This window comes from Bos grunniens, chromosome 2 (assembly GCF_055505025.1).
Source record: "Bos grunniens cultivar Pamir isolate PY7600 chromosome 2, Bosgru_T2T1.0, whole genome shotgun sequence".
In the NCBI taxonomy this organism is placed as follows: Eukaryota; Metazoa; Chordata; class Mammalia; order Artiodactyla; family Bovidae; genus Bos; species Bos grunniens.
This window is the reverse complement of record NC_141166.1, coordinates 25,930,306-25,989,147: the sequence shown is the minus strand read 5'-3', so window position 1 is coordinate 25,989,147 and position 58,842 is coordinate 25,930,306. Positions and strand designations below refer to the sequence as shown.

The 58,842-nt window shown below is 42.0% G+C and overlaps 1 protein-coding gene and 1 pseudogene across 11 annotated transcripts; both read left to right on the top strand.

Moving 5' to 3' along the window:
- The first annotated feature begins 17,592 nt into the window (after positions 1–17,592).
- On the top strand, positions 17,593–19,459 carry LOC147377780 (glycerol kinase pseudogene; annotated as a pseudogene). The gene has a single exon (XR_015150976.1). The product of XR_015150976.1 is annotated as a glycerol kinase pseudogene (transcript).
- A 1,244-nt stretch (positions 19,460–20,703) lies between these two features.
- MOGAT1 (monoacylglycerol O-acyltransferase 1) lies at positions 20,704–55,580 on the top strand. Of its 10 annotated transcripts, none has more exons than XM_086366091.1 (6): positions 20,704–21,249; positions 33,344–33,522; positions 34,087–34,291; positions 40,973–41,147; positions 41,694–41,893; positions 50,016–55,580. In XM_086366091.1, exons 1-6 carry the CDS (start codon positions 21,156–21,158, stop codon positions 50,168–50,170), a joined length of 1,008 nt encoding a protein of 335 aa, XP_086222217.1. In that variant the 5' UTR covers positions 20,704–21,155; the 3' UTR covers positions 50,171–55,580. The 10 variants fall into 10 exon arrangements, with proteins under 10 accessions (XP_086222217.1, XP_086222206.1, XP_086222284.1 ...); XM_086366080.1 differs by having other exon boundaries at positions 20,921–21,786; positions 50,016–50,260; XM_086366158.1 differs by having other exon boundaries at positions 21,056–21,378; positions 50,016–50,260.
- The last annotated feature ends 3,262 nt before the right edge of the window (positions 55,581–58,842 follow it).

Below are 58,842 nucleotides of genomic sequence, written 5' to 3'. Positions count from 1 at the left end.
TACACCAGGTAGCTGCTGCCATTATCCTCATTTTGCAAATGATAAAACTGAGGCCCACTCTGATTCACCCAACTCAGAAGGTAGAGCTGAGACAGTTCCACAAGGGAGCCTACCCTTATCCTTTCTACTGGACAGTGAGTGAGGGCCTCCAAGACCATTCAGCTGAAGGGACTGTGGCTATGTGGGATTTAGGCCTCCCTAGTTGCCAGGTAGGGCTTCCCAAGTGGTGCTAGTGGTAAACAGCCTGCCAATGCAGGAGATGCAGGTTCCATCCCTGGGTCGGGAAGATCCCCTGGAGGCAGGCATAGCAACCCACTCCAGTATTCTTGCTTGGAGAATCTTGGACAGAGGAACCTGGAAGGCTACAGTCCATAGAGTTGCAAAGAGTCAGACGTGACCAAAACAATTTAGCACACACCCACACACAGTTGCCAATTAATCTGGGTTTTTTTCTTTGTTTGTTTTTTACATAAGCTTTCCTGTTTGGCTGCAGGCAGTGCTTTCTCAGTGCCTAACACGACAGACTGGCAGAGGCCTATCAATGGCAAATAAAATTTGCCCAAAGCCAAATAAAATTCTCTGCCCCCCAAATTGATACTCGATGAAAAATGAATCAGTGAATAAAGAACTTCCTGAATTATTGCATGCTGAACAGCTCTTCTCTGGACATTCCAAATTGTTCTGTGGCCTTTAACCTTATTTTCCTTATCTATAAAGTTGTTGTTGTTCAGTTGCTCAGTCACGTCTGACTCTTTTCAACCCCATGGACTGCAGCATGCCAGGCTTCCCTGTCCTTCACCATCTCCTGGAGCTTACTCAAACTCATGTCCATTGAATTGGTGATGCCATCCAATGATCTCAGCCTCTGTCCCCCACCTTCTCCTCCTGCCCTCAATCTTTCCCGACATCAGGGTCTTTTCCAATGAGTTGGTTCTTCACATCAGGTGGCCAAAGTATTGGAGCTTCAGCTTCAGCATCAGTCTTTCCAATAAACATTCAAGACTGATTTCCTTTACAATTGACTGGTTTGATCTCCTTGCAGTCCAAGGGACTCTCAAGAGTCTCCTCCCACACCATACTTCAAAGGCATCAGTTCTTTGGTGCTCAGCTTTCTTTATGGTCCAACTCACATCTATACATGATAACTAGAAAAACTAGCTTTACCTATACAGACCTTTGTTGGCAAAGTGACATCTCTGATTTTTAATACACTGTGTAGATTTTCTTCCAAGGAGCTGCTGCTGCTGCTGTTAAGTCGCTTCAGTTGCGTCCGACTCTGTGCAACCCCATAGCAAGGAGCAAGTGTCTTTTAATTTCATGGCTGCTGTCACCATCTGCAGTGATTTTGAGCCCAAGAAAATAAAGTCTATCACTGTTTCCATTTTTTCCCCATCTATTATTGTAAGGATTAGAAATAATACTCATAAACGAGTAGCATAATTCTTGTGTCCTGAGTCCTGGAATTTGGGCATTATCATTATTATTATCCTCAGTTTCAGACTATTCTCATAGGCATTCTGTTCCCAGCTTCTACATGCCATATCTCATCCATCCTGCTTTTTGTCCTTGTGCAGGCATAGGTACCCTGTACCTTCTCCTGGGAAAGGTTGAGGTCAAGAGAAGGCGGCTTCAAAGGATGAGATGGTTGGATGGCATCACCAACTCAATGGACATGAGTTTGAGCAAACTCAGGGAGATATTGATGGACAGGGAAGCCTGGCCGAGCTACAGTTCATGGGGTTGCAAAGAGTCAGACACAACTGAGCGACTGAACAACAACCTTCTCCACGACTAGCTAGAATTAAGACAGGCCTGGCACCTTTTGTTGCTGTGCTTCAGTGTTTGTACTGGGACACACCTCTCTTCATGCAACAAAATACAAAGGAATTGTATGGAACTAAAAATAGCTGTGTGCATGCGCAGTGGGACAGATTCTGAACAAAAGATACAAAGAGACCCCAAAAAAGAAAAAAGAAAACCCAATTGCCACTTTCAAAGAGCCTGGAGCAAAAATGGGGTGCTGGGAGCACCATAGTAAGGGTACTGTGCACACTCCCCTGCACACAGTACCACCTAACAGGTGAGCAAAACACCAAAGCTACCCCTCTGTCCTACCTGTGGACACATTCCTACCCTCACCCCATGTAAGGAACAAGCTCTCTCCTTCCGCCTTCCTCCCCCCTGCACTCAAGGAGTGAGTAAGCAAGGGAACGTGTTTTTTTGTTCTCACTCCTCCCTGCTGCAGCAGGGGCCCCAGTAAAGCCTGGTCTGAATTTCTTGTCTGGCCTCTAGTCCATTTCTATTGATTGGGGAAGGCCAAGAACCCTGTTCAGCAACAAAAATGTTAGGATAATCTAATGGAAAAGGGAAAACTAGGCTACAAGTACACATCAAAAATGGCATTGCTGCTGCTGCTAAGTTGCTTCAGTCGTGTCCGACTCTGTGCAACCCCTTAGACGGCAGCCCACCAGGCTCTCCCATCCCTGGGATTCTCCAGGCAAGGACACTGGAGTGGGTTGCCATTTCCTTCTCCAGTGCATGAAAGTGAAAAGTGAAAGTGAAGTTGCTCAGTTGTGTCCGACTCTTTTCGACCCCATGGACTGCAGCCCACCAGGCTCCTCTGTCCATGGGATTTTCCAGACAAGAGTACTGGAGTGGGGTGCCATTGCCTTCTCTGAAAAATGGTGTTGGCTGACAGATAAAAAAGATATGTGGAAAATGTTGGGATAGTACATCACAAAATATAGATAGGTGTTTCTCTTGTCTAATTTTAAAGCCAGCCTGAAAGCAAAAATGAGATGGCACTATTTCCTAGGACTGAAAGATGGGCTGGCCGATAAACATGAAAAGTTCTCCATACAATGGAAATTAGGAAGACACAAATTAGGGCTTCCCTGGTGGCTCAGCAGTAAAGAATCTGCCCACAATGCAGGATACAAAAGAGACATGGGTTCAATCCCTGAATCGGAAAGATTCCCTGGAGAAGGAAATGGCAACCCATTCCAGTGTTCTTGCCTGGGAAATCCCTTGGGCAGAGGGACCTTGCAGGCTATAGTCCATGGAGTCACAAAAGAGTTGGACATGACTTAGCAACTATACAACATCAACAAACAAGATTAAAGTAAAATACATTTTTATACCCACCAGATTGGCAAAAATGTGAAAGTCTGACTAAACCAGATGTTGGTAAGAATATGGGAGTATAAACTGATACAGCCACTTTGGAAAACATGACCTTACCTACCTAGCAAGGCGGGGCATATGCCTGCCCTACTACCCAGCAGTTAGGAACCCAGGAGTATTCCCCAAAGAAACTCTTACCCTTGTGCACTGGACTACCAAATAAGAAGGTTCACTTATATTGTTCATTATAGTTAAACACTGGAAATATCCCAATGTCTATTGATATTAGAACAGGTAAATAATTATAAATTCATACAACAAAGCACCATACAGCTGTGAAAATGAATTACAGCTGCATGTATAAACTTGGACAAAAAAATAAACAAACCATGGAAATATATATACAGCATGGTGCCATTTATATAAAAATGAAAAACAGGGTAACCTAAAGAGTATATTATTTAGGCATACATCAATAGATGGGGCTTCCCTGGTGGCAGCGGTAAAGAATGCTCCTGCTAATAGAGGATACACGGGCTTGATCCCTGGTCTGGGAAGATGCTCTGGAAAAGGAAATGGCAACCCACTCCAGTATTCTTGCCTGGAAAGCCCCATGGACAGGGAAGCCTGATGAGCTACAGTCCATGGGGTCTCAAAGAGTTGGATGTGACTTAGCAACTGAAAAATGACATGTCAATAGATGGTAAGACTAAAGGAAAACCGATGATAAACAGAAAATCTGAGACTAGTCAGTTCTTCTAGTCAACCTTCTCCATGAATAGTTAGAATTGAGACAGGCCTGTGGGATGGAAAGGACAAAGCCTATAGCATTGGGATACCCAAGGGTTTGAAAAATATTAGTAGTGTTCTGCTTTTTCTGGTATACCTTTATGGATGTATTTTAAGGAACTTGAAATGAGAAACAAGAGATGAATTGTGGCCTCCTTTTGGGAGGTGAGGGAAACAAATGCTTGGTGGCCTATAGCTGAGTAGAAACACAATAGGAAAACTTCAGATTTGATTTTAAGTTTTTTTTTTTTCATAAACAGCATTTTTAAAAGAATTTTATTTAAAGAATCTAATTTATGATTCTTTTCCTTTATAGATTCTGGATTTTATGTTCTGTTTTATTTTATTTTATTTTTAAACTTTACAATGTTGTATTGGTTCTGCCATATACTGAAATGAATCCGCCACAGGCATACATGTGTTTCCCATCCTGAACCCTCCTCCCTCCTCCCTCCCCATACCATCCCTCTGGGTCGTCCCAGTGCACCAGCCCCAAGCATCCAGTATCGTGCATCGAATCTGGACTAGTGACTCGTTTCATATATGATATTATACATATTTCAATGCCATTCTCCAAAATCATCCCACCCTCTCCCTCTCCCACAGAGTCCAAAAGACTGTTCTATACATCAGTGTCTCTTTTGCTGTCTCGTATACAGGGTTATGGTTACCATCTTTCTAAATTCCATATATATGTGTTAGTATACTGTATTGGTGTTTTTCTTTCTGGCTTACTTCACTCTGTATAATAGGCTCCAGTTTCATCCACCTCATTAGAACTGATTCAAATGTATTCTTTTTAATGGCTGAGTAATTCTCCATTGTATATATGTACCACTGCATTCTTATCCATTCATCTGTTGATGGACATCTAGGTTGCTTCCATGTCCTGGCTATTATAAACAGTGCTGCGATGAACACTGGGGTACACGTATCTCTTTCAATTCTGGTTTCCTCAGTGTGTATGCCCAGCAGTGGGATTGTTATGTTCTGTTTTAATAGAACTTTTACCATCCCAAGTTATTTCTTTTAAAAATCACATATTCTTTTCAGAAGACTTGAATGGATTTTTTTCCTTTTCCATTTAAATCTCAGATCATTACAAAATTCACTTTGGTTTTAAGATACTGAATGAACCAGATTTTTTTTTTTTCCCCTAAACAGCTATCCAGTTAGCTCAGCAAAATTTATTGAATAAACTTCTTTTTCCTCAGAGATTTGAAATACCTTCTCTAGCACATATTGAATTTCCATATCTATTTGGGTCTGTTGCTGAACTATTCCATTGCTAGTACAAAACTGCTTTAATTATTATAGCTTCATAATACATTTCAGTATTTGAAGGAGTGTTCGGTGCTTCCTTTTTAAAAAATTTCTTGACTATTCTCTCATGTTACTTTTTCTCCATGAGCTTTAAATTCTATCAAGTTCTGAAAAACATTCTTCTGATGTTTTACTAGGAATCAAATGTACTTTATGGGTTAATTTAGGAACTTTTCTAACCAAAAACCATAGTCTCCATGCAGGTATTTCGACATACCAGACACTGGTCCACCTTAGAAATTTTGAATCAGCAGTTTCCTCTGTTAGAGTGTTCTTGACCCCAGACTCCTGCAGAGCCAGCTCTCTCAGCTCCAACAAGTCTAAGAGAGACTTATCCCTGACTATACTGTTTATTATGGTTATTAGATATAAATGTCTTTCCCTAATAAAATATAAATTTTATAGAGCAGAAATTTTTGTATTTTGTTCAATAATATATGCCAAGAGCCTTAAACAGTGACTAGCACAGAGCAGACCTTAGATAAATGTTTGATGGTTTCCTTTAATGATAGGAATATTATATATTTATATCATTAATATTAAAATACATATTGTTATATATTATATAGAGTATTATCTTTTCTTTTTTAAATAGATACTTCAATAGAAAAAAAACGGTCAAAGAATGTTAACAACCATTTCAATCAACAGAAACACAAAACAAAAAGTGAGGAGGGGGAAAGCAATGCAGATTAAAACCACAGTGAAAGCAGAGATATTTTCTCCAGGGAGACTAGCAAAGATTAAAGAAGTAAATGATCTGCCTCCTGCTGGCAAAGATTTAGGAGGCTGGCACTCTTAGGCACAGCTGTCAGGAATATAAATAGTAGCTTGACAATATGAATCAAACTTTTAGATGTATACTCTTTCATCCTGAAATTCCACACCTAGGATTATTCCAAGGAAATAATGAAGGGAGTATTCTTCTCTTTATAATACCGAGAATTTGGAGACAAATGTCCAACAATATGGGACTTGATGGAATAAATTCTGACACCTCCATATAGTAGAATACCACGCACACATTAGAAATGATGCTGCATTTTTCAACATGAAAAATTCTACAACAGGGACTTCCTTGGTGGCCCAGTGGTTAAGAATCTGCCTTGCAATGTGGGGGACGCGGTTTCAATCCCCGGTCGGGGAACTAAGATCCGGCATACCTTGGAGCAACTACGCCTGTGCGCCACAGCTACTGAGGCCCACGTACCACAGATGGAGGGCCATGCACTGCAGCAAAAGATTCTACATGACACAGTGAAGATCCCACATGCTGCAACTAAGAACCGAGGCAGCCAAACAAATGAATTAATCATAAAATGGCTCCTTTTAAAAAGTCCACAACGTAGTACAGGAAAACAAGTTTCTAAACAACATACTTAAAATGGTTTTTCAAGGGCATGTATGTATGTGACTGTGAACAAAAGTAAAACAACTGGAATGGTATACACCAAAGTGTCAACAGTGGTTATCTTGGGGTGGCGAGCTCACTTTCATCATTGTACCTTCTGTATTTTACAGACCTGTAATTAGTAGGATTACTTCTATTGTGAGGAAAAACCGATTGTGTTCGGTTCTCCTCCCTGCCTAATCAGTGGCACACAACCTAGCTCTTTCATCACTACATAGCTTGTGTAGATCTGGCCGATGATGATTGTTTTTGCCCATAAAACGTGTAACGTCCTTGGAAGAAGTTTCTGATTATGCCACTTTCCTGTAATGTTTGAGGGTTGGGCAGCAGCTGGGAAAGACATGTTGTCAGATCCGAAATTCTTCCTACATAGGTCCTGAAAATGCAATGCTGTGTCTGATGACAGCTCACACTAGAGCAGCATATAAAGTGACACTTTAACAGATCTATTAACAGATCTGGTCTATTAACAGATGAATGGATAAATAAGATGTGACACACACACACACATAATGGAACACAACTCAGTCTAAAAAAGCAATGCAATTTTGCCATTTGCAACAACATGGATGAACTTGGAGGTATATACTAAGTCAGAAAGAGAAAGACAAATACTCTATGATGTCACTAATGTGGAATATAAAAAGTACAGTAAATGAGTAAATATAACAAAAGCTCACATATATAGAGATATAGAGATACTCACAGATATAGAGAAAAAAAAAAAAAAAACTAGTGGTTACCAGTGGGGAGAGAGAAAGGAGGAAAGGCAAGATAGGGGCAGGGGATTAGGAGGTACAAACTACTATGTATAAAATAAATAAGATATGAGGATATTTTGTACAGCACAGGGAATATAGCCAATATCTTATGACTAGAAACGTAGTATAATCTTTAAAACTTGTGAATTATTATGTTTTACACATGAAACTTATATAATATTATATATCAACTATACCTCAATTTAAAAAAAGAAATGCAAAAATTTTGATTAGAAAAAAAATAAAGCGGTATGCTGATATTATGTATGTGCTTTCTTCTTCAAAAACAAACACTGTCCATTCCCAGCCTAATTTCCTCATCCATAAAGTGGATGTAGGACCTCATTGCATGGTTTGGAGACAAAGTATGTGGAAACAATTTGAAAGATGCCAAATACCTTTTGAATACTAGCTATTAATACTCCAGGTGACAACCTAAGTAATCTGAGACTGCAAATCCTTTCTGGTATTAAGCTTAGTAAAACTTGAGCTGCTGCCTCCAGGAGTGTGAGACAGGGCTGTAAACTCAGATGATAGATGATACAATTTATAGAAACAATGGCAGATTTTCTTTTCTTGGGCTCCAAAATCACTGCGGATGATGACAGCAGCCATGAAATTAAAAGACACTTGCTGCTTGGGAGGAAATTTACAACAAACCTAAACAGAGTATCAAAAAGCAGAAACATCACTTTGGCGACAACGGTCTGTATAGTCAAAGCTATAGTCTTTCCTGTAGTCACGTACATGTGTGAGAGTTGGACCAAAAGAAGGCTGAATGTCAAAGAATTGAGGCTTTTGAAAACTGTGGTGTTGGAGAAGACTCTTGAGAGTCCCTTGGACTGCAAGGAAATCAAACCACTCAATCCTAAAGGAAATCAACCCTGAATATCCTTGGAAGGGCTGATGCTGAAACTGAATCTCCAATACTTTGACCTCAAGCTGAAGCTCCAGTACTTGGGCCACCTGATGTGAAAAGCAGATTCGTTGGAAAAGACCCTGACCCTAGGAAAGACTGAGGGCAAGAGGAGAAGGGGATGACATAGTATGAGATGGTTGGATAGCATTACTGACTCAATGGACATAAGTTTGAGCACACTCTGGGAGATAGTGGACAGGGAAGCCTGGTGTGCTGCAGTCTATGGGGTCGCACAGAGTTGGACACAACTTAGCAACTGAACAAAACAGCAACAACAACCTCGTTTTAATTGCTATGTATCCAAAACTAGTTCTGTTCTGATGAAAACCTAATATGCCTTTCCTATAATTCTCCTGGAGTTTTAATCTCTTGTAGGACATGACCAAAGTTTTCTACTGATGGATCCAACAAAATCAAGAAAGTCTGCTAGACTCTCCAAGCATCAGGTTGATATTCCTGATTGTCAAGTCACTGGTCAATTTTAATTATATTTTTTAAAAAAACTTCTTAGACTTGTTATATTATTGACCATTCCCTCTTTCTTAAAATTCTTTCTTAATTTTCCTGACTCTCAACTCCTCTATTTAACTCCTTGGATTTTTCTACTATCGTAGGTGAGAAACCATGCAATGTCATGTTAAGGGTTCTAAAACTAGTCACAGATTATGATTCTGTATCTCAGTTCAGTTCAGTTCAGTTCAGTTGCTCAGTCGTGTCCAACTCCTTGTGACCCCATGAACCGCAGCATGCCAGGCCTCCCAGTCCATTACCAACTCCCGGAGTCCACCCAAACCCATGTCCATTGAATCAGTGATGCCATCCAACCATCTCATCCTCCATCATCCCCTTCTCCTCCTGCCCTCAATCTTTCCCAGCATCAGGGTCTTTTCAAATGAGTCAGCTCTTTGCATCAGGTGGCTAAACTACTTACTAACTGAGACTTTAGACCAATTACTGAATACTGATAAGCCTTCATTTCTTATGAAGTGAAGATAGTAATAATATCTACTGCGTAGGTATGGGATAAGGCAATGGCAACCCACTCCAGTACTCTTACCTGGAAAATCCCATGGGCGGAGGAGCCTGGTAGGCTACAGTCCATGGGGTTGTAAAGAGTCAGACACGACTGAGCGACTTCACTTTCACTTTTCACTTTCATTCCTTGGAGAAGGAAATGGCAACCCACTCCAGTGTTTTTGCCTGGAGAATCCCAGGGATGGGGGAGCCTGGTGGGCTGCCGTCTCTGGGGTCGCACAGAGTCGGACACAACTGAAGCGACTTAGCAGCAGCAGCAGCAGCATAGGTATACCTTAGGGTGGTTGTACAAATTTTAATAGAAGCAGATCATGCTATGCACGGGGCTTCCCAGGTGATGCTAGTGGTAAAGAATCTGCCTGCCAGTGGAAGTGACACAAGAGACTCAGGTTTAACCCTTGGCTCAGGAAGATTCCCTGGAAGAGGGAATGGCAACCCACTCCAATATTCTTGTTGGAAAATCCCATGGACAAAGGAGCCTGGCAGTGACAGTCCAAGGAACCACAAAGAGACACAACTGAGCGACTGAGCATACACATATATATACTTGGCACATGGGGAACACTTGATCAATATTAACTCTCATGGCCTCTTCTACCTCCTACACTACCCTTTCTCTATCTTCAGTGTGGGGTACCCTCTAGAGGTGTGTCTTTGGTGATCTTCTCCCTGAAAGATCTCCACTTCCACCATCACCTAAACAGATATGGCTGTCATTCTAGCCCCCAACCGACCTCTTGCCTCTGCATATCTCTTGCTGGTTTCTCAACAGGCCGGCACGCCATACTCAAAACCTATACTTCCCACTTACCACAAAATTTGTTCTTCCCCATGTTCTTCCTATCTTTTTCAGAGTCATGAGCATCCACAGAGTTGTCCAAGCCAGAAATACTGAAGTCAATCTAACTCTTCTCTCTTCTAACAAGTTATGATTGAGGCAACTTGGGATAATCTGCTCAGCATTCCTTGTTTCTCTCCACACAGGGTAAACCTTTGAGTCACCACGGTAAAGCAACGGGACGCTGTATCTCATGCCAGTGAATTGGTCCAGGGGTAAACAGCTGAAGTAAGCTGAATTTTGGACTTGGAACCACTGGGGACATGAGGTTCTTTTTTTTTTTTTTTTAATGGTGGAAACAGCAAGATGCAAGGCTAAAGCTATTGGTGTTTCTGTATGTTCTCTGTACGTTTCCCATCATACAGAGAAAACTAATCAGTAATGAGCTAAAATGATATTGACATGAAGAAAAGATAGCAGAGAGAGACCCAGAAGGACTGAAATCCCTGGTTATTCGTAAGACTCAAGTGTCTCCCTCCTCATCCTGAAACTTGATTGTTCACATGAATGAAGTTCAGAAGGATGAAAGCTTGGAGTGTAAGGGTCAGAGAACGATTACAGCTGAGACTCAAGAGGTGAGTGCGTGTGTGTATGTGTGTGTGTGCACGCTCAGTCCTGTCTGACTCTGTGACCCCATGGACTGTAGCCCGCCAGGCTCCTCTGTCCATGGGATTTCCCAGGCAAGAATACTGGAGTGAGTTGCCTTTTCCTTCTCCAGGGGATCTTCCTGATCCTGGGATCAAACCCACGTCTCATGCATTTGAAGGCAGATTCTTTTTCGCTGAGCCATCAGGGAAGCCCCAAGAGGTAAATAGAGGCCCTATAATGCAGGGTCTGAAACTACTTGAAAGAGTTTGGAGTTTAAGAGCAATGGAAGAAACTGAAAAGTTTTAAGCAGAAAAGTGACATGATTAACTTGGTATTTTCTTAAGTTCACTTTGGATACATTGTGGAGAAGGGATTAGGGATGGTAGACCAAGGGGCAAAACTCAAGGCATGGAAATCACTTAGGAGATTGCAATAATCCAAGAAGAAATGACAACAGCCAGGACCAGGGAAATAGCATGTGTCGGGGGAGGGAAAGTAACAATATTAACAATAGACCAGAGGAACCAACAGGTCATATATCAAGGAGCCATGAACAACCAGAAAGATACAAACATGAGTGAAAGTCCAGCCATTGGATTGGATGTTCTTGGAAACTAAAAGTGAATGATGCAGTTTACTGCAATACTCCAAGGACACTGTTGTTTAAATGGCTGACAGCTTCTCTCAAGAGCCTGTCAGGACCCAGACCAGTTGCAGTGGGCCTTTCTAGCTTCTTTCTCCTAGATTCTCCCTTGTTTTGGTTGCTGGGGCCCCAAATAGGTTCCCAGACCACATGCAAACTAAAGTGCAGAGTGGACCATGAGAAGAGAAAGGACACTTAATGAACATTAGTGATTACCATGGAGAAGGCAATGGCAACACACTCCAGAATTCTTGCCTGGAAAATCCCACGGACGGAGGAGCCTGGTAGGCTGCAGTCCATGAGGTCGTTAAGAGTTGGACACGACTGAGCGACTTCACTTTCACTTTTCACTTTCATTCTTTGGAGAAGGAAATGGCAACCCACTCCAGTGTTCTTGCCTGGAGAATCCCAGGGACTGGGGAGCCTGGTGGGCTGCCCTCTATGGGGCGCACAGAGTTGGACACGACTGAAGCGACTTAGCAGCAGCAGCAGTGATTACCATAATAATTTCTAATTCATGGGGCTTCCTCTGTACCTCAGTCAGTAAAGAATCTGCTTGCAATGCAGGAGATCTGGGTTCGATTCCTGGGTCGGGAAGATTTCCTGCAGAAGGAAACAGCAACCCACTCCAATATTCTTGCCTGGAGAATCCCATGGACAGAGGAGCCTGGCAGGCTACAGTCCATGGGGTCGCAAGAGTAGGACACGATTTAGCAACTAAACCACCATCACCACCAATTGTTCATAGTATTACAATACTTTAAACCATCAACTATGGAAGCGCCTACTTTGTAGAGGAAATCATATACTAACATTAACTAATGGAAAGATAACAACTGAACTTATATCAGTTGGACTTTCAAAGGAGAATGTGAAAGAAAAGAATAGTATATAGAGTCTGAAAACTTGTACATGCCTATAATTTATTATAATGTGCTCAGTTTTGTCCACTCTTTGTGACACATGTGTCCTCTGTCCATGGAATTTTCCAGGCATGAATACTGGAGTGGGTTACCATTTCTTTCTCCAAGGGATTTTCCCAACCGAGGGATCAAATCCATATCTCTTACATCTCCTGCATTGGCAGGCAGGTTCTTTACCACTAGCACCACCTGAGAACTTGTATGTGCCTATAGCAAAAGAAAATACAGAGAAAGGAAACCTTTGCAACATTATCATGGGGTGGCTACAAAGTTTCACTCTCTTGGGCAAGACTCCTGAAACTTTGCTCAGAACAAACACATTCCAGTCCTGTTGGACTGATAAAATAATTCATCGAGAAGATAATAAAAAAAAAAAACAGAGGGTCCTAAGCAAGTTTCTTGAACTTCGTTCAAAAGAGTATTGAAAATATAACTGCTTAAAGGACATTCCATTGAAATTGCCATAGTGATGGTCCTCTGTTTGACTTTAACCCGAACTGGTCACTCTCAATGAATAACTGTGATAGCTGAGTTTCTTGTGTGTACTCTGTGTGTGAATGAGAGAGAAATATTTACCTTTATGATGAATGTACTTTATGAAAACCAGAACAGTGAGCTAAACTGTCCACTTTAATGACTCTCAATGACTCTAGAGAAAATGCAGTTTCCTTTCCTAATAATAGGAACATTTTAACATAAATTATAGTAAAATGTCATGTTATAGAAAAACATTGCATCTTCTTGCTAGTTCAGTTCAGTTTAGTCGCTCAGTCATGTCCGACTCTTTGCGACCCCATAAATTGCAGCACACCAGGCCTCCCTGTCCATCACCAGCTCCCGGAGTCCATGTCCATTGAGTAGGTGCTGCCATCCAGCCATCTCATCCTCTGTTGTCCCCTTCTCCTCCTGCCCTCAATCTTTTCCAGCATCAGGGTCTTTTCAAAATGTTCTTGCTAGTAGAAGTTAGCTATTGTCAAATGCACAGGAAACAAAACAAAGAAGTGATTTTTAGTTACTCATTCCCAAGGGTAGACTTTTGTAACCTATGATGCAATCTGAACTGTCACCTTCTCATTCCTTAATTAAAGAGAAGACCTGGAAAGAGGAGCCACACTTGGTTGCTGGAATCTCAGATCTTCAAGTTGGACAGCTGATTTCCAACACAATGGCCACCTCAGGATTTACCGTGGCAAAGCTGCTTTATAAATTTTTGTTGAATTATTGAAAAGTTATGCACGTTTTATTCACTCATATATACCCAATGCCAAACACATAGAATATGACTGGCAAATAACTATTGGCTGAATGAATAACTAACCCTAACCCAAATTATGACAAATTTGGCCCTCTGCATTCTTCCACTTGCTCTTCAGTGACTTATTCCTTGGTTTCAACAACATTCCCTTCCTTCCTTGTGATATCGTTTGAGGAGGAGCCTAGTATGGTAGTTATTTGCTCAGGCTCTAGAAACAGACAAACCCATTTTCAAACAACAGAAACTCACTTCTACTACCTACTAGGTGAACAATTAGTTTGACCTCTAGCCTCACTTTCTTTACTGGTAAAAGGAATAATAGTATTACCCTGGAGAGCCGTTATGAGGCTTAAAGCAAACACAGCATATGAAGCACGTAGCCCAGTACCTGGTGAGATACTGGTTCAATGGTAAAGAATCCTCCTGCCAGTGCAGGAGATGCAAGAGATGCAGGTTTGACCCCTGGGTCAGGAAGATCCCCTGGAGAAGGAAATGGCAACCCACTCCAGTATTTTTGCCTGGTGAATCCCTTGGACACAGAAGCCTGGCAGACTACAGTCCATAAGGTCTCAAAGAGTCAGATATGATTGAGCGCACGTGCACGACAATGACAGACCCTGGTCAGCACTAAGTCAAGTTGATACAACACATACAGTTACTTAACTGCACCCCTGTTTAAGCTGTGTATTTCTCCAAATATTAAATGACCCAAAACTACCACCCCACCACCACCACACACACACACACACACACACACACACACACACACACATGCACAAAGTGGTTTTCAACCCATTTTGCCAGTCCCTCAGAGATTCTAATGGGACAAAGTAGGTGATTAAATAGTTAATCCCATTTGGGTACTGTAAAACAGGAAGAGTGTGGGAGACTCCTCTAAGTTAATAATTACTCAAGAAAGTATGTTTGGGCTTCTGTGGTAGCTCAGCAGTAAAGAATACAAAGGCCAATGCAGGAGACATGGGTTGAATCCCTGGTCCAGGAAGATCCCACATGCCTCAGAGCAACTAAGACTGTGCTTCCCAACAAGAGAAACCACAAAAATGAGAAAACAGCACACCATGACTAGAGAGTAGCTCCCGCTCGCTGCAACTAGGGAAAAAGCCTTCACAGCAATGGAGACCCAGCACAGCCAAAAATAAATAAAGAAAATTATTAAAGAAAAAAAAAAGATAAAGCAGGTTTGCTTAAGTACAAAATCAAGCAGAGTTGATCAACAACAAGACCATGCAAGAGAAACACGAGATATGCCCCCAAACAATAAAACAATGGTGGCACGAGACCCGCATCCTGCCCAGTGAGCTCAGTAAGTTAGAACACACTATCTGTACATATTAAAAACAATCATCTGTGAACCTAGCTTGACAGGTAGAGACACCAAAACTCCCCTTCTCAGCCTGGAGGAGGAAATGATGATGGAAGCATGATGCCTACTCAAGAAAGACAAAGAAGTTCTTCTCCCCCTCCTCACTTTTCTTTTGATTATAAAACTGTAGCCCAGTAAGTTCTGGGGGGTGTGGCATCCCTCCTCTCCTACCTGCTTGTAAGCCTCACAAGCATCCTATTCTAATATCCATCTTATCCATCACTTTGCCTCTCGCTGAATTCTTTCTGTGCTGAGACATAAAAGACTGTGGTACTAGAACTCTTTGGAGCCCCTCAAAATGACACTGAATGGTTTCAGTTCTGTAATTATTTGATGATATTAGTTTCATTTTGCTAAAGATACAGTTACCTTGGGAAGGAGGAAGATACTGACAAAGTGGCAGTTAGGGTCCCTGTTCATTTCCAATAAGAGCAGTTTCACTTTGATTTCTTTTATAAATTGGAGTTATTTGAAGATTTAAAAGAAAAAACCCCTGCTAAAGTCAAAGCTTGAAACCCATGATCCTACAGGACATCACTTCTCATCTGTTTTAGTGCAGTCATAAAGACATCTGGTCTACTCCTTGCCAGTAACTAGCTGGGGTGCCACAGACAAATCAGCTTCTCTGCCCTAATCTCCCTACTCCACAAAATGCATAGTTTAGAAAGATAATGTCTAAGGTTCATGCTTTCCTATTAGTTTTATTTCTGCTGCTAAGTCACTTCAGTCATGTCCGACTCTGTGTGACCCCAGAGACGGCAGCCCACCAGGCTCCCCCATCCCTGGGATTCTCCAGGCAAGAACACTGGAGTGGGTTGCCATTTCCTTCTCCAATGCATGAAAGTGAAAAGTGAAAGTGAAGTCGCTCAGTCATGTCCGACCCTCAGCGACCCCATGGACTGCAGCCTACCAGGCTCCTCCGTCCATGGGATCTTCCGGGCAAGAGTACTGGAGTGGGGTGCCATTGCCTTCTCTGAGTTTTATTTCTAGAGATCAACAAAATCCATACAGAAAAGTTGTTTTGAATAGCTTGATGAATTAAAACTTTCTCACCATTTAACTCCAATAAACATTTAACTCCAATAACCTGGGACACAATATGTACACAATATGTACACAATATGTACAAAATGAGTGTGTTGAATGTTAAACAAGTGAATGAATTATTTATTTGCTAATTAAAGTTGTGATAGAACTTCATGGGTCCCTACTTTGCTCAAATGAGTTGTGGTGGGATGTGACAGTTCTTTTCTACCTGCTGAGGGCTCCGGGAAAGTGACAAGAGCATAATTCAGGAGATCGAACTCCAAATGACTAGGAATAGGAATTCTGGGTAACCCGCTTGTCTTACCCACCAATATATCGTGAATCCAATTAACCTGTCAGTCTTTATATCTCTCAAGCTTATGTCAAATCCATCTCTATTTGCTAACATAGTAGGCCAACCCAGCATCCTCTATTCTCACATAAGCCTCCTTAGGGTCTCCATACTTCCACTCTTGTTACTTCCAATCTCTTCTATTAATAATTAGGCGTTAAAGATGGTAACCACAACGCTATATGCAAGACAGCAAAAGAGACACGGATGTAAAGAACAGACTTCTGGACTCTGTGGGAGAAGGCAAAGGTGGGATGATTTGAGAAAATAGCACTGAAACATGTATATTACCATATGTGAAAGAAGCAGTCCAATTTCAATGTATGAAACAGGGCGTCAAAGCCAGTGCACTGGGACAACTCTGAGGGATGGGATGTGGAGGGAGGTGGGATGGGGAGGGAGGTGGGATGGGGAGGGAGGTGGAGGGAGCATTCAGGATGGGGGACACATGTACACCCGTGGCTGATTCATGTCAATGTATGGCAAAACCCACCACAATATTGGAAAGTAATTAGCCTCCAATTAAATAAATAAATTGATTTAAAAAATAATTAGGTGTCCATCCTCTATCACTAGAGCTTGTTTGTGTCTTTCAGGGCACTAGCACACATTTGGTTTATTTCGTTTCTCTCACTAGACTCTGAGCCCTATGAAGTCAGAGACCTTTCTTATTCACCCCCTCTTATTCAGCCCATCCCCGTACCCCCACCTAGTGTTTAGCACCTGCACGCCTTTTCATAAATAGTCAATGAATGAATGCGTGTGAATTCTCAGTCTCAGCGACCCTGTCTTAATTCACCTTTGGGTTATCAGGACCGAGGGCTATGTCTGGTGCCAAGCAGGTACTGCATAAATACTTGTTTCACGTTTGGGTCAACTGAAGAAGGGAGGACTCTCCTCTCTACGTTGTAAACAAAGCTGAATTGTCACTCTGCTAGTTGCTTGACCTTGACCCTGGCCTTCATTAACTGACAAATGAGCTAATTTCACAGGGTTGCTTTACGATGCGCTCTGTTTGGCAAAGGGCTTTGCAGAATGTGTGACATGGCTTATACTCAACATTCCCAGTAGCAGTGGTGGGAGGTCCAAAGTCTAGAAGTGGAAGGGGTGGGGCGAGAAGCTTGGTGCCGATAATGCGTTCTGATGCTGCGAGCCGCTTGGCCCTCTGGGCTCGCCGTCCTCCCCTCCCCCGCCGCCGTCACCTGGGAAACGGGACGCGTTCGCCCGCCCACCGACCGAAGCTAGTTTCATGGCAGCCACGAAGAAAGCAGTTTTGGGGCCGTTGGTGGGAGCAGTGGACCAGGGCACCAGCTCGACGCGCTTTTTGGTTTTCAATTCAAAAACAGCCGAACTACTTAGTCATCATCAAGTGGAAATAAAACAAGAGTTTCCTAAAGAAGGATGGGTGGAACAAGACCCTAAGGAAATCCTGCTGTCCGTGTATGAGTGTATAGAGAAAACGTGTGAGAAACTTGGACAGCTCAATATTGATATTTCCAACATAAAAGCTATTGGTGTCAGTAACCAGAGGGAAACCACTGTAGTCTGGGACAAATTAACTGGAGAACCTCTATACAATGCTGTGGTGTGGCTCGATCTGAGAACCCAGTCTACCGTTGAGAGTCTTAGTAAAAGCATTCCAGTAAATAACAACTTTGTCAAGACCAAGACGGGCCTTCCACTGAGCACTTACTTCAGCGCAGTGAAACTTCGTTGGCTTCTTGACAACGTGAGAAAAGTTCAAAAGGCAGTTGAAGAAGATAGAGCGCTTTTTGGGACCATTGATTCATGGCTTATTTGGAGCTTGACAGGAGGAGCCCGTGGAGGTGTCCATTGTACAGATGTAACAAATGCAAGCAGGACGATGCTTTTCAACATTCACTCTTTGGAATGGGATAAAGAGCTCTGTGAGTTTTTTAAAGTTCCAATGAAAATTCTCCCAAATATCCGGAGTTCTTCTGAGATCTATGGCCTAATGAAAGCTGGGTCTTTGGAAGGTGTGCCCATATCGGGGTGTCTGGGGGACCAGTCTGCTGCATTGGTGGGACAACTGTGCTTCCAGGATGGACAAGCCAAAAACACGTATGGGACAGGCTGTTTCTTACTATGCAATACAGGCCATAAGTGTGTATTTTCTGAACATGGCCTTCTGACCACAGTGGCTTACAAGCTCGGCAGAGACAAACCAGTATATTACGCACTAGAAGGTTCGGTAGCTATAGCTGGTGCTGTTGTTCGCTGGCTAAGGGACAATCTTGGAATTATAAAGACCTCAGAGGAAATTGAAAAACTTGCTAATGAAGTAGGTACCTCTTATGGTTGCTATTTCGTCCCAGCCTTTTCAGGCCTATATGCCCCTTATTGGGAGCCCAGTGCCAGAGGGATCATCTGTGGGCTCACTCAGTTCACCAATAAATGCCATATTGCTTTTGCTGCACTAGAGGCTGTTTGTTTCCAAACCCGAGAAATTCTGGACGCCATGAACCGCGACTGTGGAATTCCACTCAGTCATTTGCAGGTGGACGGAGGGATGACCAACAACAAAATTTTGATGCAACTGCAAGCCGACATTCTGTATATCCCTGTAGTGAAGCCCTCGATGCCGGAAACGACTGCCTTGGGAGCTGCCATGGCAGCAGGGGCTGCAGAAGGGGTCGGCGTGTGGAGTCTCGAGCCTGAGGATTTGTCAGCTGTCACGATGGAGCGGTTTGAACCTCAGATCAACGCCAAGGAGAGCGAAATTCGTTATTCCACATGGAAGAAAGCTGTAATGAAGTCCATGGATTGGGCTACCACTAAGTCTTCAGAAAATGGTGACACTGGCATCTTCAGTAGTCTACCCTTGGGCTTTTTTGTAGTGAGTAGCATGGTAATGTTAATCGGAGCCAGGTACCTCTCAGGTGTGCCATAAATAATACCAACTCCTGGATCCCAAAGATCTTGACCTAAGGAGAGAATTCAGTGATTCTGTCTCTTAATGTGCTGACGCTATTCATAGACTCTGATTTTATTTACAAGCCACTTGCTGCATGACCCTCCAAGTAGACCTGTGGCTTGAAATAAAGAAAATGGGGCCGAAAAAAAAAAAAGTGGTTTCTCAATTAGGAAAAAAAAAAAAAACCCAGCAAGTTTTGCATACAAAAAGTCACAAACTACTCCCCTGAACTACTCAGGTGTTGTTGTTTTTATCCAACTTTCTATTAAAATGTTGAAGGAGAAAGGGGCATGGTGGGGGGATTGGTAGTCAACTATGTTGATTTGCCCTGTTCCAAACTCCCTCTAGCAATGACTTGACAGCTACCTCCCACTTGGTGTTGGTCAACTCTACAGTAAGAATTATAAAGAAAATGTAGTGTGTGCTCATAGGATGAGGCACAATCTGTTATTTAGTTGCAAAGTTGTGTCTGACTCTTTTGCAACCCTATGGACTACAGCCCACCAGGCTCTTCTCTCCATGGGATTTCCCAGGCAAGAATACTGGAATGGGTTGCCCTTTCCTTCTCCAGGGGATCTTCCCAACCCAGGGATCCAACCTGTGTCTCCTGTATTGGCAGGCAGATTCTCTACCGCTGAGCCACAAGGGAAGCCCGAGGCACAATTTAGAATCACTCCATTTATTTAGCATATCATAAACGGAATCCTTCCGTGGCAAATCTTAGGGTAAAGACTTGAACCCTAAACACAGCCTGCAAGGATCTGATTCGTGGCCACTGTTTTTGCATCATTTCACTACAATCTCCTTGTTCTCTGAGTTCCCATTATATTTGAATGTATGAAGTAAATGAAGTATATTTATATACTTTAGTTTCAGCCACAGGACCTTTGCACATGTGCTTCCCTTTGCTTGAGTTAGAGTCACCTTTATAATTAAATTCAAGGTCACTTCTTCTGAGACTGACCCTCCAGTCTAAGTCCTAGAACCTTCTCATTCATTCACAGTAGGGTTTCACTTTGCAATTACACACCCAATGGTGTGGTTAATTTTTCTTGTTTCTCTCCCCGCCCCACCCCCACCCTCCAATCTCAATTTGTACTGAGAGCAGAATTGATGAATGAGCTAGTGTATGTATCCTCAGCGCCCAGATTTGTTCCCGGCAAGTGATAGGTATTCAATAAATGTCCAATGAATGAGTAAGCGAAAGGTTTCCAGGATAGGTGTAGGAATCTGAGACACAAAGCTGAGGAGTCCCCCAGAGTTTGGGAGTGGTGTGGGGGACACAGACCAATAAACAGATGGGTACCAAGCTCCAGAGAAGCTAACTCTTGCTCCTACCTCCAGCTGGTGGGAGAGCCTAACCCTTCTCCAGCTGCAGACACTTTAGGAGGAAGAGGTGGGTTTAAGGGCGGATGCTGAAGCCGGACGCACAGTAATCGATCTCTGAACAACGGCCAGGGTTCGGTGGAGATCCCCGGGTTTCTAGGCTAATTGCAGGAACCCGAGTTGCCGGGCTTGGGCAGGTTGCCAGCTGACCGCGCTTGCCGACCCTTGTGCCCAGCGTTGCGCTCTCTCTTCGGCGCCCTGGCGAGTCAGCCAATGCGCTCCGGGCGCCGCAGTTGCTCCCGAGCCCCGGCGCTCGTGATTGGTAGCCCCCAGCCTCAGCCCCGGCGGGCCCTCCCACCCAAGACCAAGTCCAGTCCGCGCCCAGTCCCGGGCGGTCGCTGCCTCCTCTGCGCTCGGGAGCCAGGTGCTGGCCCGGGCGGCCGCTCACACTTTGCAGGCGCAGCGGAGCAACGAGGTCCCAGGCGACCGCGCTCAGCGCCGCCCTCGCTCGCCACGGCCGGGCCATGAAGGTCGAGTTTGCGCCACTCAACATCCCGCTGGCGCGGCGGCTGCAGACGGCTGCGGTGCTGCATTGGTTGCTGTCCTTCCTGCTGTTCGGTAAGGACGCCTGGCCGCGCAAGATCCAGGCGAAACCGCGCGGTGCTTGGGGCTCCGTCTGCTCCTTTCCGGACCGTCGTTGTCGGAAACTCCAGGGACGTTCTTAGACTCTCCAGCCCCACTCCCTTTGTAAGCCTAATCTGTCAGATCACACCGGGCGTGGGTAACTAATTTGGGATTCCCCTCTTTGATTCATCCTTTCACGTGAAGCTCGTAGCGAACGACTGATTTCCGACTTAATTTTCCCCAGTGCTGTTTTTAAAAATCGAGGCGTACCTTTACCCCAAGTAAAAGGCCCAGATTTACGGCTCGATGGGTTTTGACACATGTATACATCCAAATGGAACCACGACCCAAGCAAGCTGGAAGACATGGCACTTAAGCCTCTCGAAGTAGACAAACTCGTTTATTGAATTACGGGTTCGGAAATGGACTCAATGCCCAAGGATCTGAAACCTGATCCCTTCCTTCTCTCCACCCTAAGGACAAATATCTTGGTTAGCTTCTCCGTGTTGAAGGTTTCCGGGATGCGGAAAGGTACCTTGTTGCGGATGCACCATGCACTAGTTGGGCTGGGTGGCCTCTGCCTGTAAATAATTCAACCCCGGAGAATGTTGTCCTAGCCGGCTCTTAAATTAAGCCCAGGAGAGGGCAATGGCACCCCACTCCAGTACTCTTGCTTGGAAAATCCCATGGACGGAGGAGCCTGTTAGGCTGCAATCCATGGGGTCGCTAAGAGTCGGACACGACTGAGCGACTTCACTTTCACTTTTCACTTTCATGCATTGGAGAAGGAAATGGCAGCCCACTCCAGTGTTCTTGCCTGGAGAATCCCAGGGACTGGGGAGCCTGGTGGGCTGCCGTCTATGGGGTCGCATAGAGTCGGACACGACTGAGGCGACTTAGCAGCAGCAGCAGCAGGAATACACAGGAGCCAGTCACTAGATGGGGCAGGGGACTAACCTGTGCGCCTTTCCTCCGGATATTTGTTCTGCTGTTGGAGTAAAGGGGTTGAGGGGGTCAGGGTAAAGGGGGGTGGTATGAGAGCACAGGAATTATTGGGAACCTAACCGCTCAGACAGGACTGAGCGACTAACACACACAGCCGCTTCAGAAGACTAGTTATTTGTATGCTCGAAGACCATGGGCTGTGCACTGGAGGCCGCAGTAGCAGTAATAACTCATTGCACTGTAGAGGTTTACAGTTTTGAACCCTCTTACATTTTGAATGTCTTGGATCGATGGTTCTCAACCTAGGCTGCAATTAAAATGACTGGAGAACTTCCTTTAAAAAATAGGATGCCCATAGTCTCTCCCTAAGAATTTTGAATTCATTTATTTCAGAATGGAACCTGCCCATGGGGATTTTTTTTTTTTTTTTAATAAATTCTCCCAAGTGCAGCTTGAGTTTACTAAAAGAGGAAATTGAAAGCCTTAGCTCATTAAGTCCTCCTAGGCCAGACTGTTGGGACAGCATTATATTTTGTTTTGCTCTTGGTCAAAGTACCATTGAGATAATAGCTACACTTATCAAGGCCTTGGGGTGTGCCAGGTGCTCTCTGCCAACTACAAATGGGCACGTGCCGCCTACCTCTACAGTGCTAATCACCATACGCTGTTAACCATGTAATCTTTACCACAGCCCTTTGAGGTAAGGACTGTGCCTTCTTGCACTCATTGTACAGATGAAGGAACCAAGAGGTCGAGTGAATTGTTCACGGGTTAGTAGGTGGTGGAGGAGCTGGGGGCAAACCTGAATACTCTACCCAGACTTCCTGCTTTAACCATTCTGCTGTCCAGTTTAACGTCTTGAACCTGGAGACTGACCTCACTCACCAGTCAGCACATCTCTGATAGCCTGCTGTCTTTTCCTTCCATGGCCCTTGCTGATGCTTGTATCTGTGTATGTCTGTGGCTACTTGAGAAAGGTCTGTATTGCCATCCATAGGTAAGCAGAATTTGTCACTCTAAAATATGTTTCTTTGGTTTATTAATTATTTGAAGCTGGTTATTTTCTAAAAAGCACCAAACAAAACAGACAAAACAAAAAACTCTGAAAACCCAGCAGGAGTTACCCTTTTGTAAGTAATATTCACACTTATAAGAGGAATCTCTATTTGTAGTTGTGTGTCCCTTGCTGTAGGAAAGAGGATGACCAAATCTCTAGAAACCTATCAAGTGGAGAAGGGAGGGAAAATGGAGAAGGGAGGCTTATGGTTTGGTTACTTGGTTATGGGGAGGGGCTGGGTGAAGATGGAACCATAGGGCGAAAGCATAATTAGGGAGTTTGGGGTGGACATGTACACACTGCTATGTTTAAAATGGACAAGCAACAAGGTCCTACTGTATAGCACATGGAAGGAACTCTGCTCAGTGTTATGTGACAGCCTGGATGGGGAGTTTGGGGGAGAATGGATACAAGTGTGTATATGGCGAAGTCCCTTCGCTGTTCACCTGAAACTCACAACATTGTTAATCAGCTACCCCAATACAAAATAAAAAGTTAAAAAAAAAAAAGTCTGTCAAGCCACTGTAGTCTGACTCAAATTAGGAGTGGTGGGCCATGTCCAATCCACTCACATGTGGTATGTGGAGCTCTACCACTCACCTTGTGACCTTCAACAATTACTATACCTCCAAGGAGCCAGGTTATCTGTTCTGCAAGATACCTTCAGGATTCCTCTGCTATTTTGGAGGGCTAACTTGTTCCTCAATTATCTATTGTTGTTCAGTTGCTTAGTTGTGTCCAACTGTTTTCAGCCCCATGGATTGCAGCCTGCCAGGCTTCCCTAAACTTAACCATCTCCCAGAGTTTGCTCAAACCCATGTCCATTGAGTCTGTGATGCCATCCAACCATTTCATCCTCTGTCATCTCCTTCTCCTCCTGCCTTCAATCCCATCATCAGGATCTTTTCCAATGAATCAGCTCTTCACATCAGGTGGCCAAAGTATTGTAGCTTCAGCATCAGTCTCTGTATTTCTTCTAAAAGGGAAGTTGGAGCTAAAACCTTGATGAGATTTAGGTGAAGTGTTTTTGCCAGTCCTATTCCAAGGTGTTGCTGGGTGCTCATGTCACATTATGTCAGATCCATGTAATGTCCAGTTGTCCCATTATTAGTGTCTAAGAGTGGTCAGTGGGTCCAGGTAAGAAGTAATGTGAGGGCTGGTAATTGACATGGGTGCAGATAAAAGTTCCCCATTGACCAATGATCTTTCACCTAGTCTCTGTTAATGATCCTTGACTAGATTAACTTTTATTTGGGACTACAAAATGGTAATTTTCATATTGTCTCATTCTTTCTTCACATATTAGCTAGAATTCACACCAGGAATAATTTTTCCTATCATCTATGGCCATCGCTTACCCTACAATTCCTTTCTTACAGGGAAGATAAGGATAAACACTTATTTCTTTCAATTTTAATTATTTTAAAGAGTTGTAATATCTCCTTTCAATGGTGACAGAAATTTTATTAACTATGTCTTTTAAAATCTCTAAATGAAGATCTTGGAATGCATTTTTCTTTCCACCATCAGGAAATGGGTTTAAACTATTACCAATAGCACTTGAAATATATTTTTTAAAATAGCAAATTGTTTCATTTAGTCATGAAATCAAATACTCTTTCCTTGAGATAAATGTTAAGTGCTTGTTTTTCAATCTTACAACATTGTATTAGTTTTAGGTATACAACATAATGATTTGATTTCTCTGTTGCAAAATGATTTCCACAAGTTCAGTTAAAGTCCATCACCACACAGTTACAATTTTATTCTCTTATGATGAGACCTTTAAGATTTACTCTTAGCAACTTTCAGATATACAATATTATTAACTATAGTCACTATGCTATACATTACATCCCCAGAACTTTTGATTTCTAGTTTCGATTTCCATTTTTCTAATGAGAGATGTTGAACATCTTTCCATATTAAGCTATCTGTCTTCTTTGGACAGGGAGGCCTGGTGTGCTGCAGTCCATGGGGTCGCAAAGAGTCGGACACGACTGAGCGTGAACTGAACTGTCGTCTTTGGAGAAACAAAGTTTAAGTCTTCTACTCACTTTTTGACCAGGTTGTTTGTTTTTCTGGTATTGAGCTGCATGAGCTACTTGTATATTTTGAAAGTTAATCCTTTGTCAGTTGTTTCATTTGCTATTATTTTCTCCCATTCTGAGGGTTGTCTTTTCCCTTTGTTTATAGTTTCCTTTGCTGTGAAACAGCTTCTAAGTTTAATTAGGTCCCATTTGTTTATTTTTGTTTTTAATTTCTGTTACTCCACAGTTCATTTGCTCATTTGTGTCAGACTGTTTGAGACCCTGTGGACTGCGGCATGCCAGGCCTCCCTGTTCATTGTCAACTTCCAGAGTTTACTCAGACTTATGTCCATTGAGTTGGTGATGCCATCCAACATCTCATCCTCTGTTGTTCCCTTCCCCTCCTGCCTTCAGTCTTTCCCAGCATCAGGGTCTTTTCCAGTGAGTCAGTTCGTCACATCAGGTGGCCAAAGTACTGGAGTATCAGCTTCAGCATCAGTCCTTCCAATGAATATTCAGGACCGACTTCCTTCAGGATGGACTGGTTGGATCTCCTTGTGTCCAAGGGACTCTCAAGAGTCTTCTCCAACACCATAGTTCAAAAGCATCAATTCTTCGGTGCTCAGCTTTCTTTATAGGCCAACTCTCACATCCATACATGACCACTAGAAAAACCGTAGCCTTGACTAGATGGACCTTTGTTGACAAAGTAATGTCTCTGCTTTTTAATATGCTGTCTAAGTTGGTCATAGGTTTTCTTCAAAGGAGCAAGCATCTTTTAATTTCATGTCTGCAGTCACTATCTACAGTAATTTTGGAACCCCTAAAAATAAAGTCAGCCACTGTTTCCACTGTTTCCCCATCTATTTGCCATGAAGTGATGGGACCAGAAGCCATGATCTTTGTTTTCTGAATGATGAGTTTTAAGCCAACTTTTTTTTTTTTTCTTAAGCCAACTTTTTTACTCTCCTCTTACACTTTCATCAAGAGGCTCTTTAGTTCTTCTTTGCTTTCTGCCATAAGTATCATGTCATCTGCATATCTGAGGTCATTGATATTTCTCCCAGGAATCTTGATTCCCAATTGTGCTTCATCCAGTTCAGCATTTCTCATGATGTGCTGTGCATATAAGTTAAATAAGTACAGTGACAATATACAGCCTTGACATACTCCTTTCCTGATTTGGAATCAGTCTGTTGTTCCATGTCTAGTTCTAACTGTTGGCTCTTGACCTGTATACAGATTTCTCAGGAGGCAGGTCAGGTAGTCTGGTATTCCCATCTCTTGAAGAATTTTCCATAGTTTGTTGTGATCCACACAGTCAAAGGCTTTGGCATAGTCAGTAAAGCAGAAGTGGATGTTTTTATGGAACTCTCTTGCTTTTTTGATGAGCCAACAGATGTTGTCAATTTGATCTCGGGTTCCTCTGCCTTTGTAAATCCAACTTGAACATCTGGAAGTTATCGGTTCACGTACTGTTGAAGCCTGGCTTGGAAAATTTTGAGCATTACTTTGATAGTGTGTGAGATGAGTGCAATTGTGTGGTAGTTTGAGCATTCTTTGGCATTGCCTTTCTTTGGGATTGGAATGAAAACTGACCCTTTCCAGTCCTGTGGCCACTGCTGAGTTTTCCGAATTTGCTGGCATATTGAGTGCAGCACTTTCACAGCATCATCTTTTAGGATTTGAAAGAGCTCAACTGGAATTTCATCACCTCCACTAGCTTTGTAACGATGCTTCCTAAGGTCCACGTGACTTCGCATTCCAGGATGTCTGGCTCTAGGTAAGTGATCATTCCATCGTGGTTATCTGAGTCGTGAAGATCTTTTTTGTACAGTTCTTCTGTGTATTCTTGCCACCTCTTCTTAATATCTTCTTCTTCTATTAGGTCCATACCATTTCTGTGCTTTATCAAGCCCATCTTTGCATGAAATGTTCCCTTGATATCTCTAATTTTCTTGAAGACATCTCTAGTCTTTCCCATTATGTTGTTTTCCTCTATTTCTTTGCACTGATCACTGAGGAAGGCTTTCTTATCCCTCCTTGCTATTCTTTGGAACTCTGCATTCAAATGGATATATCTTTCCTTTTATCCTTTGCTTTTCGCTTCTCTTCTTTTCATAGTTATTTCTAAGGCCTCCTCAGACAACCATTTTGCCTTTCTGCATTTCTTTTTCTTGGGGGTGGACTTGATCACTGCCTCCTGTACAATGTCACAAACCTCCGTCTATAGTTCTTTAGGCACTCTATCAGATCTAGTCCCTTGAATCTATTTGTCACTTCTACTGTAAAGCAGAGACATTACTTTGTCAACAAAGGCCCATCTAGTCAAGGCTATGGTTTTTCCAGTAGTCATGTATGGATGTGAGAGTTGAAGTATAAAGAAAGCTGAGCACCAAAGAATTGATGCTTTTGAACTGTGGTATTGGAGAAGACTGAGAGTCCCTTGGACTGCAAGGAGATCCAACCAGTCCATCCTAAAGGAAATCAATCCTGAGTGTTCATTGGAAGGACTGATGTTGAAGCTGAAACTCCAGTGCCTTGGCCACCTAATGCAAAGAGCTGACTCATTTGAAAAGACCCTGATGCTGGGGAAGATTAAGGGCAGGAGGAGAAGGGGAAGATAGAGGATGAGATGGTTGGATGGCATCACCGACTCAGTGGATATGGGTCTGGGTAGACTCTGGCAGTTGGTGATAGACAGGGAGGCCTGGCGTACTGCGGTTCATGGGGTTGCAAAGCATCTGGGTGACTGAACTGAGCTAAACTGAATGGTCTAGTGGTTTTCCCTACTTTCTTCAATTTAAGTCTGAATTTGGCAATAAGAAGTTCGTGATCTGAGCCACAGTCAGCTCCTGGTCTTGTTTTTGCTGACTGTATAGAGCTTCTCATCTTTGGCTGCAAAGAATATAATCAGTCTGATTTCAGTATTGACCATCTGGTGATGTCCATGTGTAGAGTCTTCTCTTGTGTTGTTAGAAGAGGGTGTTTGCTATGACCAGTGTGTTCTCTTGGCAAAATTCTGTTAGCCTTTGTCCTGCTTCATTTTGTACTCCAAGGCCAAACTTGCCTGTTAATCCAGGTATATCTCTTGACTTCCTGCTTTTCCAGTCCCCTATGATGAAAAGACATCTTTTTTTGGTTTTAGTTAGTTGTAGGTCTTCATAGAACCACTTAACTTCAGCATCTTTGGCATTAGTGGTTGGAGTATAGACTTGGATTACTGTGATATTGAATGGTTTGCCTTTATATGGACTGAGATCATTCTGTCATTTTTGAGATTGCACCCAAGTACTGCAGACTCTTTTGTTTACTATGATGGCTACTCCATTTCTTCTAAGGGATTCTTGCCCACAGTAGTAGATATAATTGTCATCTGAATTAAATTCACCCATTTGGGTCCATTTTAGCTCACTGATTCCTAAAATGTCAATGTTCACGCTCGCCATCTCCTGTTTGACCACTGCTAATTTACTTTGATTCATGGACCTAACATTCCAGGTTCTTGTGCAATATTGTTCTTTACAGCATCAGACTTTATTTTCATCACCAGTTACACCCACAACTGTGCATTGTTTCTGCTTTGGCTCAGCCTCTTCATTCTTTCTGAAGTTATTTCTCCACTCTTCTCTAGTAGCATATTGGGCACCTACCAACCTGGGGAGTTCATATTTCAGTGTCCCATCTTTTTGCCTCTTCATACTGTTCATGGGGTTCTCAAGGCAAGAATGCTGAAGTGGTTTGCCATTCCCTTCTCCAGTGGACCACGTTTTGTCAGAACGCTCCACCATGACCCATCTGTCTTGGGGGCCCTACATAGCATGGCTCATAGTTTCACTGAATTAGATAAGACTGTGATCCATGTGATCAGATTGATTAGTTTTCTGTGATTGTGTCCAAATCCAAAGATGTTGTACTATGACCTGACTGACTCATTTGAAATGACCCTGATGCTGGGAAAGATTGAAGGTGGGAAGAGAAGGGGACGACAGAGGATGAGATGGTAGGATGGCATCACCAACTCAATGGACGTGAGTTTGAGTCAACTCCAGGAGTTGGTGATGGACAGGGAGGCCTGGCGTGCCGCAGTCCATGGGGTCTCAATGAGTTGGACACGACTGAGCGACTGAACTGAACTGAACTATGACCTAATCCAGGGGCCCTATTCATGTTTCACCAGTTGCCCCACTAATGTCCTTTATAGCAAAGGAATCTATGTGTATTAAATTACATCGTTTTAGTCTCCCTTAATCTGGAAGATTTTGAGGTAGCATGTTTTAATGTTCACTCTAGTGATTTGTACTAGATTCTTGGACTTGCATGAACACTATATGCCTCTTCTATCATGGATTATCTTTGTGCTTTTTAGTTTGTAGCTTTACAAATTATTTATGTTTCTTTTGTCCTTCAGCTTGTAAAGCTTTCTGAAATAGTATGAAAACGGGACTGGTTTCAACTCAATCCTTGTTATAATTTGACTTCATTAGGCAAAGAAACAGTTCCAATAATGAATTCATCTTTAACCAAGAAAAGTGTGAATCCTTGTAAGTCAATACTTTTAAAAGGCAGTATGGAGCAGACCCACATATGAGGAATACTAGGCTGCAAAATTCTTCGAGGGGTTCTTAGATTTGTGTTTTAGCATCATCGTCATCCTAAGAATCTCTGGAAGTGAAGTTTTTTTAAAGCAAGCATTTTAAAAATTAGAGGAATGTTAAAATTGCAGTCTTATACTCAGCAGATGGCACTGATTGATGTTTTAAAACACAATGCCTCAGGAATAAGAAAGAAAAGAATGTGATGTGCTAAAGGATTTGCTTGCCTCTGAATTCTCTCCTTTCTCTATACTATGTTAATGGCTAAAATAAGTATAGAAATAGTTTTTATGGGGGCAAATGAAAACTTCTTAAATACAAGTGGAAATGGTACCCATACAAGTTAAATATTTTTAATAATTTCTTAATATTGATCACTGGTCACTATTTAATGCAAATAAATAAACTTCCACAAGTTTTCACAGTGTTTTTCTGATGAGATTTGTTCATGGTAATTTAATAAAATCATGTTAAAGATGAAAATATTCTTACATAAGTAGACTTATTCTGCAGTGTTTTCTTTACTTTTTTTTCTCTTTAGTGGAATCACTTTATTTAATTTTTAAAAAGAAGTTTTGATTATAAGATAATTCATGCTAGCTATTAGAAAAATTAGAAACCAAAGAAGAACTTTTAGGAGAGACTAGAGAAAGTCCATTTTCTCACCCAGAGATACCTATTGTAAATATTTTGTCATATTCCTTTCCTTTTATTTACCTGTTTTTACAATTTTTATCAAGGTAATATAAGCACTGGGAAATAAATAAAAAACTGGGTTGAGCCATATGAAACTGGTATTTATAAAGGTCTCAAACAGTTAATGGTGGCTGATAACTAACATTTATTTGGAATTTTCATATATGCCACTTTTACCAAACCTGGGTTCAGCTGGTAAGCCAATAATTCAAGAGACAAGTGTCAGTAGAAAGGAAAGATTCTTTCATAAGGAAAGCCAGCCACCTGGGAGAAGGTGGATTCGTGTCCAGAGACCAGCTCTGAAGATTGTGCTCAGTCATGATGATTTTTAAAAGGGGAAATGTGGGAAGGGGAAGCATCCCAGTGAATCATCCAGGCAGGAGGTTGAGTTCTACATCATTCTCCATGAGGACAGGCTGGCTGACTCTTCAGATATTATCTTGCCTGTATGATCTGCCTGCAGTATTGCTTGGGGGTAGAGAGCTAGTTATTTTGTTAACTGTATAATTCTTCATTTCCACTTCTTTTTATCTAGGGAAAGGATCAACAGGTGAGGCAAAGCATGGTGTGCATTCAGGAGAGCCTAAGTCCAGAGTTAGTTTCAATGGCTTAGTGATCTCATTCCTATAATTAGGTTCTTTTAAGGTTAGAAGGGAACAGAACTGGGCGAATAGGAAAGGGGCAAAACAGCTGCTCTCACCATCATTGTTCTTTTATTATTCTTATTGTTATCCTTTTGTTTATTAAAAATTTTTTGGTCACACTGTGGCAGTGCAGGTGTGGCATCCCAACCACTGGGACAAAGTTGAGAATGGACAGGAGCTGGGAGATAAAGTCAGCCTGAGATTAGTGACTCAGCACAAAATAAAGAAGAAAGAGGCAATGCTACTCCTTAGAGTAGTAGTAATGGCTGGCATTTTTTGAGCATTTACTCTGTGCCAGGCTTTAAGTCTCTGTGCTCTTCCCCATTGATATCTTTTTGTTTTTATAATTTTTTAAAAAATCTGACACACAGCATAGACACGTGGGCTCCCCAGGTGGCGCTAGTGGTAGCACCTGCCAATGCAGCTGAATGCAGGAGACATAAGAGACACAGGTTCAATCCCTGGGTCAGGAAGATCCCCTGGAGGAGGGCACGGAAACCCACTCCAGTATTCTTGCCTGGATAATTTCATGGACAGAGGAGCCTGGTGGGCTACAGTCCATGGGGTCACAAAGAGTCAGATATGGCTGAAGCGACTTTGCATGCATTGACACAGCATTGACATAAGAAGAAAATGTGTAGCTTAGCTTAATGTATTACTTAAAGGCAAATATTTTTGTCACTATTGCCCAGGTCAAGTTTTATCAGTTCCTGCTGCATCTATTTGAGTCTACGTCATTAGGTGCACAAATAATTAGAATTGCTCTGCCGTGAAATGTTGCAAGAAGTAGGTGAGCTAAGGCACAGAGTTTCTTCTCTTTTATTTCTATCTCTGGCAATTGAGTTCCTGAAAATGAAGTTTCTCAGTGGAATGTGCCCTTTACATGGGCATATGATGAATAACTGCTCAATCAAGGTGAACACTTGAGGTAGGAACTCTTCTGCATCCGTCTTGTCAACGACAGTTCCTCCACATTGGGGGTGCAGTGGGGTGGTGGGGTAGGGTCATGGGCTTTGACAATGGACCTTGAATTTAGACGGGTCAGCCACTTACAATTCGTGTGTCTTGAGCAATTCACTCAACCTTCTTAAGCTGCAATTTTCCCTACTGTAAAAAGTACATTAGCTCAATGTTATGTAATAACCTAAAAAGGAAAAACATTTGAAAAAGAATAGACACAAGTATTGGGCTTCCTAGGTGGTGCTAGTGGCAAAGAACCTGCCTGCCAGTGTGGGAGATGTAAGAGATGAGGGTTCGATCCTTGGGTTGGGAAGATCCCCTGAAGGAGGAAGTGGCAACCCACTCCAGTATTCTGGAGAATTGCATGGACAGAGGAGCCTGGTGGGCTGTGGTCCATAGGACACGACTGAAGCAGCTTAGCAAGCACGCGCAAGCATGCAGACACGGATACATATGACTGAATCACTTTGCTGTACACCTGAAACAAATACAACGTTGTTAAACAGCTATATGTGAAAATAAACAGCTAAAACATGTATCTCATTTCTAAATTATACCCTTTTGTGAAAAATTACTTTCTAGACTTTTAAAAAACAAAATCAAGAAATTGAAGCCCAGGAAAAAAAGGAAAAAATTACATTAGGAATGTTCCGGCTGCTTCTATGATGTTGTGGCTATATGAGGATTAAACTTAAAAATATTTTGGTGAAGCCCACAATACAGAAGTTGCCATATACTATACATCCAAGAAATGTTAAGTCATACTATACATTGCTGTCTTGTTATATTATCTCAGTTGAACTGAGGCTCAGTTAAACATACTTTGAAAATATTAGGTCCTCCTACCTTGGGCCACCTAATGCAAAGAACCAACTCATTGGAAAAGACCCTGATGCTGGGAAAGATTGAGGGCAAGAGGAGAAGGGGGCAACAGAGGATGAGATGGTTAGATTGCATCACTGACTCAATGGACATGAATTTGAACAAACTCTGGGAGATAGTGGAGGACAGAGGAGTCTGGCATGCTGCAGTCCATGGGGTCGCAAAGAGTCGGATACAACTTAGCAACTGAACAACAACAACACCTTGACCCAGTGATTGTATGTACAACGGGAAGATTCTAACAGATCCCAATTTCTGAGGTCTTCCCTTTTCTTACAGCACAGGTATGCCTCGGAATTATCGTGTTCCTGATCATACACAACTACTGGTTCCTCTACCTTCCTTACTTGACATGGCTTTACTTTGACTGGCAAACCCCAGAGCAAGGAGGCAGAAGATCTGAATGGGTCAGAAACTGGGCCATTTGGAGGTACTTTAAGGACTATTTTCCAATTCATGTGAGTAGAATTATTTTACGTAGTATGGTTTTGAGCTGAGAAAAAAATGCAAATGTGTTTTTATCACATATTTTTCAAGCTTTTCCCTTTTTAGAGGAAGAGAGCCTGAAATTCAGCCCAAGTTACTAAATGGAGTCTAAGCTAAATTGACAACATTTAGCAGGCTGTGTGTGAAGGGCTCAGGACACAGTTGAAAAATGTGAATACAGCTCTACCCCAGGGAGGGCTTCCCTGGTGGGTGAGATGGTGAAGAAACTGCCTGCAATGGGAGAGATCTCGGTTCATCCCTAGATCAGGAGAGACTTGGGTTCATCCCTAGATCCCTTGAAGAAGGGAATGGCAAACCACTCCAGTATTCTTGCATGGATGGAGGAGCCTGGCGGGCAATCAGTAGGGTCGCAAAGAGTCCGACATGACTGAGAAACTAACACACACTGTCCCAGGAAACTAAAACGAGTCAAGTTTCCCATTTCCTCTTGAATGTAGAACTGCATCCTTTTGTTTCTTATTGGAAACTAATCGGGCAACATTTTATTTTTTTATGTCAACATAAATGCACTGTAGCTCATCAAAACCTGGGATTTGGATCCGAGTCACAACTACATATTTGGGTTTCACCCCCATGGAGTGCTTGTGGTTGGAGCCTTTGGAAACTTCTGTACAAATTATTCCGCCTTCAAGGAGCTGTTTCCCGGCTTTACCTCCTATCTTCACGTGCTGCCGTATTGGTTCCGGTGTCCGCTCTTCCGGGAATATCTGATGAGCAGTGGTAAGTGAAAGCAGATCACTGTTTCCACAGTGTTCTGGGGTGGCAGGACCACACAAAATGTTCTCTCTCAAGCCAACCAGGTTTATGGTTTCTTAGAGTACAACTCTCGGAGAAGGCAATGGCAACCCACTCCTGTACTCTTGGCTGGAAAATCCCATGGACGGAGGAGCCCGATAGGCTGCAGTCCATGAGGTCGCTAAGAGTCGGACACAACTGAGCGACTTCACTTTCACTTTTCACTTTCATGCGTTGGAGAAGGAAATGGCAACCCACTCCAGTGTTCTTGCCTGGAGAATCCCAGGGAAGGGGGAGCCTGGTGGGCTGCTGTCTATGGGGTCACACAGAGTTGGACACGACTGAAGCGACTTAGCAGCAGCAGCAGCAGAGTACAACTCTGTCTTTATCCCTGTCTCACACTTCATATGCTGTTTGGATGGTTCTTGCTTTCCCCCACCGGACTGGAAACACTAGGAAGACAGAAAGAAAGTGGAAGTGTTAGTCGCCTAGTCGTGCCCGATTCTTTGCAACCCCATGGACTGTAGTCCGCCAGGCTCCTCTGTCCATGGGATTCTCCAGGCAAGAATACTGGAGTGGGTTGCCATTTCCTTATTTCCTTCTCCAGGGGATCTTCCTGACCCAGGGATCGAAGCTGGGTCTCCTGTACTGCAGGCAGATTCTTTACTGTCTGAGCCACAAGACTGTGTATTTTTTTTTCCCATAATTCACCAAGTAACTAGCATAATATATAGCATAGTACCTGGGATTTAGGAATGTCTAATAGATGTTAATTTAATGAAAGCATAAATTAATGAATGCATTTTGTGTATCCAGATGAGAAAGAAAGAATCATGCTTGGAGCAAATAAGTAGTAAATGGTACCTTTGGAGAGGTGCTATGTCTGCTTTTATGAATACTAGAAATTGAAAATGCCCTCCAATGTGTCTTGGAATAATGGCCACACTGAATCTGCTGTCTTTTTCCTCCCAGATTAAGCACAACTTGACTCAGAAATTTTACTCTGCTACTCTGAATTAGTGGAAGACTTTCAGATTAGAGAAACCATAATTCTCCCAATTCTGAGAATAAAATTCAGTAAAAATTCTGTAAAGATATTATATGAGTGTGTCTCAGAAGTCTGAGATTGTGTTAATAGCTCTTATTTCAACTTAAGAGGCTCAATTTACTTGGTTTGTCCAACTTGACCAATTTACTAAGCGTGAGCTATAGTAACTACAAAGAGCTTTATGTTTATGATCATTGTGTAGGTTAATTATTATTGTCTTTGCATTTCTTGGACATAATGAAAAATGGATAATCTCTTGGGAAAATTGTAATTTCAGGATCAGAGCATATTCAGAGATAGAATTGCTCATGGTATCCCAGGTTTTGATTACTTCTTATTAATTTCTCAACTCTCTGTTGTCATTAGATAGCTTGTTGGAAATTACTGAACATCCTTGCCTGGGTTTCCAGGTTCTGCTTATGGACCTTCACACATATAACCCTGGGCTGTGTCCAGTTTAGGCTGTGCCTGCATCTGGCCACTAGAGGGCGCACTATCCCCCCATCTCCTGAACTAAGCGGGGGAAAAAAAAATCCCTTCTCTTTCCTCTTTTGCAGATGCTGGGTTAGAGTTTTATAAAAGGAAGAAAGTTAAAAGGAAAAGTTTTTTTTTTTTAATTTCAAAAAATCACAGAAATATATTTACATTATGTGTGTGTGTTAGTCACTCAGTCGTGACCCCATGGACTGTGGCCTGCCAAACTCCTCTGTCCATGGGATTTCCCAGGCAAGAATACTGGAGTGGATAGCCTTTCCCTTTTTCAGGGGATCCTGACCCAGGGATCAAACCCAGATCTCCTGCATTGCAGGCAGATTCTTTACCATCTGAGCCAGTAGGCAAGCCCCATTTACATTATACTGTTTGCTGAGTCGAAGTATAGCCACAGGTGAGTTTGGGTAGTATAATTGGAAGCAGGTGTGGCAAATTTGTGGCAGGAGAGATGAAGGTATACCCTCTTGAAGGCCATGTCAACCACAAATAACCAAGGATAGGGTCTTTGTCCACGAGGAGCCACTGTTGCTTTCTAGAACTGGCATTTGAGATGAAGCCGGTCTACTGTCCCTGGCTTATGACATCATGAGATCTTCCCTGTTGCTGTCACCTGAAATCTCCTAAAGCTAAATAAAAACTTCCAAACTTGTAGCCAGGGGAAGTTTGGACTGTCCTTGTCTCTAAGTTTAGGGAGTTCTCATCCCTTCATAGAACTGGCTTCCTAGAACTGCCCCTGGTCCAAAGCTGCCTCTCTACTCTGCACCTGCCTTGGTGACTGCCTCTTTGGTGGGGAATGACAGACAGCCATGTGCCCCAGACCTCACTTAGTAAGGAACCCATTGTTGTTGTTTGGTCGCTAAGTTGTGTTCAACTCTTTGCGACCCTACAGACTGCAGCATGCTAGGCTCCTCTGTCCATGGGACTCTCCAGGCAAGAATACTGGAGTGGGTTGCCATTTCCTTCTCCAGGGGATCTTCCCAACCCAGGGATTGAACCCATGTCTCCAGCATTGGCAGGTGGATTCTTTACCACTGAGGTTCTCTACCTTAGGAAGCCCTAAGTAACCCATTGCATTTCAGAAATCCTCTGCTGATGGTATTTCACTCTTACCAAGATTTCTGTGGCTACAAGTCTTTGCAAGTTCCATGTCCATGCTGTTCCTCTGGGTGCATTTTGGTAAATCTGTACTCAGCAGATGTTGGCTAGAGTACACGATGTGGTTCATGTTTCTTTATGTCTACTCATTAAGGCTGAGCAGGCAGTTGAGATCAGATCATAGCAGCTTTATCTATAATATATACACTTTAGATTTTTTTTCTTGTAGGTTAGCCATGAGGTGAGGGATTTTGAGCAAAGTAGGGACCTGATAGGATTTTGCACAGTAAGTCATGCAGGCAGCAGCTTGGAAATAAGGTAGAGATGAGCCTGGAGACTATGAACATGAAAAGGCCTATTTCAGTCATCAAGGGACAGGTGATAAGGGCTAAACTGGCACAGTGGCTGTGGTAGTGGAACTAGAGAACAAGGAATCGATATGAAAAATAGTTGATAGAGTCTACAAAACTTGGGGTTCCCAGGTGGCTCAGTGGTAGAGAATTCACCTGCTGATGCAGGAGACTCAAGAGATGCAGGTTCAATCTCTAGCTCGAGAAGATACCCTGGAGGAGGAAATGGCACCCCACTCCAGGATTCTTGCCTGGAGGAGCCTGGTGGGCTACAGTCCAAGGGGTTGCAAAGAGTTGGACATGACTGGGCACACACACAGTGCAACAATATTTAGTGACTGATTCAGCCCATGAGGGCAGCAATTGTATTTCACTGTCTTATCAGCATCTAGCACAGTGTCTAACCTGTAGCAGTAAGTGTTTTTGAATGAATGAATGAATGAGTGAGTGATGAATGATCATGGTGGCTGAAAAGAGGGGACTGTATATGGAAGGAACCTACATTCTGACTTGGGGGACTGGATAGATGATAGTCCCAATCGCTTTGATAAATAATATTGGGAGAGAAACAACTTTGTGGAAAAATTTCATGCACTGGGTTGGGAAGCATGGAGTTTGAGGTGTCTCTAAGCTGTTGAGGTAGAGATGTCCTTTGAGCAACAGCAGGTGTAGGCCTGGAGCCTCCGGAGTAAAACTCCCTGGAGATGGGTTTGGGCTAACTCAGCACACGTGAGTGGTGGTTGAATCCTTGTGGAGAGATGAGGTTAAAGACATCAGCCGCTATAAGAGAACACCGTAGACTGGATAGCTTGAACACTAGAAATTTATTTCTCGAAGTCTGAAGGCTGGGACGATCTGATGTCTGGTGATGGCTCACGTGCTGGTTTGCAGATGGCCATCTTGTTGTATCTTCACGTGGTGGAAAGAGAGAACAAACTAGGTTTGTCCTCTTCCTGTCAGAACATTCATCCTGGGACTTCTCTGGTGGTCCAGTGGCTAAGACTCCACGCTCCCAATGCAGGGGGCCTGGGTTCGATCCCTGGTCAGGGAACAAGATCCTGCATGCTGCATCTAAGAGTTCTCATACCACAACTGAAGATCTGAGTGCTGCGACTAAGACCCCGAGCAGCCACATTAATTAATTAGAACATATAAATAAATATTAAAAAAACATTAATCCCATTCAGGAGGCCTCCACTCATGTGCACTAATTATCTCCCAAAGGCCCCACCTCTTAATACCATCCTATTAGGGATTAGAGTTTCAACATATGAATTTTGGAAGAATATAAACCTTTAGTCCCTAACAGCCCTGAGAAATACCAACTTTTAAGCATGATCTGAAGAAGGGAAGACTCAGGAGGAAACTGAGAAGTGGACAGAGGCAAGAGAGGACTGCCAGGTGTCTGAAAAGCCAAGGGGCTCTCTTTTCCAGTGGAAGTGATGCCTCTGCGCCCATTCAGGGCACACGGAGCAGAATGGCCATGCCCTGAACTCAACGAGAGTTCACACCCCTCTTTGCCCAGGTTCTCTACCCTCTAACCCACTCTCCTCTGCCTCTTCTCTGCAGAGAGTAGCTGGTTTTTCAGAATCCGGTCCTTATTTTATATTCCCCCAGCAATAGAAATGCACAGTAAAATGAGCATGTAATTTCCTTTAAGAGATGAAGTGCTATGTCTTGATAAAGCTAGCACATTCTTTTATGACTAAAAAAAAACAAGGATAAAATCAAGAGTGGAAGGAAACAATAAGACATTAAGAAGGGATTATCTCTGAATTATGGGTCACGAGTTGTTGTGTTTTCATCTTTATTCTTTTTCTTCAAGAGTTCATAGTATTTTCTTCCAAGAGTACATTGTGCTTTTAAAATCTGAAAAGGAGTCTTTAAACTTATTTTTACATGGGAAAGCCATATAAAGACTGAGCAGTTATATAACTCATGTCTTAAACAATTTACCAAAGTCAAACTAGACATTTTGGAACCATGCACAGATTTAGCAATTGATATAGGTTATTTGTCAGATGTCTGAATTTTTTTGAAACCATTTACATTATAAATCCATGCTTGAGAAATAAAAATCCATATAGAGTACCTGAAAACAAATCATTGGTGTACGGAAGATCAGTGCAACCTCTTGGAGGGTATATTGTTTGGTTCTGAGCAAGGATCTGCCAGGGTAATGATCAAGACTACCACATACAGCTGTGCAGGTTGTGCACTGAACAACTTCAGGAGACACCTTTTACTTAAAATGCAATATGAATGCAGTCTGTAGAATTCAGCAGTACACAACTTACTCAAACAACTGGTAGACCTAGAAATAATCAAGTGACATTTTAAAGACCTAACCCATCACCTGCCAAAATGTTAGATCTTATTGATGGAATCTATTACCGAAGATTTGGCTATGGAAAAATTATAAACCCACACAGTGCTCCAAATATAAGCAGTGTAGGAAATTTTGTTTAATATTTGCTAGTGCCATAAATCAGGGGTCCCCAACTTCTGGGTTCTAATGCCTGATGATCTGAAATGGAGCAGATGTAAAAATACTAGAAATAAAGTGCACAATAAATGTTCAGTTCAGTTCAGTTGCTCAGTTTTGTCCGACTCTTTGCAACCCCATGAACCGCAGCATGCCAGGCTTCCCTATCCATCACCAACTCCCAGAGTCCACCCAAACCCATGTCCATTGAGCCAGTGATGCCATCCAACCATCTCATCCTCTGTTGTCCCCTTCTCCTCCTGCCCTCAATTTTTCCCAGCATCAGGGTCTTTTCAAATGAATCAACTCTTTGCATCAGGTGGCCAAAGTATTGCAGTTTCAGCTTCAACATCAGTCCTTCCAGTGAACACTCAGGGATCTCCTTTAGGATGGACTGGTTGGATCTCCTTGCAGTCCAAGGGACTTGCAAGAGTCTTCTCCAACACCACAGTTCAAAATCATCAATTCTTCGGCACTCAGCTTTCTTCACAGTCCAACTTTCACATCCATACACGACTACTGGAAAAACCATAGCCTTGACTAGACGGACCTTTGTTGGCAAAGTAATGTCTCTGCTTTTCAATATGCTATCTAGGTTGGTCATGACTTTCCTTCCAAGGAGTAAGCGTCTTTTAATTTCATGGCTGCAGTCACCATCTGCAGTGATTTTGGAGCCCAAAAAAATAAAGATTGACACTGTTTCAACTGTTTCCCCATCTATTTGCCATGAAGTGATGGGACCAGATGCCATGATCTTAGTTTTCTGAATGTTGAGTTTTAAGCCAACTTTTTCACTCTCCTCTTTCACCTTCATCAAGAGGCTTTTTAGTTCCTCTTCACTTTCTGCCATAAGGGTGGTGTCATCTGCATATCTGAAGTTATTGATATTTCTCCCGGCAATCTTGATTCCAGCTTGTGCTTCCTCCAGCCCAGCGTTTCTCATGATGTACTCTGCATAGAAGTTAAATAAGCAGGGTGACAATATACAGCCTCGACGTACTCCTTTTCCTATTTGGAACCCGTCTGAATGCACTTGAATCATCCCCAAATCACCCCCCATCCCCCTGGCCCATGGAAAAATTGCCTTCGATGAAACCAGTCCCTGATGCCAAAAAGGATGGGAACTGTTGCTATAGATTCTTAAGATAAGAATGTTAAAGGGCAATTAGTTAACGCCTTTTGTTTTATTCACTAAGGGCCAGTCTCAGTTTCCAAGAAAAGTGTGTCCCACGTGTTAAGCAAAGAGGGAGGTGGAAACATCTCAGTCATTGTGCTCGGGGGTGCAGAGGAATCACTGGATGCCCATCCTGGAAAATTCACTCTGTTCATACGCCAGCGGAAGGGATTTGTGAAAATTGCTTTGACCCATGGGTAAGTGGCTTTTCATTTCAGGCAGCTGGGTCAGGGAAGCTAACCCATTATGAAGTGAATTCAAAGAAGTAATTTTTCTGGCCCTTAAAGACAGACCTCATCACTGACCTTACAATGAATCCAGATGTGAATGTTTATGGGAAATAGAAGACAACCTTCCCTCTAAGATAACTCAGTGTCATGGCATCCAGCCATTCAACTTGTCTATAAGAGCAAAACAAGCAAAATACAAAATTTCATAGGCACAGTATAGATTTCCAACCAAATGAACAAATGAGCCATGGCCAAAACCATAAATGAAAAAGAAACTTCTGGGACCTTGATTTTCTATAGAATAAATTTCCACAAATCACTAAGACTGCTGAGGTACCTGCGCAAAGGACTTCAGGAATTCAGTTTCAATACATGGAACATAAACTTAGCACTCCAAGGAGGCTTGGGGACATTAAACAATTGTGAGGAATCTGTTGCAGGTCAGCTGAGCTAAATGAAATATTTAAATCCTTTTCATTGAAAATGCTTATTCTTCCTCCTTGTTATTTCCAGTGCTTATTTGGTGCCAGTGTTTTCTTTTGGTGAAAATGAACTATTTAAACAAGTTAGCAACCCCGAAGGATCATGGCTTCGAAATGTGCAGGAGAAACTACAGAAGATCATGGGATTTGCTTTGCCACTGTTCCACGCCAGAGGAATTTTTCAATACAATTTTGGCCTAATCCCCTATAGGAAGCCCATTCACACTGTTGGTATGTACATCAAATACTGGAGGCTTGTTAAACTGAGCAAAAGGATTATCTTACTTTGAGCAATGTTTATTGTTACTGAAATAGCTTTGAGTAAGCCCTTCCTAAAATAATAGTCCTATAGATGTTATTTGACCTTCCTTTACAGTATGCCTTTTATTTATGAAATGATTATATTTTCCGTTTGAATGGGAACCCACTATTTTTAAAAATATTGTTATTGCACTCCAAATACAATCCAATTTTAGAAGTGGCGTTCCTAATACTCTATGGTGAATCTATTTCTCTATACTAGAAGATGATAACATAGCAAGTCTTTGAATACATTACATCAGAATCCCTTGTGAAAATTTGTGTATAATAGATGTCTTCATCAGGTTTAGTTCATAGGCATCAGTTTCTACCACAAAGCATTTTGTTCCCAACTAGGTATATTTATATGTATTCTAATATAGGGCTTCCCAGGTGGCTGAGTGGGTGAAGAATCTGCCTGCAACGTAGGAGATGTGAGTTCAATTCCTCAGTTGGGAAGATCTCCTGGAGGAGTGCATGGCAACCCATTCCAGTATTCTTGCCTGGAGAATCTCAGAGGAGCCTGGCAGGCTACAGTCTAGAGAGACGCAAAGGGTCAGTTCAGTTCAGTCGCTCAGTCGTGTCCGTGTCTTTGCGACCCCATGAACCGCAGCATTCCAGGCCTCCCTGTCCATCACCAACTCAGACATGACTAAATCAACTGAGCACTCACTGGCAGACTGATTTTCCTTTTAAAAATGGCATGTTTGGGTTTGGGGGGCATTGAGATGGGGGAGGAGGGTAACAACCATGTTAACAGAAGAACAGAGGAAGAAAATAATTGCTCCTGAGGTTGAAAAGGGGTTTGGAGGGTGGAAAAGGAGAAAGTGGTGAGTCGATTGCTAATAGCAAGATTAGCCAGACTATATACACATATGAAGTGGAAGTAATAATTTCACCACGAATGGCCCATTAAATGAAATTCAGACATTTCTTTAGATCTGCTCCCTTGGAATGGGAGTTCACTGCTGTCAGTGGTAACAGCTTCGCATTTCTCTTGCAGTCACATGACATTTTTTAAAATGCTTTTTTTAACTCAAATGGAATATTCAGTTCAGTTCAGTTGATTAATCAGTGTAATAGGAATACTGAGATAAGCGTGCAGTTACATTTTTCAAGATAAGTGGTTCCATTTTTTTGTCATAATATTAGTCAGTTTTGATCCCTTATGTGCAAAGTATGGTCATTGGTATTTTGGGGGCATATGAGGGAAATGATATGATATGATTTTTCAGGGTCATTCTCATTGGACATAATTTATAAAGAAACTGCCATGTATTTTCTCTACATGTGTCAGAAGTAGTATGTCATTTACATATTTTATGAGTTATTATCGGTTTATCAAAGTAGAATAAACTGTTCACATATGTTGTATTTTATCACACAGTAGTAGAGAGAAGCTGATTTCAATGTCCCATCTATCATGACAACTGGGAGAGAAAAAGGAAGTGAGTTTAGGCTTCAAGAACAGCTGTAAAAAGTCCCAGTTCCTTGCAAGAATGTTGCTTTTTCTTGTTTCTGCCTCACAGAGCTCCAGGTGACAGGGATTTTACTCTTTGTTCTCTGCTGTGTCCCCGGGGTAGGAGCTCAAGGCACATTTGTGAATCAACAAATTAGTCTTTAGTAAGGCCTGTCTGGTTGTAATTCTCAAGTTTTCAAAAATCGAACAAGTACGTAGTAACAAAAATTTTAAATAAATTTCCCAGGTGGCTCGCTGGTAAAGAACCAGCCAGCTAATACAGGAGATGTGAGGTCGATTTCTGGGTCAGGAAGATCCCCTGGAGAAGGAAATGGCAACCCACTCCAGTATTCTTGCTTGGGAAATCCCATAAAGAGAGGAGCCTGGTGGGCTACAGTCCACAAAGAGTCGGACATGACTGAGCAAACATACACGCATGGTATTTTTTTAAGATTTTTTTGATGTGTGTCATTTTGAAAGTCTTTATTGACTTTGTTAAAATATTGCTTCTGTTTTTATGTTTTTGATTTTTGGTCATGAGGCTTGTGGGATCTTAGCTTCCTGCTGCTGCTACTGCTAAGTCGAGTCAGTCGTGTCCAACTCTGTGCGACCCCATAGACGGCAGCCCATAAGGCTGCCCCTTCCCTGGGATTCCCCAGGCAAGAACACTGGAGTGGGTTGCCATTTCCTTCTCCAATGCATGAAAGTGAAAAGTGAAAGTGAAGTCGCTCAGTCGTGTCCGACTCTTAGCGACCCCATGGACTGCAGCCTACTGGGCTCTTCCATCCATGGGATTGTCCAGGCAAGAGTACTGGAGTGGGGTGCCATTGCCTTCTCCGACCAGAGATCAAATTCTCACCCCTGCACTGGAAGGCGAAGTCTTAACCACTGGACCACCAGGAAAGTCCCTCAATTTACTAATAAGTTCAAGTTGTAGAGCCAGTACCAGTAATGTGATGGAAAGTTGTTTGGGCAAGAAAGTAAAATACAAGAGAAACTTGATATTTAAAAGAGGAAATTTCATGTGTTGTAGTAGGTGTTGGTTTTAAGTTTTAAAATTTCATGTTGAAAAATTTCAAATGCTCAGAAGTCTCATGAGTAGTAAAATGAACTCCTATATTCCTTTCTCCTAGACTCACAGTGTGTTAACATTTTTGCTACAATTTTTTTCTCTCTCTAATAATATCACAAATACACTTTATACTATTGTTATCACTGAACTATTTAAGTAAATGCAGACAACAGGAGAAGGCAATGGCACCCCACCCCAGTACGCCTGCCTGGAAAATCCCATGGATGCAGGAGCCTGGTAGGCTGAAGTCCATGGAGTCGCTAAGAATCGGACACGACTGAGCGACTTCACTTTCACTTTTCACTTTCATGCATTGGAGGAGGAAATGGCAACCCACTCCAGTGTTCTTGCCTGGAGAATCCCAGGGATGGGGGATCCTGATGGGCTGCTGTCTATGGGGTCACATAGAGTCAGACAAGACTGAAGCGACTTGGCGGCAGCAGCAGCAGCAACAGCAGACAACATGACCATTTGTTCCTCATTACTTTTATGTATCTCTCTTAAGAACAAGATTATTCTCTTTCATAGTATCAGTAGGATACAGGAATTTAACGTCAATTAAATGCTATTAACTGTGTACACTCCATATTCAAATTTCATCAGTTGCTACAGTCACTTTCTTTTTAGTTGTGGGTTTTGGTGAAGGGCAATATTTTTTCCCAAAGCAGGATCATACATTGCATTTAATTTTCACATTTCATTAGTCTACTTTAAACTGGATTTGTTTTTAAAATTTTCTTTGTCTTTATGGCATGAGCATGATCAAATCAATGATGTCTATGACTTATTCTCAAATGGTTCTACAAAAACAAAAATAATAATACATGTGTATATCTATATACATACTGTGTATGTGTGTGTGCAAAATGTTTGAAATTGGTGAGTCTAGAGGAAGGGCGTGCAAGTGCTTATTGTATTATTTTTTCTATAGGTTTGAATTTTTTTTATAAAAAAAGTTAGGGAAGGGAATGTACCTTATTTGAATAAAACTGGTTTGGATCCCACTTGAGGACAAAAGTAGTCCATTTTGTTTCAATTATTTATTCTACTGTGAGGGATAAAACAGCTAAGGGATTTTTCTGAAATATTGGGGTTGGCCAAAAAGTTCTTTAAGGTTTTCCATAACATCGTACTGAAAAATCTGAACAAACTTTTTGGCCAACCCAATAGAAAGAAAGAAAGAGGAACCTAATTTAAATTTTAATTATAAAGTGGGGATTGTTGTTGTTGTGCTCAATCATTCAGTCATGTCTGACTCTTTGCAACCCCATGGATTGTAGCCCACCAGGCTCCTCTGTCCATGAAATTTTCCAGCAAGAATACTAGAGTGGGTTGCCATTTCCTCCTCCAGGGAATCTTTCTGACCCAGAAATCAAAACTGCATCTCTATAAATAAACTGATGCAACTGGTTTTTCCTTTGTGTTATAAACAGGGAGTCATGCAGCAGTCTGCAACTAACCCAGTCTCATGTTGAAACAGCTTTCTTCTCCTTAGTAGTAAAAATCTCCTTTTTCTGGAAAGTGGGAATTATGATCTTCTAGGGCTCCAAAGGTGCTTCTCAGATTTGCGAGTTTTTCTTTTGTTACCTCTGTTTTTATCCCTAAAAAGTAATTAGGTTTCTTACTCTCCAATCCAATTTTGGGTTAGTTTAGTAATGAGGGGCAAAAGTGTTGGGTTTAAATCTTAATTCCCTTTGGCTTCTGTGTATGTCTGTTTCTGTTTGTTTTTCTGTATGTGTATATGAAGTTTGGAAATGTTCAGCATCTCATTTTCTCTACAGGTTAAATAAGAAAAACACAATCAGAGTTTAAAGGGAAAAGTCTTATGATGATAAATTCAATGTATGTGGGCATGTTTGAGCTCTTTGAAATATAATAAAACTATTAGTAGGAAAAGAACAGGATTGAAATGAACTATAGGCTAGCTTTTAGGAAATAGGATTCAATAATTCAGAATTCACAAGTCCTAATTGAAGTAAGTGCTTCTGAGGTGGCTCAGTGGTAAAGAATCTGCCTGCCAATGCAAGAAATGTGGGTTCGATCCCTGGGTTAGGAAGATCGCCTGGAGAAGGAAATGGCAACCCACTCCAGTATTTTTGCTTGGGAAATCCCATAGACAGAGGAGCCTGGTAGGCTACAGCCCATGGAATCACAAAAAGGGTCTGACACAACTTAGATACTGAACAACAACAATCTGAGTAATCTAGGAGCAAAATACAAGACTTCATCTTCTTAGACCACATAGACCCTGTATCACTATAAATCCCCCCTCCCACCCAGAACAGTTGCATTTAATCTCTCTCCATGATAATTTCACAAGAAAACAAACCATTTCTATGAAGCCACAAATTTGCTAGTAGATTTACAGGTAGATTTCTCACTATGCCTATAAGCTTCTCAGTTTTTTTTTGGGTGGGTGGGGATCAAACAACAATAAAGATTAGAGCTAGAAATGTGTGTGTGCTTAGTCGTCCAGTCATGTCCGACTCTTTGCCTTCTTATGGACTATAACCTGCCAGGCTTCTCTGTCCATGGGATTCTCCAGGCAAGAATATTGGAGTGGATAGCCTTTCCCTTCGCCAGGTGATCTTCCTGACCCAGGGATTGAACCTGGACCTCCTGCACTGCAGGCAGATTGTTTACTGTCTGAGCCATGAAGGAAGCCTTAGAGCTAGAAGGAAGCCTCAAGATCACCTATTCTTTTATCCTATTGTTGTTCAGTCACCAAGTCATGTCTGACTCTGCAACTCCATGGACTGCAGCATGGCAGTTTTCCCCGTCCTTCACTATCTCCTGGAGCTTGCTCAAACTCATGTCCACTGAGTCGGTGATGCCATCCAACCATCTCATCCTCTGTCCCTCCCTTCTCCTCCTGCCCTCAATCTTTCCCAGCATCAGGGTCTTTTCCAATGAGTTGATACTTCACATCAAGTGGCCAAAGTATTGGAGCTTCAGCTCCAGCATCAGTCCTTCCAGTGAATATTCAGGGTTGATTTCCTTTAGGATTGACTGGTTTGATCTCTTTGCTATCCAAGGGACTCTCAAGAGTCTTCCAGCACCACAATTTGAAAGCATCAATTCTTTGGCACTCAGCCTTTATGGTTCAACTCTCACATCCATACATGTCTGCTGGAAAAACCATAGCTTTGACTATATGACTTTTATCCTATACATGTGAAAATTAAGGTCAGAGAGGAAGTTACTTGCTAGCTGGGTGTACCTGCTGGGGAGTTAGCCCTGGATGTGATCTAGCCTGGTGCCTCTTGTGCAACACCAGCTCCTGTTTCCATCAGTTTTCAGCCTCTCCTAGTCTGTATTTCACCCACAGCTGACATGGGAATTCCCTGGTGGCCCACTGGTTAGGACTTGGTGCTTTCACTGCCCTGGACCTGGGTTCAGTTCCTGGTTGGGGAGCTAAGATCTCACAAACCATGTTGGGGGGAAAAAAGGCAACCACAACCGACAGTGATGCTGTTACGTTGAATCACAAAGGACTGCTGCCTACTATATATGTTTGATATCCACGCTTTGGAGGAAAACTCTATATGAGCTTCTTGAGGCTATATCTAGCTAAAAATATAGGAATTTGGGAATACTAATGTTGCTGTGAGGATATATATATATATATATATATATACACACACACACACACACACACAGGATGGATAAATTATATATAACCTTGTATATAAATATAGATCTTAATACATGATGCATTATGATACCTATGTGTGTGTTTGTGTCTGTATCATTCCCTTTCTTGTACTCCCTAACCTCCCATACTATTATCACACTTCTTTCACTGTTATTTATCACTTCTTCTTTCTCTGGTTTCTTTTTAACTAATCATGCTTTGTTACTGACATGGATTGAGCCTTGGAGGTAGCATGAGGAGACTCCACGTAGGCAAAGGAAGCCCTGCGAGTGCCATTCTGTTACTACAGCCCCACTTGACCTCATGCCGAAGCTGACTAAAAGTAATAAGCAGTTTTCTGCTCAGCCTTTGACGTTGACCATCCTGTACATTGGAGAAGGCAATGGCACCCCACTCCAGTACTCTTGCCTGGAAAATCCCATGGACGGAGGAGCCTGATGGGCTGCAGTCCATGGGGTCACTGAGGGTCGGAAACGACTGAGTGACTTCACTTAAACTTTTTACTTTCACGCATTCGAGAAGGAAATGGCAACCCACTCCAGTGTTCTTGCCTGGAGAATCCCAGGGACGGGGGAGCCTGGTGGGCTGCCGTCTATGGGGTCGCACAGAGTCGGACACGACTGAAGCGACTTAGCAGCAGCAGCAGCAGCAGCAGCATCCTGTACATTTGCAGCTCTTGGCTTTAGTAGCAGCATCAGGCCAGCAGAGGGCGCAATGCACAGCAGAGAGGACTGAAGAGCAGGTGGCAGAGCCACGTGTATCTAATCTTTAATCTGAGACAAGGGAGGTAAAAGTTATTTATTATATAAATGTTAGGTTTAAAAAAATTAATCCGTTTTTTAATTATACAGGTAATACTAGTGCCTTCTCATTGTAGAAAATTGACACAATACAGATAAAATATAAGCCCCCCAGCTCTCCCTTCTTCCCTCCATGTAAGGGCTAGCAGTGTCTCTTGGCTGACTTTCTTAGTAGACTAAATGCTTATAATGCACCTAGATATAGAACATTTTCAATAAATAGGATTATGCTGTATTATTTTGCAACTTTCCCCTTCCTACTGCATTTTAGACTTTTGCATATGTGTGTGAACACACATATATATTTCATTTTTTTACATTGAGATATATAATTACATATAACAGATTAGTTTCAAGTGTTAGTTTGATATTTGTGTATATTGTAAAAGGATCACCGCAGTAAGTCTATTTAGTATCTGTCACCATACATAGTTTCAAAAATATTATTTCAGCTTTCAAAAAAAATTGCTGCCTGGAATTCCATTGAATGAATGGTCTGTGATTTATTTAATAATTTTCTCTATGAAGTTTTTTGGTTGGTTTTGTTTTCTGCTGTCACACATAGTGGAACCCTTGTGATTAGGTATGTTTTCTAGTCCAGATTCGTGGCAGTGAAGATGTATATTCTTTTCATTTTTTAGGATGACATTACAAAGAGCCAGATTAGAGGGTTGATGGCTCATGAGTCAAGACTTCCCCGGGCAGTGATAATAGAGCACTGTGGTCTGGCTGTCAGCTGTACCAGAGGGAGCGAGCTGGTGACGTGCACACACAGCCATGTGCTTGTACTCCACAGCTGCAGCAGCACAGTCGTTCATTTGACTCCAAGTCAAAACCACCAGTGCCCTGACAATCCAGCATGTGCAGAGAAGGAAGGCTCTTCATTTGTCACCAGAAGAGATGGTGTGACCACTGCAGGCAGCCAGTGAAATGAAGAAGGGATGGGAGCTGGCAGGCCTGACAGCTTCTGATTGGAAGATCTTTCTAGAGCTGTCCATTAGAGGTGGTAGTCCGTGGTGGAGTGGTTTTGGTTTCTTACTTAATGATGCATTCTTTGTTTTTTGCAGTTGGCCGCCCAATCCCTGTTCGTCAGACCCTGAACCCAACCTCAGAGCAGATTGAGGAGTTGCATCAGACCTACATGGAGGAGCTGAGAAAATTATTTGAAGAACACAAAGGGAAGTATGGTATTCCAGAAAATGAAACTCTCATTTTTAGATAACTGTTGTCTTAGAAGACATGCAAGAGAGCGAGAGAACATCCCACTGAAAGAAAAGATATTCTAAATAAATTTTTTTCTTTGACAATGGAATCAAATTTGCAACTGTAAAATATTATGTATGGTGACAGATGTTGATATTTATCTGTGGTAACTAAAAATCCAGTGGGTGACTATAGGGTAAGATTGGAGGTGATGATAAGCCTTTTAAGTGTCTTTAAGTAGGAAGGTAAAAATTGTTTAACAAGTTAAGAAAATGTTTAGAATTATTCATGTGCTTAAAAACAATAACAGCTTTAAAAGTTAATTAGACCCTTTTACTGAATATCACAATAATTTAATGTGGTGTTTTCACTGAGTGTGACAGTTGTTGTTCAGCACAGCTGGGACATTTATGAGACAAGTGTGTAAAATAATTTCCCATATAGAGCTGGAGGAGATAATTTTTTTTTTCCTGCTTGAACAGACCATTTGTTAGTGAATAATGTTACTTTTAAGACTTAGATCATTTGATCCTTTAGGTCATATCAACCAACGCGTTTTTATATAACACTGCAGAATTCTTATGCCGTTTTAGAAATAAGATGAATCACCATATGGAAACCCATGTGGATGAGAGCGTTTCTTCTCTTTTCTCATCATGCTCAGAAATATTCATCATTGTCATTTGCTTAGAAATATGTTCATTTGCTACAGATAAGGAAGTCTTTTGGAAAACATAACTTTTGATGGCTTTTAAGACTTTGAAGAAAAAAAAAAAAACTTTGAAGGGCTTCCCTAATGTCTCAGATGGTAAAGAATCTGCCTGTAATGCTGGAAACCTAGGTTTGATCCCTGGGTCAGGCAGATCCCCTGGAAAAGGGAATGGCAACCCACTCCAGTATTCTTGCCTGGAGAATCCCATGAACAGAGGAGCCTTGTGGGCTACACTCCATGGGGTGGCAAAGAGTCAGATACAACTGAATGACTAACACACACACACAAGATATTGAAATTCCAAGAGGTTTTCATGGTAATACAGGGGTTTTAATTTTCTCCCCTAATGGCCTCTTCAAGTAAGACAAGCTCTGAAAGAAAGTGTCTTTTCTGGTGAGATGTGACCAGTTCACAGTTGACTTGGGTTGGGTAATTCTCCCTAAACCAAAATATCAGGTCCAAGAGTGGGAAGCTTGTCCTTTTTGTTCACAGATGTCTCCTGTGGGCCTGAGTCAACTTATGACACTTATTACACATGAAATAAATGCTTGTTTAATGGATGTATTTCTAGGTGAACACACAAACTTTGCCATAATGTGAAGAATTTTTAAAGTTATACCAGAAGATGAAACCTATTCTAAGAAAAGACCCACTTTCAGAAGGAGATAATTTATGTCTGATTGTCCTATGCTGGTAATTGACAATACTGTGGGCTGGTTTGTAAGAAGCAAGTCAGAAGGCAGATTCTGAGAATTAGTCGAAAAGTATTAAGTATTTATTAAGTAAGAAGACTATCTAGTTTTCAAATGATCTCTGCTGCTACATGTCTTTCTATACCTCCTTCTCTCTCAGTATTTAGGGGCAACTTTATTGAGTTGTTCTAACTTATTGTTAATATGTGTTAAAACCCATAATTTTTAAAACAGCAGGTCCTGGGCAAGAGCCTAGATTGGGTTTAGCAACAGCAAAACACAATCATTCTGGGTAATGGCCTGAGTAGAAGATCATTTCATACAGGGAAAAGGGAACCTTCTCAATTGTTCTATAGAAGACTTTTAGGCCGGCATCCCTTTGGCTTCATATGGTTGGGCTGTCCAGGAGTCCACTGACCTGTGGTCTTAAAATTAGATCAGTTTCTTTGTCAAAGCCGGAAATAGGACACTATTTATCCTCTCTTTTTCTTTGGCTGCACTTCGTGGTTTGTGGAATCTTAGTCCCCTGACCAGGGATCAAACCCAGGCCTCGGCAGTGGAAGAAGCATAGAGTCTCAACCACTGGACTGCCAGGGAATTCCCCGGACTCATCCTGTTTTAATAGATGCAGATAATTTGACTATAAATTCTTTTTTGTATTACTCAATACCAAACAAATGTAAAAGGAGAACCATTTGCGTGAAACCACACAACTACCCTCTAGCTACCTCCCTGGTGGCTCAGCAGTAAGGAATCTGCCTGCCAAGTGGGAGACACAGGTTCCATCCCTGGGTCGGAAAGATCCCCTGGAGAAGGAAATGGCAACCCTTTCCAATATTCTTGCCTGGGAAATCTCATTGACAGAAGACCTGGCAGGCTACAGTCTATGGGGTTGCAAAGAGCTAGATACGACTTATCGACTAAACAACGCTCTAGCTGGTCAGGGGTGAGTTTTTGTGAGCAAAGTTGTGAGGCCCAAATAAGCATAATAACCAAAGGCTTTTAAGTATAAAACCCATGAACTTCATTCTTTTGGAAAAGTTTATGAAAATCTCATGACACAGTCTTTTGCAATTTCACCATGTTATGAATTTTAATCTCACAGTAGTGAGGAACCAGGCTGACCACCAGCCTCCACTGGATTGTCTAGCGAGCAGTTAAAGCCCATCTGTAGTAAACAGAAGCCCTGAAAAATGGGAAGAGTTCTGCTCTGTTTAATTTATCTAGAATTTTGCTGTTTAAAAAATCTAGACATCGGTCTCTTTAATTTTGGCACACATAAAATCTTATTTTTAGGTGTGTATTAGGGAGTTTATTTCTTCCTTTCTTAGGGTCTCCAAGGTTTTAATTCAGCCAGGCCAGAAGTCCTTTCTTAAACTCAAAGCATAGTTTTAAGTCCCATATTGTCCTGCAGATGGGAAGGGAATATTTTGATAGGAATTTTTGCTACAACACAATGTGAGCAATATTTTGTATTCATTAGTATGACTTGATGGAGATCTCTTCAGTTTTAGAGATGCTGATCTAATGTGTAATTGCCCATAAAATTTAAATAGCAAAACAACAACAAAAATAACCCCAGGACACAGGAAGGGCCTGTTGCCTTAAGAAAATGTGCATTTATGCTGTTTGATCTGGACATTTCTTTCTCCCGTTTCCTTTGCACACCATGTACAGGCTGAGTCATTTCCTTTGTCCTGCAGCTAGAAATATTGAAATTGTCTATACCCAGCTAGGTCTGTTACACTCATTGAAGGCTGCAGCTTTGGTGCTTATGAAAGCCAGCCTGTTTTGCTCTGTCTCAAGGGGAACCAGGGCGAGGGATGCTCCATGATTTACACAAACCCTTCACCGTGACTGTGAAAACAAAGTCTCTATAAATCACTGATGGTAAGTGACCCTTTACTGTGTGTATAGGGTTAAGAGTAAAAGCCCTACTTCCGGTAGAAGTTCCATTTCTGTCATGGGACACACAGGAGGTGGAGTCTAGATTCAGTGTCCTTACTTCTGCAACTTTGCATCTCTTCTGAACTACCTCACTGGTGCAGATCGCCAAACTTGTGATAAATCAGAAAACACGTGTGGGGCAGATTATCTGTCTTCTTTTCCTCTGAAACAAGAGACAGTGTTAATGGGATCTGTCAGTTTTTTCCCCAATAGCCCAAGGTTGCTAGTTCTCATGTTTGTTTGTTTTTTTAATTAAATGATAAAATGTCTATTTGTGCGGCTAAGGAGAGTTCCTTCTAGTAGGCTTTGTATATCTTTTTAAAGGAGGAAAACAAGGCAAATGTCAATATAACCAAGTAGTTGCTCCTGTTTCTCTGGGATGGCAAACGCAGAAGCAATTCTTTATATTTAAAACAAAGGGATTTTTCTCATGACTTGTATTTTTGTTATTTTAATTAATCTTTCCCAAATGTCATCAGCTGAGTGCCTTAATGTATTATATGAGAAAAAGAAGGTTATCTCAATCCACAGATAGGTTTTCTTGGGTGAGGATTTCCTAGGTGGTGGAATCTCTGTGTTGTGTATGTTTTGATCCTGGCCCCAAGAGAGCAGACTACTGCTGTTTCTGCATGAATGATTGAGGCACTGACCTGGAAGTCTGATGGATGGTGCCATGGGAGCCAAGTATTAGAGCCAGAAGGGACTGCAGAGTCTGTCAGTTTCTTCTGCTGCAGATGGAGCAGTTGAACCCCAGTGAGGCTGAATACAGACTGGAACTGACTCCATGTTCTAGGTTGAATAGGAGGTACCACCGTCCCGTGACTGATGATTGGTAAACCCAAGAATCCTCCTATAAAGCAAAAGTGTCCAAAAAAGTAGAGTAGGATTAAAAATACACTTAAGGCAAGGGATTAACAACTCGGGAGCAAGCTCGGTCTCATTGGGATGGAGAACATTTTTCTTTCTTGAGGCCAGTACACCGCATTGTTGATTTTTCCCTTTTGCAAGAGCTATTTTGGTGATGCATCTGGGTAAAGTCCAAGTTTCCAACAGCGAGCTTGGGCCCTGGAGCCTCCGGTATCAGAGCTGCAGGATGGGGCAAGGTGTCTCAGGCCCAGAGTGAGTGACAGACCCTGCAAAGATCTTCCCTCTCAGCCGCGTTGTGATTGTTAATGTGGCCAAAGCAAGCTCATTACTCAGAGGTGCAAACAGGGCTTCTGTCTCCCTGGTCAGCTCCAAGCCCTGTGTCCATTCTGGCTCTGGCCTCGTCCAGCTGCTTTTTTTTTTTTGATAGCGCTTAAATTCTGGTTAAGAATTATCCTAGGCTCTATTGAGAATAAAGATAAATCTGACTTTCCTTGTATTCCCAAGGGTTTGCATGATTCTCCCTTGTTCCGTTTGCAGACCAACTTGGAGCTTCAGGTCTTTCTGGCTGGATTTCAAGCCCTCATTTACTGAGCTGCAGTCATATCGATACAATCAGAGAAAATAACTACCCCACTCTTTTCTACTCTCCAGGCTTCCGTGTTCAAATCCCCCTTCAGTCTCTGGCCTCCCACTGATGGACTAAGTGACTTGGGATCATTGAGTTCCTATGTAATAGAGTTAGGGGTGAATGGTCTCCAAGGTTTCTTCTGGCTCTATCTCTGTGGTCCCTCGCTGGCCATTTTTCTGTCTTCATGATGACATTTAGTGGGAGATGCAGATTTACCTACTGACTTTTCCTGTACTTTCCTCATTTGCCTGTGTTCCCCCAAGACATGTGGTGAGTTCGAACAATTGTCTCACTTGCCTGGTATTTACAAAACACAGAGTGCTACCAAAATTTCTCCAGCATTGCAGTGACTTTTCCTCATGGTGTTTCTTAAGAAATAATTTAAGTCTCTAAGTAAAAACCAGAGAAATGTCTCTGAGACTGCCTCCTCTCTATCATTCAATACTAGGGAGTAACAATTTATTACATGTTAAATCCTATAGGAGATGATAGATTTTTATATTTTCTATGTTGGACGTGTGGCTGTATGTTTTTTAAAAAGTTGTTTGTAAAGTTTTGACCAATAAATGTGTTTCATGCCCAAGTTGTAGTTGTGTGAGTGTGATGTTTTACCTGGATGGAGTGGTTTTCCTTTGTTCACACCTTGACATGGCTAAATTAACTTGAACTTGAGATTGAATATAAGCAGGGTAACACAACAGTGAGCATTGCAAATTCTCCTACTGAAGAGTCAGTCCTTCAAATTCACTTGGGATAAAAAATAAAACAGGAACTTCCCTGGTGGCCCAGTGGTTAAGACTCTGCACTTCTACTGCAGGGGCCATGGATTTGATCTCTGGAGGGCTTCCCTGGTGGCTCAGATGGTAAAGAATCTGCCTGCAATGCCAGAGACCTGGGTTCAATCCCTGGGTGGGGAAGATCCCCTGAAGAAGGGCATGGCAACCCACTCTAGTATTCTTGCCTGGAGAATTCCATGGACAGAGGAGCCTGGCGGGCTACAGTCCAGGAGGTGGCAAAGAATTGGACACAACTGAGTGACTAACACTTTCTTGGGGAACTAAAATGCCCGTGCTGCTCACGGGAGCCAAAGAAAAAGCAAAAAGAAAAAAGACAAACAGAAAGCCAGGGCAGGGCTAACCGAAAAGCGCAGGTGTGCAGGATGCGGCAAGAGCAGAGGACGGTGAGCGAGGAGGAAGCAAGTCAGGAAACGGCTGTGGTCTCGCTCGCGTGGTAGGAATAAGTGTGAAATTTCTCAGATCCAGAAGTATTCAAAAACTAGTCAAGCAGTTGATAGATTCCCAATCAAGTGAATCACCGCTAGTGGGTGCTGGGTTTCTACTTTGGGTGATGAAAATGTTCTAAAATTGGATAGTAGTGATGGTTGCACAACTCTGAATATTCTGAAAACCCCTAAACTCTACACATCAAATAGGTGAACTCCATGGTGTGTGAATTATGTCTCAATAAAGATGTTTTGTAAACTCAAGTCATCAGACATTTGCCAAAATAAAGGATGAAGCTCAAAAATTCCTTTTATTAACGTGTCAGAAATAAAATGGCCCCCCTTTGATGCCAGCACTTTGGATGACAAAACTGATAAGGCCTGTGATGTTTCTGGTGTTCCCTATCAAAACAGGTGTTTCCAGTACTCGAAGTATTTTATTGGCTAAAGGACATGCTGTTTTATTATAGTGTACAATACTGCTTTGACTTTAATTTTTCCAAATATTTTATTAATACTGTAGCTGAAGACTAATTAATATTATCATATAAAGGTAACAATCAATATTTATTGATCACCTCCAATGGACCAGATTCAGGGTTAAGTACTTTATGTGCATTATGGCATTTAGCTCTTGAAATAGCCCTATGGATTGGTACTATTTTTATCCCATAGGAAACTGGGGCTCAGAGCAGCTAAGGGCTTTGCTCAGGCAACCCTGATGGTGGGTGGTGGAGCTTGGACATGACATCTGGTCCCCTGGCCAGAGCCCATTCTTTGGGTGTAGGGCTCAAGAGCCCTGGGGTGTGTGCTGTCTCTGTCTCTAGCTGACCGTGTGACTCTGTAAGTGACCTTGTGTTCTTTACCTACAAATGAAAAGGTGGGATTTGATGGTGAAGTTTCCTTATTGGTCTGCCTGGCTGTGATTCTATTCTTGTATGTCCAAGCCACTCCCCTAACCTAGTGGGCATGGAGCCATTCTCAGCGCTGAGAACAACCCTGAGGACCCATTGTGACGTGGAAAATGTTGTGTTGACCATCGAAAGGACTAAGAAAGGCTTATCAATGGACTAGTATTTGTTGTCAAAGTTTAAAATGTTATATGAAAAAAAAAAATGTTGTATGAAGAATACTCATTTAATTAGAAGTCTTGATTTGGCAGGGTGGGAAACTACATAGAGCATTAAGCCAGGGAAAGGTCACTTTCTTCAAATTGCATTTTATTATTTTTTAAATTGAAGTATAGTGGATTTACAGTGTTGTAAACATAACAAAGTGATTCAGTTATATGTGCCACACACACATTATATATGTATGAACATATATATATTCTTTTTCAGATTCTTTTTCTTTGTACATTATTAAAAAATATCGAGTCTAGTTCCCTGTGCTATGTAGGAGGTTCTTGTTGGTTATCTATTTTACATGTAGTAGTGTATATGTGTTAATCCCAAACTCCTAGTTTATTTCTTCCCCCTTCCAAACTGTATTTTAAAATTCACTTTATTTATCACATGTGTATATGTATATGTATCACATGTGTATTTACCACATGTGTATATCTATCATATGTATATGTGTTTTCCTAAGTAACTTTAAAAATTTTGCCATGTGTTCCAAATTTAAGAAGTGTCTCCTGTTTGACTTCTCCTTCTTTGCCTTTTCCAGCTCACCATCTTTAAAAATTCAAAATGGGAAGGAGACTTGATCTTAAGTTTGACATCGCATTTTACATGTCATGCTGAAATAAAGGAATGCTCTGATCTTAGATGGACCAATTCTCTAAGAATAGGATCACATAATTTGTAATTTCAAATTCATTTAACTTTAAAATAACATTGTATCCATACATATGGAATGTAAGTCATATTACATTTAGTGAAACGCAGAAGGGCTTATATAGATAGATATAGATACAGACATTGATGCATATGTATTTTTTTTTCATTACTCCTGTTGAAATAATACTCAGATAAAGGAAATTTTAAATCACTCAGAATAAGAGCAAACATGATTCATTTGGGAACTAGCTATACTATTTAAAATGGAGTTGACTTCAAATAATATACAATTGATGGAACTTAGTGAAGTTATTATTATGAGTAAACACAGGAGATATGGCATAGTGACACTCCAATGTTCCTGAAGGAAGCAACACACTCTGTTGTTTCAGGACAAGAGCAGACCTGCAGCTGAATAGCATTGCAGCTCCAGAGGGAGGGGTGACATCCGGCCAGGGAAAGGCCTTGATCAAACATCCATCCACATGCCTCCCCTTTTCTATCTTCCTCTGTCATTCAGGTTTTTTTCAGCTTTATGGCTTATGGCTTCTACTCTGTCCATAATCCAGGGAAAAGAAAAAGAAGAGAAAGAGAAGGGTAAGTTAACTAGCAAGGAGCAACCAAGAAACTGCCTTTTTGTCAGAAGTCAGGTCAAGGACCATGAAAATAAGGAAGAGTCAATAAAAAAGCAAGGAGGACCGCATGGAGGAGGAGGATGTCTCATGATGATACATTTCACGTTAAAGGACTGTTCACATTCCATTTCATGGCGTGTCCTTGTCCTGGAGACTTTCAGTAACAGGTGACAGGAGCAATGTTATTTCAGAAATGACGCCCCACCA

Coding starts and splice junctions, on each gene's coding strand:
- MOGAT1 (XM_086366080.1), top strand. CDS start 21,678: ATGGACTCAATGCCCAAGGATCTGAAACCTGATCCCTTCCTTCTCTCC. Junction 21,787..33,343: donor GGTTTCCGGGATGCGGAAAG/GTACCTTGTTGC, acceptor CTTTTCTTACAG/CACAGGTATGCCTCGGAATT. Junction 34,292..40,972: donor GGAATATCTGATGAGCAGTG/GTAAGTGAAAGC, acceptor TTATTCACTAAG/GGCCAGTCTCAGTTTCCAAG.